General features: G+C 37.8%; 3 protein-coding genes, 1 long non-coding RNA gene and 1 pseudogene across 4 annotated transcripts; 4 read left to right on the forward strand and 1 right to left on the reverse strand.

The window, feature by feature from the left end:
* Window positions 1–3,216: 3,216 nt before the first annotated feature.
* On the forward strand, window positions 3,217–3,333 carry LOC138886667 (U2 spliceosomal RNA; annotated as a pseudogene).
* Window positions 3,334–9,907: 6,574 nt separating this feature from the next.
* Window positions 9,908–18,902, forward strand: LOC104232902 (uncharacterized). The gene is made up of 2 exons (XR_712477.2): window positions 9,908–10,244; window positions 11,046–18,902. It is a non-coding gene; the product is annotated as an uncharacterized lncRNA (long non-coding RNA).
* A 13,964-nt stretch (window positions 18,903–32,866) lies between these two features.
* LOC138886220 (uncharacterized) lies at window positions 32,867–34,144 on the forward strand. The gene is made up of 2 exons (XM_070167274.1): window positions 32,867–33,162; window positions 33,433–34,144. The coding sequence occupies exons 1-2, from the start codon at window positions 32,867–32,869 to the stop codon at window positions 34,142–34,144; spliced, it is 1,008 nt and encodes a 335-aa protein (XP_070023375.1).
* Window positions 34,145–50,382: 16,238 nt separating this feature from the next.
* On the forward strand, window positions 50,383–50,771 carry LOC138886221 (uncharacterized). Its single transcript, XM_070167275.1, has 2 exons — window positions 50,383–50,539; window positions 50,587–50,771. Exons 1-2 carry the CDS (start codon window positions 50,383–50,385, stop codon window positions 50,769–50,771), a joined length of 342 nt encoding a protein of 113 aa, XP_070023376.1.
* Window positions 50,772–57,660: 6,889 nt separating this feature from the next.
* On the reverse strand, window positions 57,661–58,241 carry LOC138886222 (uncharacterized). The gene is made up of 2 exons (XM_070167276.1): window positions 58,064–58,241; window positions 57,661–57,980 (listed from the first exon to the last, which is right to left on the reverse strand). Exons 1-2 carry the CDS (start codon window positions 58,239–58,241, stop codon window positions 57,661–57,663), a joined length of 498 nt encoding a protein of 165 aa, XP_070023377.1.
* Between the last annotated feature and the right edge of the window lie 13,848 nt (window positions 58,242–72,089).

Consider the following 72,089-nt stretch of genomic DNA (forward strand, 5'->3'; position numbering starts at 1 on the left):
GAGATTTGGGTCACTTGACAGATTAAGGAGTAATTTTAAAAAGTTTGCTGATGGTAGAGATAAATTTGGACGAATAATACAACAATAGAGGTAAATTTGGACGAATAGTATAACAGAGGTCAGATATAGACAATATTCAAAAGTAGAAGGAGAAATTTGGATCTTTCCTATATAGATATCTCCCTTTTTCAGCATGGTGTTACAAAGGTAAACTTTATCCACTAGACGCCCAGATTTTTTTTTCCTGTTTTTTTTAGTTTTCCAATCTTCTGTCGCTCATTCTTACATATGTAAATCCTTGATGGCCTACTAACATTTATGTCAGACCAGAGCATTTTTCTCAAGAACGAAAGCAGCGAGACTGACTGAATTTCAACTTAAACCAAAATAAATTACCAAAACAAAAGATTGAAATCTTTTTTTTTTTTTTTTTTGGTTTCCAACCCCATTTCAGTACTCGCATAATATGGACTTGATTAAATTTTAATTTGCACTGAAAAGTCTCACATTGGAAAGTGCAATACTTCCTAACTAAGGTGACTCTACACTTAGGGTTCAAACCTAAAATATTTAATTTGGATAAAGAAATATTTACTACTCCAGCACAACCCCGTTAGTGAGATGCATATTGGAATCTTAATGTCGAAAGCATCCAGCTAGAATCATCAAACCCAAATATCATGCTGTAAGAAATGCTTGCATAGCTTCACAGACACAAAGATTAACATCATTACAATTTCACCATACTTCATAAGCACATTTTTTAAAGCAATTTCTACACAAACTTAAGTGAGGTATGCAACATTATCATAATCACTTCTTTCACTAGCTACGACAGCAACAACTAAAATACTGAGAAAATGTGACTGTTATCTTACTTTTTCTTTCTACAGAGCTGTTTGTATAGGCTTTACGTAATTATGATGTTCTATTTTTCTCTGCCATAATTAATGTGGAGTTCTAATTATTTATCCATTTGTTTATTTCTATCACATTTTTCATTCTCATAATTAACCATAAAGGATTAAGTCGCGATGGTATGTTGAAAATAGTAGCAAACATAGGCGGACCCAAGATTTGAAGGTGATAGGAATATTATTGTCGAATAAGAATTTAAGCAAATACTGAAGTTGAAATCTAACTTAGGTAGTACACTAAAAGTCAAGTTATGCCCCGGCCCCCTAAATCAACCAATGCAGTTGTCTAAAATTTAAATTTTATGGAGTCAATCGAAATATATACTTGTTTTATATATAAATAATTACGGGGCCGGTGACCCCTCTACTCAAAGGGTAGGTCTGCCTCTAGTGGCGATGCTTGAATTCTAATAAGAGAAAGGTTCTGGAAGTTTCCATCCTAATTATACCATTGAAGATGGGATCGTATCCGCCAAAATTTACTACTACATACATTCACAAAAATATTGTTGAGACGTGTATAAATCTTTTACCCCATACCATTTATCGGCTAACTTATTTGATAAATATTTAGCTGATAAATTGTTTTTCTTGCACATGTAGCTATGCCACACCATAATATAAAAAATATTAATGTGTAAAATGATTTTGCCAATATCATTTACCTGATAAAGCTTAGCCAATAATTTCTTTACTTATCTGGCTATGGTACATTATCAATGAGAACATTATGGTAATGTGTAAAAATGTTTTATCGGGTACCATTTATTTGACAATTCTTCCTGATAAAAATATTTTTCCACCAAATAAATTTGGGGGGGGGGGGGGGGGGTTGGTTTTGGAGGGCGGAGGGGTTGGAGATAAACTTTTATCTAGTGGAAAAATAGTTTACCGAGTTCTTTACTGCAATAATTAAACGGTAAGTTAATGTAGGAATATATACCACAGTGGAAGCAATAACAGAATCTTATTCACGTGTAATCTAAACAACTAGCACGTATGGAGATTTTAGGATTACCTCTTGAAGCGTAAACACAATAAATCTATGTCGTTCTCCAGTTCCTCAGTTGAAAACACACCAGCAGATTTCCACAGTCTTCTACTGTGTTACCCAAACAATAACCGAAAATGGAGAATTTTGGGTGGGCAAAATTCTAGTAGAAACCGCAGTCAGAATCTTGTCCAAAACGTTCAGCCCTTATATCCATATATATAGCTGCATTTTAGGTCAAAACCGTTTTCAAAACCTGTTAGGTTTCCTTCTCCCACTAAGGGACGGTTTCCACGTTTTCTTTCCCATTAAGTAACAATTTTCACTATTTTCTATTATTTAGGCACAGTAGGGACCACAGAATTTAATTAACAAGGCTTCCTATTATGATATTAATTTCGAAATTCTGAAATTAATTTCCATCATAATAAATTACGAATTATTCCACTAAAAATTCGTAATTGCACTCCTTAGTTCAATTTCGAAATTCTTCCATAAAACCTTATTTAACTCCCCATGTTAAGATTCAGATACTAATCAATCAAATTAAATTACTGACTATTTAATTTATTGATTACTTCCTTTAGACTTACACTTAACTTATTTCATGTGTCGGATACAAAATCCACCGGCCGGGTTTACACATGAAAACTTATAAGCTTTCATAAAGGAGTATCATCAATCTCAAAATCGAGACATGGATTCCATCAACTAATTATTACTTCGCCAATGTATATCATTGTTATCCAATTTACCAGGCTTATTGACTCGCGAAAGAATCTCGCCTTTTAATAAATCAAAACAACAAGTGACATACACAGCTAATAATAATTATATCAGGATTAAGAGTATAAGTACATTAAATGGACTAGAGAAATTATTTTATAAAGTCAGTATAAAATACTCATCTCTACTTGATCCGTTCAATACATACAAAATGTACTAGCACAAGAAGTTGGAATTAAACCATTCCCATAATCAAGATAAATTATATTTAATCTTGTGCTACAATCATTCCGATGATTTGTCCAATTCCATCATTAGATTGTGAACATTAACTTTTATGTCTTACAAGAACCGATGATTTAATCTTCCGTGTATAAGCTAAACTCTATACACTAAATCATCTACTATGTAAGCAATGGACGCACACATGATCTATTTAAAATAAAACTTTATTGAATTTAAACAAGTAAATAAATAATTGTTCATAAAGAATATTATAACAATACGCATGACTTATAGTATATTCTAACAGTTAATTTATCATAAGTGAAATTCTCAGGGATATATGATGTTTGATTCTTTATACCTTTTTCGGCCTTTTGGCTAAGATCAAGTGTAGTATCTGTTCTTATCAGTTTAATATTTGATATGTGGGCCATCGGCTCACACGATATTAACTCTTTTAAGAAAAAATTTCATAAAGCACTATCTTTTAGTAGTAATTGGTCATTTATAGATACCATTTGCTATATTACGGATTATAAATACCTTTTATGTGGTTATAAGATGTATTTGATGTATTTAAGCTATTGTATTCATGAATACAATAGCAAAAGTAGGCGTGAATCAGGGAAGTCCAGCTAATCAGTGGTTGCATTCGAGTGTATCGACTGTATTTATGGAGTGAAACATTGGATTACATCTTGACAGATTATTGTATTCGACTGTATTCACGACGTGAAATAGGGGATTACACTGTTTTTAAAATGGAAAGTGAATCAATTAACATAATAGACTCCTAATATAACTCAACAAACTCAATTATAACACACAAATTTTGTATTTTTAGTTATAAAAAAGATTCTCAACAGAAAAATACCCCAAAAACATAGCAATCTTCAGAGAAATTCTATAATACATCTGAATACATAAATTATATTAATTAAAAAAAACTTATGAATACATTCATGGCATATAGCGAGACAATGAATACAATGAAATACATAGAATACAGTGGAATACAATGAAATACAATGAGAAAAAAAGATAGTGAATACAATGAAATACAACGAGACACATTGAATTACAATGAAAAAAAAACAATGAATACAATGAAATACATGAAAATACATTGAAATATATTAACAGAAAATCAAGTTGCTCAGCCCCAAACTCCATCGTCTTTGTTCAAGAACAAACCAACCGGATTATATGTCGGCGACTGCTGTTCAAGAATCAGTTTAATGTCAGCGGCTGCTGTTGTTGGTGAGAATCTTGAACATAGCAATCTTCAAGAATCAATTTTTTTTGAATATTCGAAGATTGCCAAAACAAAGTTCTGAATGCTGAAAGTGCTCAGATTGCAAACAGTTTTGCTTTTTCCGTGTTGGTTTGTTTATGGAAAAAATATACAATTGCGGTGTTTAGTTTTATGGAAGACGAAACAATTGTTCTCTGGCAAACAAACTACACTGATTAGCGTATTTAGTGGCTTAGGGCTAGGAGGTAATCAAAATTAAATATTTTGCTATAAATCTTAAAAGGTATCTATAAAATATAATTTTTTTAAATGATATTTATTTAAAATAAATAAGTGTTAACCTTTGCTAGAGAATAAAAATTCTTTCCATTTTTTAAGGGGAAAGTCCCATCGCGCGTCGGCGTTGCACTACAGCCATAGCCTGGCACATCCCACAGTTTATATTAAAAAAAAGTGAAATTCTCAGGGTTTGCATTTTTGCTAATTTGGCATGCCTATTAATATTTTTTGCTGATTTTTTGGGCATTTTTGATTTTTGAACATTAGGAAAAGTTCATTTATTTTAAATAATATAATTGATGGGAAAACCACGAAACTTATTGTTTGCCGACGTTAGAATAGGGAGGAGATAATTAAATAATTATCATTACTTTGAAGAAAATGGGGCAATCTAAAGTATAAGTCACTAGTGATGTTGGGATGGTGAAAGACAACACTCGTAGCCATGATTTGGTGATCTTTGACCCAAAGAGACATTCCTTAACTATATTATATTGTTTTTTTTTTCATAACTATATTTTATTATATTGTTAATTAGATAACTTTAGCAGTAGTAGTATTAATTTTATTTTTCCACATTTTACCTCCCGAAATAAAGAGATTTTTTTTTAGCAAAAAAGAAGAAGAGATTTTTACAAATAGCTCGCCGGACTCACAATTTATTTTTTCTAAAATTGATATACATAAATTACACATTGATTATATACATTCTACATGTGTCAATTATTTTTGGTTTTAACGACTAATTGTGCGACTATTTAGAATAATTTTTCAAAAAATTAAATGAAAAAGACTGACATGACATCCCCAAATCGAGCTCCTCTTTTGCCGAAGGTCAAGCATCCCAGCCAGGGGCATGATGTTAAATTTTGAATAATACACATATCTAAAACTTTAAGCTTAAGCCGTTTAAAAAAATCAATTGATCCTATTAGTATAAAGAAAGCAGCAATAATATAATGGAGAAAACAAGAACTATATACGATATTTTCTACACAGTACCATTCAATAATGCCGTGTCTCGAGGAGTGCCTTAGGTAAAGTAGTCGGCAGCTTATAAAGGGAAGAAAACATAATTCAGGAAAAAAAAATTATATTTACATGGATTTATTTTAAGTTATATGTACTTCAGCATAATAAAATTCAATATATAATTGTGATGTTCAAGTCATGCTACTTTTTACCGGCATAGATATCTAATTATTCATCCACAAGTGTTGAACAGACAAGACGAAATCATCTATTAGTATTTTTGCCTCTGCTAGAATTTGAACCCGGAAATTTCATGATTTTCAAGCCATTTTATTGACCGCTAGGCCACACTCTTGGATGTCAGTTTAATGAATTTTCTACATCATCAATGTAATTCAACATATTATAACACATTACTTACTTTTTTTTTTTAGGTTACTAATTGATGTCATTAAATATATAGCTACTAATAATGGAACTTTTAAAGTGATCTATTATATAAATACATCACAATGTATAGAATTTAAACTATTTATCCAGAAGTATAATTTAGATTGCTCCCGGAATAAGAAAATAAGGATTGCAAGTTAGCTAGAGCCGTCAATATGGGCTTGGCTCATTGGGCCAGTCCAACTCAGCCCGTGATTTAACATGATTGGGCTAGAATTTTTGGAGCCCATTTAAAAATGACTTTTAAGCCTGGCCCAAATAAGCTCGTGGCCCGTGAGGCTTGACTGAGGCTGGGTTGGGTCGGTCCGTAGGTCTAATAAAAATATGTATTTAAAATATATAAATTATATTACACAAAAAATAACAAGAAGAGTATCACAAGCTTAAAGTTTATTACGCTCATCACATTAAATGATCAAAGCCTTAAAACGTTAATTAATTTTAAAATTTTAATTATTTTTAATATTTAATTAATTAATATTGCATACGAATTGTATATGTAGATGAAAGTGAAGATATTAAGACAACCTTCTCACAAGTGGATTCAAATGTATTTGATGAAAATGATATGTTGGATATCCCATAAGCGTCATGGACGTTCTCTTGAATAGTTTGTTTTGAGTTTTGACTTTTAGTGAATGAAATATAGAGCCCGTTTGGATGGACTTTTTTTGAAGTGACTTTTAAGCATAAGCCAGTAAGTTAGGAATTCTAGCTTTTCGCTTTTAACTAGTTAGGAATTCTAGCTTTTGGCTTTTGACTTATTTTTATCATTTTAGCTTAAAAACGAGTGCTTAATAGCATTTTTTTCACTTTATCCAAACACTACAAAATGGCTTAAAAGCACTTAAAGCAAGCAAATCCACACAGGCTCATAGTCTTGTCTTTTACTTTTTTAATGTTTATTGTGATATATTGGAACAATATAAAAAGTTACTAAATTTTGTGAAATTTTTCCAATAATTTTTTTTAAACTTTTAAAATATTTATCTTTTTTATGTTAGTACTTAAAGAAAAAATATAAAATTATATTTTAAAAAATAATGAGTCAGCACGTGGAGGCCTGCAGCAGCCCACATAGGCTGGGCCCATCAAAATAGTGGGCTAGCCCAATTAAATTTGTCAATTGCTAAAACCCACGTGGAATGGGCCGGGAACCCGTATTGACAGCTCTAAACTTAGCCATCAATGAGAAATGAAATCTAGGAGTGACCATTCTCTAGGTATCATATCTAACTCATACAAATATTTATCTAACACTTAGTCAAAATAAAATTTTCTTCTACTTTGCGTTGTTATAACCTTTCTTTGGAATTAGAAAATTCATGTAAAGAGAAACTAGGGTCTTTCTCTTTCTCCCGAGATTAATTTGTAGGGATTTTGGCCTAATCTCCCTATGCCATTTGAATTATTGCGTTTTTAGTTTGGTGATTTCTATTTTCTTTTAAAAATAATAACTTGTTAAATGATTAAGCTCGTAGTTATTAGTTTTCTTTATTCTTTTGAATTTATGTGGAAAAAGATTCTCATACACAAGTCTCAAACTTCTAGTGGTAACAATTCCTCCATCTCTAATTTTTATGGGTTCCTAAAACTATTTCGAGTAAATTTTTAATAATAACTTGGTTCACATTCAAACATTTAGAATATTGGATAAATTTTCGAATACTTTTACATTATTTGGACAAAATCTATTGGGTTTACGTGAACCCGTAGATGGGGAGGTGACATGGGCAAAGCCACCTTTAGCAAAGGGTGGTCAACTGACTATCCTTCGCCGAAAATTACGAAAAATTGCACTGTGTATATAAGTAAAATATTAATTTTAAATATATAAAACCTATATTAAATACCTTTTGTTGGAATTTTTTTCAACTACTTTAAAGTTTAAACACCCTTGAAAATATTTCTGGCTTCGCCACCGCGAGGTGGATCCGCCCGTCTCTAGCTAACACCAAGTAGTGTGGTGGGCTGGTACACATTTCTATTCTCTTAGTTAGAGGTTTTGATTTGGAAAACGCGATACTTTTTTAAAAAATGTAAAAAGAAAGAAATAAAGAGTATTTTATTCTCCATAATAATGAACTTTGCCAGCATGAATTCGGTTCAATTGGACCAATGAAGTACTCGATGCTTAGAACAAAAAAAGCATGTTACATCTTTCCATAATGAACTTTTTAATATGAAAGAATTAAATGGACCAATACACTTTGAATACCCAAACAAAAAAAAGATTTTTAAAATTTGAATACCCAACGCTTAAAAAAGAAAAACGTAAAAAGAATGACACCAGGTAGCATTTTTAAGCATGTTATTTAAAATATATCCATAATTTATAATATTTTAAAGATTAGTAAATTCGCTCAAACTTCAGCACAGTGTGTCCTAAAGTTCGAAAATTATGTCCAAAAATTTGAATTTTATGTCCTGAATTTAAATTAGCAATGTAGAAGTTCAGGACACTTAGGGTGTGTTTGGTTGGCATAAATGTTTTGGAAAATATTTTTCTTAAAAAGAGAAGGGAAAACATTTTCCAAAACTCCTTCTCAACCTTCCCCACCCTCACCAACTCACCCCACCCCCTCTATCCAAAAAAGGCTTTTTTTTCCCTTCAAATTTCAGTTTTTCTGTTACCACCTACCCTACTACCCCTCCTCCCACCCCCTCCCGCAAAAAAAAAATTACCTTTTTTTTTACAATTTCAAATTTCTGTTTTTTCGTTTTTCTGCACCACTCCCCCTCCCCCGCACAATTTTATATTTTTCAGTTTTAGTTTTTTTTTTATTTATCGTTTTAAAGGTTCAAAATTTTACAAGTTCCAAAGTTATGAGTTCGGAGGTTTATGCGTTTGGAAGTTTACGAGTTTAAAAATTATAAAATTTACGGATTCGAAATTCCGCGGTTTCGAAAGTTTAGTGGTTCGAAAGTTTATGAAATTTGTGGATTCGGAAGGTTGTTGGTTTGAAAATTTATGGTTTCATGTTTATTATATCTAAATTATTTATGAATACTCTTGAGAAGTCATTTTCCTTAATTTGCGTACCAAACACCGAAAAATAAATAAGATTACTACTTGTTTTCCAAGAAAACATTTTCTTGGAAAATATTTTCCACGGAAAACATTTTCCGTTATACCAAACACACCCTTAGTCCCTGAATTTTAAATTAGCAGCTCAAAAATTCAGGATACAAAAATTAATATTTAGTTCTAAAGTTTGGACTAATTAGCTACTTTTTAAATACATTATAAATTATGAATATATTTTAAATAACAGACTTAAAAATAACTATTGTTGCTCTTCACCCAAAAAAAAGTTCCTCCGTCTAGGGCTGGAACGGATCGGATCGGATTTAGCACATTTCGAATTCAAATTTCGTATTTCAGATTCTAGAAAATGCAATCCGAATCCGATCCGAATTATATCGGATTTTAAAGATTGGATCGGATCGGATTTCGGGTCGTATTATGCCTCAAAGTTGCAAACTAATATATATATTTTCTTTGTAAAAGAGGCAATACATTAAGAAAAATTCATGTTTATGCGATTATGAGAGTACTATGGTGCCAATATAGCTAAATCTAGCAATTGTAAATGTAATAACTTGGAGAAAGATGTAAAGGAAGTCTAACCATCCGAAATTAATGTGTAGTATTTATACATTACCTAATAATTTCTGATTTCGGATCGGATCGGATTAAAATATACCAATCCGATCCGAAATCCGATCCGAAATCCTATCCTATCCGAAATCTAAAGTCCGAAATTGAATGGATCAGTTTAGATTTCGAATATTCGATCCGAATGAACAACCCTACCTCCGTCCATCCACAAATGCAACCCAATTTAATTTTTACTTGATCTGAAACTCTTTTCATGATAGTATCTATAAGACTATAACTACTGAAATTAATTAATTTACGGTACGTTTGCATCTCCTCCAATAACAACGTACCCTCCCCACCCCACCCCACCCCCTACCAAAAAAAGAAAAAAGAAAAAAAAAAAAAAGTACCCTAAAAGGTCTTTTCTTTCTTCTCCTATATAAACACTCTAACCTTCCACTTTCTTTCACCACCAAAAAAATGTGAGAAAAAACCTCTATTTCAGAGGTTAGACTCGCTGTAATTAGCTCCTACTATAAGAAGCTGTTCCCAAACCAAGTTCTTTAGATCCATGTGTTTCTAGCAGGGGCTAAATGGATCGAGGAATAAAAAATATATATATTTATACTGTATGGAGGGATCTGTAAAGCTCAGGAGGGATAGCACCATGAAAAATGATGTGATATATGTTGGTTTTAAATTTTTGAATCTTTTTTTTTTCCAACAAAACTTTCAATTATTTTGGCGCTATCCATCCTGAGTTCTATGGCTTCTTCTTACTTTTTGCTATCTCCTCTTCACAAATTTCACTCACACAATTTTCAGGTAATTAATTACTTTCTCTACTGAATTCTTTCTTATCATATACAAGTTAAATCTTTTAATTTAATTAAGCATAATTTTCCATTTTAGCAGTCTCACTTGACTTGCTTACATAATCATAACCATTTTGACAAATCAATTCATCTTCTGCATTCTGGACAATATCATGATATATATTCATGCCATGTACACTTTCTTTTGATCCTTTACTTATACTAGTCCTTACATCAACCAGTGTGTCATTAGGTGTAGTCAGTAACGTAGCTACATACATTGAAGGGTAGTCAACTGAACATACTTCATCGAAAAATAATATTGTATATATAAATATTTATACTGTATATATAGGTAAAATATTATTAAGTTTCTTAAGTCGAATCTTTTAATTATTGAAGAATTGAAAACTATATTTTTCCAAACAAAAAGAATTCTTTTGAAGAATAGGAATCCCAATAACCATTCTTTGAAGTTGATTTAAAGAAATATTAATTTTTTTGGTGACGTGAGGCTCTAGTTTAAAACTTTGAAACTATATCAAATTAAAAAAATCTTTGAAAGTGGAACACGAGGATTTCTATGTGTTCCATAGTTTTTCTCGGTGTAGTAACTATGTTAGTTGTAGTAATACATATGAGCAATTTTAAACACCCTTTTGAGCTCTAATTAAAGATTATTTTCAAATAATTTTTAATCAGATGTTTTGGGTTCAGATCTCATAGAAAGCACTTCTTTTGATGAATCACGCTATGTGAGTATGAATTAGTTAATAGTTAGGTCATTGTCTCAGTCATTTTTCTTTGTTAGGTTTCACCACAAATGAGTGCAATCAGACGGATGAAATTTCTTTACTAATTATAATCAGATATCTCGGATTCAGATCTTACAAGAAGCACTTCTTTTAGTGAATCCTACGTGGTGTGGATAATGAATTAGTTAGGTCAATGAGTTTATCAAATATCAGGTAAAGGGTAGCCCGGTGCACTAAACTCTTGCTATGCACAAAGTTCGAAAAAAGAACGAATCACAAGAGTCTATTGTACGTAGCTTTATCCTGCATATATGCAAGAGCATGTTTCAAATATCAGATGCATACAGAAAAAAAATTTGTTAGGTTTGAATAACTTTTTTCATTTTTTTTCTTCTTTTTCCCAGTTAGGTTTCAATGATATAGTTCCCCTTTGAAGCCTAAGAATAAGGCTTTTTCCGTGTCTATCTGATAACCTCTTAAATGCTTCTCCTTACAGTACTCTGAGACTATGAGAGGTCATGCAATATTACTCATGTATATTAATATATGCAGAAGAATAAAAAGGAAGTAGTTGTGACTAGGGTTTTGCCATAACTTTCATGCTTTAATTACTTGTCATTTGACTTAAATTTCCCTGCAGACTTTTTGTAAATTTGGATGTTGACTCCATAGCGTTTAAGTCACGTCTTCCCATCCTTTCTTTAATGCTTTACTCTCCTTTTAAGATAAGATCTACATATAAGAATAAATTTTTTATATTAAATTAATATTTTTACGTTATCAACAACAATAACAGCCCAGTGTAATCCCACATGGGGTCTGGGAGTGTAAAATGTACGCAGCCTTACCCCTATCCTGGAAGGGCAGAATGACCATTTCCGATAGATCCTCGGCTAAGAAAAGATAGAAGAAGCACTGATAACAAATAATAATCATACAAGATATTTAGAAAACTAAATCCAAAATGCAAAACAGAAGATGACAAGAGTACTGGTAACAAGTAATAACAGTACAAGATATGTCGTGATAACAAACTAAGGGAGTACTGGTAATTATAACATACTAAGGATTTAGTCGGCTGTAACATATTATAATTACTTTATTCTCTAGGTTATATGCTCCGGTATATTGTAGCTCAACTTAATTGAATGGTATAAAATATTTATACGCCGTAAATAGACAAAGAATACTTACTTGTATTTAATCCACCCTAATCTGTCATTAGCAGACCATATGATAATGGAGTTATTATTTATTAATAGAAAGATGGCTAGAAGAAATTCAAAGTTAATTCTAAGAGGGGATGAGAATGATTGATTTGGATTAAAAGAAAAATGCTAACTCCTAAATATAAAAACCTTGTCAAGGTGACGGTACCATGCAAAGTTTTATGCATAATGTGAAATTTAATTACTTACCCATCATGCCATTTTAAGTGATATTTGTGGATAGCATAAATGACATTTACATAATCATTGAAAAAAAATGAATTAGTAACGGACTTCGTCACCAGTCTGTCGTTAAATTGCTTATAGCTAACAAGATTTCTTGATAATCCGTCGCTAATTTATTGTTAAATAGGATTAGCTATAGATTTTATTTTTCGCTAATTTCTATTATTTTAGTAGTGTTAGTTATGAGCTAAATTACAAATAAGTTTTTATGATAATTGATAATCAATTGGTAGAAATAGAAATCGACATGTTTCACATATTAAATTATACTGATTTTATATAAATATTTATTTTACCGCTAGTGTGTGTATACTATATTGTGTATATATACACACATCATCACGCAAATGTAGGGAAGTTTGGTTGGCCATTAAGTGCCATGTGTAAAGATGGGATTGATAGGAATGCTAATATTATACTAACAATTAAGAAGATAATGATCTCACTTTAGGGCACATTAGCTGTCTTACTGTATGGGGACAAAGAAACCACTTCACCTGTTTACATGATCTTCAATCTTTTGATTTTACAGTACTTATATGTATGCTGTTAAAATAAGCAAGAGTGTATTATAATGTTAGGTATGAAATGTGCTTGAACAGAAGCTCGTACCACTCTCTAGGGTTAATTGGAACAATAACTTTATTCTTAAGCTTTCTTCTTATCATCTTTGAGTTCAAAATTATTGTTACTACCACCGGTTCATGTTAAAATTAAAGATATTTTTTCAATCAATTAAAGATGTTAAATGTCTTTTAAGGAGGCGTGCAAAATCTTTAGTATGTAGTGTACGTTATTCTTCATAAAATAAACTCTATTGATTTGACATGCCGTGTTAAGTGGACACATACCTTTTTGAACTAAAATCCAAACGATACATACATTGAGGGGCCGGAGATTGTGCCTTACCTCCTCATTTTCCACGTGTATCACTAGTGTTGTTATTGGTTTTATGATCTTAGATATCTAAACGTAAAGAGGGACACTTCATCCATTAAACAAGATCTTTAGTTAGTGATGTGTAATTCCTTTTATTTTTGTTAGAGAAGATCGTACGTTAATTAGCACACAATCATATACAAAGTAAATAATAATAAAAAAAATAATAATATAAGGACTAATCAGGTTTGGCTAAGCCTAGTCCTCGAACAAAAGGAGAGAGTTCTTTTTATTATGAACGAGAAAAATAGTATAGTACACAAAATTCCCAATTACAACCCCTATATATAAATTTTAAGTAGTCATAAACCGATAAGAGAATGATTTTTCCAAACATATGGAGACAATAGTTTTTTCTTTCTCAAATCTATTAGAACAATAAGGTTTTCAAACCTATAGGGATTATGATTTTTTTTTTTTAAACAAGGGAATAAATTGAAGACATAAATAACAAATCTCTCCCCTGGCTTGAATTCTCTCCGTCAACATGAACGTCTTATTGCCTTGCTCTCAACCCTCATAAGGGCTCTACCAATTACTGTACATATCAACCAAATCTAGATAACGTCTAAACTTGCTAAAGACTCAAAATCTCTTCAGCTATAGCACCACTCCATCGATTTGCTTCCGCACTCACTCTGGGTAACTATTACGCACCAGCAAATCAATGGTCTCTACAACTGGCAAAGCAAATCCCACAAAATTTGTATATCCAAGATGATTCTCATTTACTATATTTGCAAACCTTTATGGTCCATTGATCTCTATCTTATATCTCTCTTGCAATGGCTTACGCTTATTGTTGCACATGTGCATAACATTTTGATAAATATTTAACATTAGTCAATGAATATCATGATTTAACAGTAATCATGCAATATCAATATATAGTATACAGAGAGTATTGGAAATACCATCTAGCATACTCTAATAAAGTACACCATAATTCGACAGTAATTATTAGTGGCGTATGTAGAATTTTTCATAAGCGATAATTATGGCATACTATGATTCAACATTAATCATGGTATACCAAGATGTAGTATATCAAGAATATTAAGAATACCATTTAATATAGCACTAATCACGGTATAGTATGATTCAACATCAGTATAACGACCTGACCGGTTGTTTTGAGTATTTGCATTCCGTTCGGTAGTTTGAGGACTTGAGTAGCTTCATATGATGTATTATGACTTGCGTGCATAGACGGTTTTAGTTTTTGAGTAGTTCGAGATTGACTTGGAAGTATGATTCTCTATTTAAAAGCAAAGCTTTAAGTTGAAGAGTTGACCATGTTTGACTTTTGTGTATTTAAACTCAGATTAGAGTTTTGATGATTCCGTTAATTTCGTATGGTGATTTTATAATTAGGAATATGAGTGGATTCATATTTGGTTTTTTCTAGAACGTTTTGGCTGTATGTAAGGCCCCGTAAAATTTATTATCTAAAATCTGGGATTTCATGGTGCCGAGTTAGACTTATGTGTTAAAGATTGTAGAGATGTACGGACTTTTTAGGTTGAACAGTGCGCTAAGTAGTTAAAAGAAATTATGGCAGAAAAAAACATTTCTACGGCTCATTATGCAACCGCAGAATGGCAGCAGAGTGAAGCAGAAACTTGAGTGAAATTGTAGGACCAATTTACGGTCCATTATGTGGCCACACATCGATTTTGCGGGCAGCACACCAATCGCAGATTCAGCGTGAAATTTTTTCGGAGGGAGGTTCTGCGGCCACAAAACAGGTCTACAAACAACATAATGGCCGTACAGTGGGGCAGACTTGCCCAGTTCCGAAGGGTCATTTCGCAGATCGCAGAAGCATTATGCGACCGCAGATCCTGTTCGAGAGCCTCATATTTGGGTTTTTATAACCCGACCCTACTTCGTTAAAATAGATGCAATGGACCATTTTGAGCAAAAATCTGATACTTTTAGAGTGAGAGAGTGCCCTAGAGTGGGAGGGTGATTTTAAATAAATTATCCTTCAATTCTTGCTCATATCCTTGAAGATTAACAAGGGAAACTCACTAGGTCTTCATCCTAGAGGTAAGATTCTACACCCTAACTCTTAATTTGGAAAATTTAACTAGAAATGGGTAATTAGCAAGACAATTCTTGGGTGTGGGAGTTACTTATTTTTCATGCATATGTTAACGAGTGTAGAAAGATTGTGAGCTAAAAATGATAAAGAATGGGTTGTGGGATGATGGGATCCTCCATAAAAGAACCTTGAAACCTTAATGCACACTTAGTGGTTGATAATATGCGCAAATGAGCTAGAACCATGATCATCTTCCTAATTTTAGTTCAATTTGTTACATTTCTAAAGTGGATTGAAGTTGCTAAGAATTCCAGAACATTATAGAGTTTAAGGAAGCTCAATTGAGGTATGTTGGCTAAACCCCTTTCTTAGAATTGAATTCCACGATCTTCATGTAAGTTATGTAAAACCCGAGTTGATCATTATGAAATTGGTTATTCTGAGTAAACTTGTGTTGAAAGATATATGTTTAATATGTGTTACAAATGCTTTTATCATGCTATGTTGTCAGTTGAAAATATTTTCAAAGTATGGGGTGTGTGTTATAAATGTTACGACTTCAAGTCAAGTTTGAATGAAGGTTATCATGCCAAATTATGTAAAAAATCTCTATATGTCTAAGATTCTTAATTACTCTCATGTGTACCTAAAGCCTTGAATTGAAAAGTCTTGTTGTTAATAATGATTATGATGTGTGAAAGTAAAAAAGGGAGTATGAAATATGAAATACGGTTAAGTTCTAAGAATGATATTATAATTATGGCCACTTGTGCCAATGAATTGAAAAGGTGTGAAAGAAGCATGAAGTGAGATGATTAATAGAAAATGTTAATGCCTCGGGCGAGAGGGTGTGATGACCCCAAAGGTCATCACTTGTGTTGGAAATAAATTCTATATCCCGAGGCCTTAAAACCTCTTTTTTATCTTACCTCGATTTGCGTGCATAGTCCGCGCATCTATCCGAAAGCCATTATGTGAAAATCTGTGAAAAATGGTAAATTTTGCTTTTAAAATGAATTTAAGTTGACTTCAGTCAATATTTTGGGTAAACAGACCCAGACTCGTGATTCGACTGTCCCAAAGGGTCCGTAGGAAAATATGGGACTTGGGCTTATGCCCATAATTGAATTCCGAGGTCCCAATCTCGAGAAATGAATTTTTGAAGAAAATTATTTTTTGGAATATATAAGAGTTTTTGGAAATGAAAGATGTTTGAAATTGATGGTATCAGACCCGTATTTTAGTTCCAGAGCTCGGTTCAAGTTTGAAATGATAATTAGGTTGAATCTGTAAAATTTGGTAAAGATCGGAATTGGTTTGGTATAAAACGGACTTAAAGTTGAGAAATTTGGTGTTCTTGAATGATTTCATGAATTTGGGGTTTAATTCATAGTTGTTGATGTTATTTTGATGTTTTGATTGCACGAGCAAGTCCGTATGATGTTTTTAGGTTAGTGTGCATGTTTGGTTGGGAGCCTCGAGGGCTCGGGTGAGTTTTGGATAGGCCACAGAGTTAAATTTGACTTAGGATCAACTGCTGGTATCTGATATTTTTGCCCAGGCATCTGATCTCGCAATCAGGCTTCGCAATTGTAAAGTTCTCAGGCTTGGTAATTGCGACCCAGGCGTCGCATTTGCGACCAAGAAGGTGACCAGATTCCTTCAGGGTCACAAATGCAATATAGTCTTCGCATTTGCGAAGTCAGCAGGTTTTGAAGGGGTTCACAATTGCGAACCATGGTCGCAGTTGCGACATCTGCAACCTGTTAAATCATAACTTACCCGAAAATTTCTCATTTTTCAAACCCTCTCAAACCTAAAACACCTTTGGACGATTTTTCAAAGACAACTACTTTTCCAAATCGATTGTAAGTCATTTCTAACTCATTTTATTCAATCTTTAACATCTTTTCATATGATTTCAACTCAAAATCAAGGGTTTTCATGGGAGAAATTGGGTGTTTTGGGTAGAACTTAGGTTTTTCAATTTTTGGGGATTTGGACATCGATTTGAGGTCCGATTTCAAAATAAATTATATATTTGGATTCGTGGGTGAATGGGTAATCGGGTTTTGGTTCGAACCCGGGTTTTGACCATGTGGGCCCGGGGTCGATTTTTGACTTTTTGGGGAAAACTCTATAAACCCTATTTTCATGCATTAGAATTGATTCATCTAGTATTTATTGATATCGTTAAGTAAATTGTGGCTAGATACAAGCGAATTGGTGGTGGAAACAAGAGGTAAAGTGGTAGTTAAGGCTTGAATTGTGTTCGTGGCATCGAGGTAAGTGTTTGGTCTAACCTTAGCTTGAGGAATTAGGAGTTGTGTCTTATTTGCTATATGTTAATTGTAGATACGACGTATATGCATGGTGATAAGTATCTATACGTTGGTGTCAAGAATGCCCGTGAGTCTAGTATTGTAATTGTTGTGACTCCGTTGTGATTTATTCATGCATAATATGATGATTATCAGTGTTGGTTCCCTTGCCGGGATGTTATTGTTTATGATATTGTCTCCCTTGCCGGGGTGTTATTGTTTATGATATTGTCTCCCTTGCCAGGATATTATTGTTTATGCTATTGTCTCCCTTGCTGGGATGTTGTTGTTATACTCTTGTTCCCTTGCTGGGATGTTGTTGTAATACTCTTGTTCTCTTGCCAGAATTCTTTTATGATTGATGTTGGTTGTGAAATAGGATCGGGTGGTACGCCACCACGGTAATATATGAAATAGGATCGGGTAGCACGCCGCTACGGTAATATATGAAATGGGAGCGGGTGGCACGCTGCCACGGTAATATGTGAAATGGGAGCGGGTGGCACGCCGCCACGGTAATATGTGAAATGAGATCGGGTGGCACGCCGCCACAATATTATATGATTTGGGATCGGGTTGCACGCCTGCAACAAGAAAGAAATGAAAGTGAATACTGTGCTTGTTTTTCTTATTCTTATTAGCAATTGAATTTTGGTTTCTTAACATTCCTCTTTGGTATTTTGTGGTTATCTGATACTCCCCACAGAATGCTTTCCCCCTCCCATCTTTAACTGTAAATATCTGCTTTTATTTTTCCGTTGTATATGATTTAACTGCACAGGTTTATTTGGTAGTCTTGTCCTAGCATTGTCACTGCTTCGCCGAGGTTAGGCTAGGTACGTACTAGCATATGGGGTCGGTTGTGATGATACTACATTCTGCACTGTACGCAAATCTCGGTGCTGCAGCTTTTGGACCGCAGTGAGGTTGCTGCCTTCAGTCCAACAAACGACCCGAGGTAGTCTTGCAGGTGTCTGCAGGCCTTGGCGTCTCCTTCTATCATTTCTTTCTGTTTTTACTTATTCATAGACAGATTCGTGTATTTCTATTCAGACTTTATTTGTAGTATTCGTAGATGGTCCGTGACTTTGTGACACTAAATTCTAGGTAGTGTTGTATTTCGAATTCATGTAACAATGTTTGGTTAAACTATTAAGTTTTCGTCTTCCGCATTTCTAGTTATTTTAATTATTCCGTTCTTTTGATCACATATTATATTGAACTGTTAAAAATGCTTAATAAAAAGGGTAATGAATTTATACTACTCAGCTTGCCTAGCTTTCACGAGTGGGTGCTATCACGACTCCCGAGGGTGGGAAATTCAGGTCGTGACAAGTTGGTATCAAAGCTCTAAGTTACTTAGGTCTCACAATTCACGGACAAGATTAGTAGAGTCTGAGGGATCGGTATGGAGATGTCTGTATTTATCCCCAGAGGCTATAGAGTTAGGAAAAACTTCACATCTCTTCTTTCCTGTTTTGCGGTTTGGTTTCTCAATGCTAATTGAATTTCTACTCTGTTCTTTCGCAGATGGCGAGAACACGCGCTTCCTCATCTATTGATCAGCAGCCTGGGCCCCCAGTAGCAGCTCCCACGAGGGGCAAAGGGCGAGGCTGAGGCCGTGCTAGAGGCCGAGGTAGGGGCAAAGCTCAGCCCAGAGCAGCAACACCAGCGGCGGAGCCTCAGGTTGAGTTTGATGATGAGGTTTCGGCCCAGGCAATTCCGGCGGGCCCAACTCAGGTCCCCCCAGTACTCCAGGATGCTCTGGTCCGTCTAGTGGGCCTTATGGAGAGTGTCACCCGAGTAGGCTTACTTCCTGTAGCACCAGTCATCTCTTAGGCCAGGGGAGGAGCACAGACTCCTGCTACCCGCACTCTGGAGCAGATGGCTCCCCAGTTTCAAACTCCAGCAGCTTAGCCAGTTAGAGCAGTTTAGCAGGGTATGGTGGAGCAACTATGTCTGCTGATGCCTTGTAGAGACTGGACAAGTTTACCAAGCTCTTCACTACCACTTTCAGTGGTTCATCTTCTGAGAATCCAAGGATTATTTAGACAACTGTCATGAGGTTTTCAAAAACATGGGGATAGTGGAGATCAATGGGGTCGACTTTTCTGCTTTTCGCTTGTCTGGATCCGCAAAGAGTTGGTGGAGAGATTATTGTTTGGCTAGACCAACTAGGTCACCATTTTTGACTTGGGATCAGTTTTCTTAGCTATTTATGGAGAAGTTTCTTCCTATCACTTAGGGGGAGAACTATCGGAGGCAGTTTGAGCATCTCTAATAGGGTTCTATGACTGTTACTTAGTACGAGACCAGATTTATTGACTTGGCCCGTCATGCTCTTCTTACACTTCCCATTAAGAGAGAGAGAGAGAAAGAGAGAGAGTGAGGAGGTTCATTGAGGGACTCGTTTAGCCAATTCGATTTTAGATGCCTAAGGAGACGGGGAGCGAGATTTCTTTTCAGGATGTGGCCAATGTGGCCAGGAGAGTTGAGATGGTTCTATCACATGGGAGTGGTCAGGGGTCTGACAAGAGATCTCGTTATTCTAGTAGGTTCAGTGGTGCCTCATCTGGAGGCAGGGATTCTTTTGGTAGGGGCCATCCTCCCAGGCCATTTCATTCAGCACTTCAGACTTCTCACGGTGCCCAGGTGGCCATGGTTTTCACATGTAGTATTCTGATCAGCAGTCTTATAGTGCATCACCAGCTCCTATTAGTGCACCTCCGCTTCAGAGATTTCAGGGTCATCATCCCCAAACAAGCCTTTACTTGTGGCGACACGAGGCATATTGCTAGATTTTACCCTTGAGCACCGAGCAGTTCTCAGCACCAGGGTTCCCGTGCCATGATTCAAACACCGAGTGTTCCACCGCCCGCTCAGCCAGCTAGAGGTGGAGTTAGGGGTGCTAGAGGTGGAGGTAGAGGTATTAGAGGTGGAGCTCAGGCCACTAGAGATGGAGGCCAGCTAGCAGGAGGCTATCCCAGAGATGTAGTTCAGAGTGGTGGGGCCTAGCCCCGATGTTATGCTCTTACATCTAGGCATGAGGCTGAGACTTCCAGTGCAGTTATTATAGGTACTGTTTTGGTTTGTATTAGAGATGCTTTAGTTCTATTTGATCCAGGGTCTACATACTCCTATGCGTTATCTTATTTTTCACCGTATCTGGTCATGCTTAGTGATTCTTTGAGTGCTCCTGTATATGTGTCTACACCGGTAGGTGATTCTATTATGGTAGATCGTGTCCATCATTCTTGTATAGTTGTGATTGGGGATCTTGAGACCCGAGTAGACTTATTACTTTTGTACATGGTTGATTTTGATGTCATATTGGGGATGGACTGGTTATCACCTTACCACGCTATCTTCGACTGTCATGCCAAGACTGTGACCTTAGCCTTGCCGGGGTTGCCTCGTTTAGAGTGGAGAGGGACTCCTAGTCATTCTACCTGTAGTGTTATCTCATATATGAAGGCTCGGCGAATGGTCGAGAATGGATGTTTGGCCTATTTGGCATATGTTCGTGATTCTAGTGCTGAGGTTCCTTCTATGGATTCTGTGTCTGTTGTTCATAAATTTCCTGAGGTAATCCTTTCAGACCTGCCGGGTATGCCACCCGACAAGGATATTGACTTCTGCATTGATTTGGCTTCGGGCACTCATCCCATTCTATTCTGCCATATTGTATGGACCCACCTCAGTTGAAGGAATTGAAAGAGCAGTTGCAAGACTTGCTTGATAAAGGCTTCATTAGACCTAGTGTCTCGCCTTGGGGTGCGCCGGTGTTGTTTGATAAGAAGAAGGACAAATCGATGAGAATGTGTATAGATTACCTGCAGTTGAACAAGGTCACAATCAACAATAAATATCCATTGCAGAGGATTGATGATTTTTTTGATTAGCTTCAGGGTGCCAAGGGTTTTTGAAGATTGACTTGAGATCTGGCTGCCATCAGTTGAGGATTAGGGCATCCGATGTCCCTAAGACAGCTTTCCGCACTCGGTACAGGCATTATGAGTTCTTGTTGATGTCATTTGGGTTTACAAATGCCCCAGAAACTTTTATGGATTTAATGAACCGAGTATTCAAGCCTTACTTGGATTCGTTCGTGATAGTCTTCATTGATGATATTCTAATTTATTCCCGCAGCCAGGAGGAGCATGGGCAACATCTGAGAGTGGTTCTTCAGACTTTAAGGGATAGTCAGTTGTATGCTAAGTTTTCGAAGTGTGAGTTTTGGTTGAGTTTAGTTGCATTCTTGGGTCATGTTGTATCAGTAGAGGGTATCCAGGTAGATCCGAAGAAGATATAGGCAGTCAAGAACTGGCCTAGACCCGCATTAGCTACAAAGATTTAGAGTTTCTTGGGTTTGGCAGGCTATTACCGTCGGTTTGTGGAGGGGTTTTCATCTATTGCAGCCCCGATGACCAGGTTGACCCAGAAGGGTGCCCAGTTCAGGTGGTCGGACGAGTGTATGGCGAGCTTTCAGAAGCTCAAGACAGCTTTGACTACAGTGCCGATGTTGGTTTTGCCCATAGGTTCAAGGCCATATGCAGTTTATTGTGACGCATCTCATATTGGGCTTGGTGCGGTGTTGATGTAGGATGGCAAGGCCATTGCTTATGCTTCGCGACAGTTGAAAATTTATGAGAAGAATTATCCAGTTCATGATTTGGAGATAGCCGCCATTGTTCACGCGTTGAAGATTTGGAGGCACTATTTGTACGACGTGTCATGTGAGGTGTTCACAGATCACAAGAGTTTGCAATACCTGTTCAGGCAAAAGGAGCTAAATTTGAGGCAGAGATGGTGGTTGGAGCTATTGAAAGACTATGATATCACCATCATATACCATCCGGAGAAGGCCAATGTGGTGGCCGATGCCTTGAGTAGGAAGTCAGCTAATATGGGCAGTCTTGCGTATATTCCGTTCGGTGAGAGACCACTTGCTTTGGATGTTCAGGCTTTGGCCAATCAGTTCGTGAGGTTGGATGTTTCTGAGCCCGACCGTGTGTTAGCTTGCATAGTCGCTCGTTCTTCTTTATTGGAGCGTATCCGAGATCGGCAGTATGATGATCCTCATTTGTGTGTCCTTAGGGACACAGTGCAGCACGGTGGCACCAAGCAGGTTACATTAGGAGATGATGGAGTTTTGAGGCTGCAGGGTCTAGTTTGTGTGCCTAATGTGGATGGACTCCGAGAGTTGATTTTAGAGGAGGCCCATACTTCCCGGTACTCTATTTATCCGGGTGCTGCTAAAATGTATCAGGATTTGCGGCAGCCTTATTGGTAGAGGAGGATGAAGAAGGATATTGTTGTATATGTGGCTCGGTGTTTGAATTGTCAGCAGGTAAAGTACGAGCATCAAAGACCTGGTGGTTTGTTCTAGAAGATTGAGATTCCTGAGTGGAAGTGGGAGCGTATCACTATGGACTTTGTTGTTGGACTCCCACAGACTCAGAGAAAGTTCGATGCAGTATGGGTTATTGTTGATAGGCTGACCAAGTTAGCACATTTCATTCCTGTGGCAGTCTCCTGTTCTTTCAAGAGGTTAGCTGAGATCTATATCCGGAAAATTGTTCGTCTTCATGGTGTGCCCGTGTCTATCATTTCGGAACGAGGTACATAGTTTACCACACATTTTTGGAGGGCAGTTCAGCGTGAGTTGGGCACAGGGGTCGAATTGAGCACAACATTTCATCCTCAGACAGACGGACAGTCTGAGTGTACTAGTCAAATTTTGGAGGATATGCTCCGAGCTTGTGTCATTGACTTTGGAGGCTCGTGGGATCAGTTTTTGCCTTTAGCAGAGTTTGCCTACAATAACAGTTACCAGTCGAGCATCGAGATGGCTCCTTATGAGGCTTTATATGGTAGGCAGTGTCGGCCACCGGTTGGATGGTTTGAGCCAGGAAAGGCTCTCTTGTTGGGCACGGATCTTGTACAGGATGCCTTAGACAAGGTCAGGATTATTCAGGATAGGCTTCGTACAACTCAATCCAAGAAAAAGAGTTATGCCGACCGTAAGGTTCGTGATGTGGCATTCATGTCGATGAGCGGGTGTTGCTTTGAGTGTTGCCTATGAAGGGCGTGATGAAATTTGGAAAGAGGGGAAAGCTTAGCCCTAGATTCATTGGCCTGTTTGAGATTCTTGATCGAGTGGGAGAGGTGGCTTACAGACTTGCGTTGCCGCTGAGCTTATCAGCCATGCATCCAATGTTTCATGTGTCCATGCTTCGGAATTATCACAGCGATCTATCTCACGTGTTAGATTTCAGCACTATTCAGTTGGACAAGGACTTGTCCTATGAGGAGGAGCCGGTAGCTATTCTAGACCGACAGGTTCGGCAGTTGAGAACGAAGAGTTTTACTTCTGTTCGTGTTCAGTGAAGAGGTCAGCCTGTTGAAGCAGCAACCCGGGAGTCCGAGTCCGATATGCGGAGCCGATATCCCCATCTTTTCTCCAACCCAGGTACTTCCTTCTTATGTCCATTCGAGGACGAACAGTTATTTTAGAGGAAGAGAATGTGATGACCCAAAAGGTCATCACTTGTGTTGGAAATAAATTCTGTGTCTCGAGACCTTAAAACCTCCTTTTTGTCTCACCTTGATTTGCATGCGCAGTCCGGGTGTGTATTCGGAAAGCCATTATGTGGAAATCTGTAAAAAATAGTAAATTTTGCTTTTAAAATGAATTTAAGTTGACTTCAATCAATATTTTGGGTAAACGAACCCGGACCCGTGATTCAACAGTCTCGGAGGGTCCGTAGGAAAATATGGGACTTGGGCGTATGCTCGTAATTGAATTCCGAGGTCCCAAGCCCGAGAAATAAATTTTTGAAGAAAATTGTTTTCGGGAATATATAAGAGTTTTTGGAAATGAAAGATGTTTGAAATTGATGGTATCGGGCCCGTATTTTAGTTCCGGAGCCTGGTACAAGTTTGAAATGATAACTAGGTTGAATCTGTAAAATTTGGTAAAGATCGGAATTGGTTTGGTATAAAATGGACTTAAAGTTGAGAAATTTGGAAATTTTAGTGTTCTTGAATGATTTAATGAATTTGGGGTTTAATTCATAGTTGTTCTTGAATGATTTCATGAATTTGGAATTTTTGATGATTTGATTGCACGAGCAAGTCCGTATGATGTTTTTAGGTTAGTATGCATGTTTGGTTGGGAGCCCCAAGGGCTCGGGTGAGTTTTGGATTGGCCATGGAGTGAAATTGGACTTAGGATCAAGTGCTGGTATCTGGTATTTTTGCCCAAGCCTCTGATCTCGCAATTGCGAGATCAGGCTTCGCAATTGCGAAGTTCTCAGGCTTGGTAATTGCGACCAAGGCGTCCCAAATGCGAACCAAGCCTGTGCATGCCTTGGGCGCAAATGCGACCCATTTATCGCAAATGCGATATCGCAAATGCGAAGGGTCCCTCGCAAATGCGAAGGTGACCGGATTCGTTCAGGGTCATAAATGCGACATAGTCTTCGCATTTGCGAAGTCAACAGGTTTTGAAGGGGTTCACAATTGCGACATGTGAAACTTGCTAAATCATAACTTAACCGAAAATTTCTCATTTTTCAAACCCTCTCAAACCTAAAACACCTTTGGGCGATTTTTCAAAGACAACTACTCTTCCAAATTGATTGTAAGTCATTTTTAACTCGTTTTCTTCAATATTTAACATCTTTTCATATGATTTCAACTCAAAATCAAGGGTTTTCATGGGGGAAATTTGGTGTTTTGTGTAGAACTTAGGTTTTTCAAATTTTGGGGATTTGGACCTCGATTTGAGTTCTGATTTCAAAACAAATTATATATTTGGGTTTGTGGGTGAATGGATAATTGGGTTTTGGTTCGATCTTCGGGTTTTGACCATGTGGGCCCGGGGTCGATTTTTGACTTTTTGGGAAAAACTCTATAAAACCTATTTTCATGCATTAGAATTGATTCATCTAGCATTTATTGATATCGTTAAGTAAATTGTGGCTAGATACAAGCGAATTGGTGGTGGAAACAAGAGGTAAAGCAGTAGTTGAGGCTTGAATTGTGTTCGTGGCATCGAGGTAAGTGTTTGGCCTAACCTTAGCTTGAGGGATTAGGAGTTGTGTCTTATTTGTTATGTGTTAATTATGGAGTACGACGTATAGGCTTGGTGACAAGTATCTATACATCAGTGTCAAGCATGCCCGTGAGTCTAGTATTGTAATTGATGTGATTCCGTTGTGGCTTATTCATGCCTAATATGATGATTATCTGTGTTGGTTCCCTTGCCGGGATGTTATTGTTTATAATATTGTCTCCCTTGTCGGGATGTTATTGTTTATGATATTGTCTCCCTTGCCGGGATGTTATTGTTTATGATATTTTCTCCCTTGCTGGGATTTTGTTGTTATACTCTTGTTCCCTTGGCAGGATTCTTTTATTATTGATGTTGGTTGTGAACTGGGATCAGGTGGCAAGCCACCACGGTAATATATGAAATTGGATTGGGTGGCACGCCGCCACGGTAATATATGAAATAGGAGCGGGTGGCACGCCGCCACGGTAATATATGTAATAGGAGCGGGTGGCCCGCCGCCACGGTAATATATAAAATGGGATCGGGTAGCACACTGCCACGGTAATGTGTGAAATAAGAGCGGGTGGCATGCTGCCACAGTAATATATGAAATAGGATCGGGTGACATGCCGCCACGATATTATATGATTTGGGATCGGGTTGCACGTCTGCAACAACAAAGAAATGAAAGTGAATACTATGCTTGTTTTTCTTATTCTTGTTAGCAATTGAATTTTGGTTTCTTTACATTTCTCTTTGGTGTTCTGTTGTTATCTGATACTCCCCATAGTATGCTTTCCCCCTCCTATCTTTAACTGTAAATATCTGCTTTTATTTTTCCGTTGTATATGATTTAACTGCACAGGTTTATTTAGTAGTCTGGTCCTAGCCTCGTCATTACTTCGCCGAGGTTTGGCTAGGCACTTACCAGCACATGGCATCGGTTGTGCTAATACTACATTCTACATTGTGTGCAGATCCCGGTGCTGCAGCTTTTGGACTGCAGTGAGGTTGCTTCCTTCAGTCCAACAGGCGACCCGAGGTAGTCTTGCAGGCATCCGCAGGCCTTGGCGCCTCCTTCTATCATTTCCTTCTGTTTTTACTTATTTAGAGACAGATTCGTGTATTTCTATTCAGACTTTATTTGTAGTATTCGTAGATGGTCCGTGACTTTGTGACACTAAATTTTGGGTAGTATTGTATTTCAGATTCATGTAACAATGTTTGGTTAACTATTAAGTTTTTGTCTTCCGTATTTCTAATTATTTTAATTATTCTGGTATTTTGATCACATATTATATTGAACTGTTAAAAAATCTTGATAAAAAGGGTAATGAATTTATAATACTCGGCTTGCCTATATTTCACGAGTAGGCGCCATCACGAATCTCGAGGGTGGAAAATTTGGATCGTGACAGAGGGCCTAGCTGATCGGGCCGTGATCGGATGCCATGTCATACACATGGCGGTGATTGTACTGGAAATTGTAATCGAAATTGTGATTGTGGTTGATGTATCAAATAAGGCGGCCTGGCTGATCGGGCCATGATCGTACTCCGTGTAAAAGTACGGTGGTATTGTGAATGATGGTATATCGGTAATAAAGATCTCCCAACCTAAAAATATTGAAATTTACTTGAAAACTTATGTGGTTCTTAACTTAATGTTTTGGTATTGTTTGAGGCTTCTATTGATTTCATGATTGTTCTCTTGTGTATTATTATTCATTATATTGAGATGGTATTTAGTTATACATACAATACTATTCGACAATACTAACGTCCTTTTTATCGGGGGCACTGCATCTTTAATGGATGCGGTTGGTTCCATAGCAGGCAGCATTGATTAGTGATAGCAGTACGCCCTCCTTCCAGCAGACTTGGTGAGCCCCACTTCATTCCGGGGTTGTAGATCTTTTGATTATTATATTATCACATTTTGAGGTATACCCGGAGCCTTGTTGCCGGCACTAGTATCGTACTCTTTGTAATTATTAGAGGCTCCGTAGACATAGTGGTGGTTGTATATGGGTACTGGGAAAGTCAAACGAGTTATGTTGTATTTGAATCATTTATTTCACTTTAGCCTAAGAAAATGTGCATATTTTGAGATATTAAAAATGAAGTAACTAATGGAAATGATTTGGTATTGTATACATAATCTCCCTATTGTCTTCTTAATGAGAATATGTCTTCTCTTTGTTTATGAGTGAGTTTGGGTAGAAAGCATCTAATAGGCTTGCTCGACCAGGTTCACTCGGTTGAGCGTCGGTCGCGCTCCCCGAGTTTAAGGCGTCACACTGTATTTGACGAAAGTTGGTAATTTAAAGGTTTGGAAAGCACATGGTTTTGACTAGGAGTTGACTTTGATGTTATCGAGTTCTTATTGTTGTTCCAAAAATTGAAATAGGTTTGATATGTCATTTGTAATTTTTATGCAAAATTTGAGGTGATTCTAAGTTGTTTATACATGTTCAGTGTAAGTTTAGCATTTGAAATAGTTCGTTAAGCTTGAATTGAGGTGCGATACATAATTTTGATATTATTTTATGTAAATGAGGCCTCGAGTGGGTCCGTGTTATATTTTGAGATTGGTTGGTATGGTCGGACGAGGTTTCAAGGGGTTTAGATGAGTTTCGAATTATTATGATCTTGATGCGTATGCGTAGATTTAGGCGCAGGTGCGGACCCGCTTATGCGAGGGAAGGCTTGATTCTACGAAGAGGAGGTGTCCAGGAGAGTTTTGCTCTTGCGAAGATTGAGGTGTAGATATGGAGGCTCTTTTGCGATTTTCCATGCGCACTTGCAGAGCCACAAATACAGCTTTTGGTCTGCAGATGTGCGCGTGGTCAGATTCAGTTGGTTCGCAGATGCGAGCAAAGGCTCGCAGGTGTGATGACTTGTCCTTAGATGCAAAAATGACTGGCATATTATATTATTTACAAGGGTTTGGTCACTTTTTATTCTTCAGAGTTATGGAGCTTGGCTAGAGGCGATTTTAGAGGGGTTTTCACTACAATTGAAGGGATTCGAGCCATTCAGAGGTTGATTCACGCGGAAAGGGATTCTTATAGTATTGATTAGGTTTTCTTGAGGTAAATATATTACTTAAACTTTGTTGAGGAACTAGACACTGCAGCTATTAGTTTTGGATACACACATGAGTGGCGCACATGTGTAGGGGTTGATCCCATGTGTATACACCAGGGGTATTATCATTCTCGGGGTATTGATTAAGCTACTATATGCCTTGAATTGATTTCTAAGCTCATGTTACCATGTTTTTTATATTGTACTCCCTTTATGAGCTAATTGAATCATGTTAGAGAATATTTATTGGTTGATATCCTATCCAAACATGTATTACTTTAGTACTATAATCGTCTAAGTTTGAACCATGGTAGTACCCTTTGCACATGCCTTCACCTTAGTATGTGTAATGACCCGACTAGTCTTTTTGAGTATCTGCACTTCGCTTGGTATTTTAAGGGCTTGAGTATCTCCGCATGATGTATTATGACTTGTGTAAATCATCAATGTTGGTTTTCAAGTTATCCAGAATCGATTTGGAAGAATTAACTTCAAGATTTAAGCTCTAAGTTGGAAGAGTTGACCAAGTTTGACTTTTTTAGCATTTGACCTCAGAATGGAGTTCCTTCAGTTTTGTTAGCTCTGTTGGATGATTTTGGACTTAGGAGCACATCCAGCTTGTAATTTGGAGGTCCGTAGTCGAATTAGTCTTGAAATGGCGAAAATTGGATTTTTTGGAAGTTTGATAGGGAGTGGACTTTTTGATATCGTGGTTGAATTCCGATTCTGGAAGTTGAAGTAGGTTCGTAATGGCAAATGTGACTTGTGTGCAAAATTTGGGGTCAATTGGACGTAATTTAATAGGTTTCGGTATTAGTTGTAGAAGTAAAGTTTCAAAGTTCATTGACTTGGACTTGAGGTGTGATTCATCGTTTCGAGGTTGTTATGTGTGATTCAAAGCTTTGGGTAGGTTCTTTTTATCGTATAGAACTTGTCCGTAATATTTGGTGCCATTTGGAGTTGATTTGATATGGTTCAGACGCTTGGTTGCGATTCTAGAAGTTCTTGAAGTTTGGTTTGATCTTCTTGCGTTTTGGCGTCCGATTCGTGGTTTTAGAGGTTGCTTGGATGATTTGATTGCGTGAGCGAGTTTGTGTTATGTTTTTGGACCTGGGTGCATGCTTTGTTTAGAGACTCGAGGGCTCGAGTGAGTTTCAGATTGGTTTCGGAATGATTTTTCATAAACTTTGATTTCTGGTACTAGTATCATCGCATTTGCGATGTTTTTGTCGCAAATACGACAGCCGCAATTGCGAAGCAGCCATCGCATTTGTGAAGTTTGGGCTGCTGGGGAAAATTCGCATTTTTGAAGAACCCTGCCGCATTTGCAAAATATTTGTCCTCGCATTTGCGAAGTATTGGGGTGCAGATGCGACCTTGACAGGAAAAAACTTCTGGTTCGCATTTGCGATAAGATGTTCGCATTTGCAGTGTTCGCATTTGCGAACCTGATGTGCCGTAGAATTTCGGCGCAATTGATATCAATTGCTTAGATTTTAACGTGTCTATATAATTTTGATCAAATTTGATTGTTTTGTAGTGCATGAGCTTGAAGATCTGAAAACATGGAAAAGAAGTCAAAAGGTCGCAAAAGAATGGAAATGCTACAAGTATGCGACCACATAATTCATATGCGGACCGCATAATTCATATGGTGATTGCAAACAGAGACAGACTTATTGGCCAAATGAAGAAGAAAATATGCGGTCCATTATGCGGTCAAATAACACTTGTGCTAGCCGCATAACTCCAGTAGAAGAAAGTTCTCACCATGATCTGCGATGGTGTATGCGGTCGCATAACACACATGTGGACCGCATAATCGGTATGCGACTGAAGCAGGAACTGGAAACTTATCAAATCTGTGATGGAATGAAGAGTATGTGGACCGCATAAGTGGTATGCGACCATTATGCGGTCACATAAGCTATCTGAAAGGGATATTTTTGATCACGACTTTTGGTCCACTATAAAAAAATAATTAGGATTTTTGTGGGTTATCCAAGTCTGAAACAAGGTCCTACATAGAGAACATTGAATACTCCATTTATTTGGAATGCTGTGAAGAAGGAATCTTGCACTTTTGTAAGCTTTATGGCATTATTAAATACTTTGTTTTTATATTTTAGCATGAGTATCTAATTTTAAATACTAAGGTTGTGGACCCTAGATGGGTGTAATATTAATGGGTGTTTAAAATTGAATATATATATATATATATATATATATATATATATATATATATATATATATATATATATAATGGTTGGTTGATATTTATTCAATTCTTATTCTTTATTTATGGTTGGTGGTTGCAAACATTAATCTATTCCATTTTACTCTTTCTTTACTTAGAAAAGTGAGTTAGGGTTTGGTAGAATTGAATATCAAGAACTCAAGACTTTAAATCTTGTTTAATAGAATCTCTTAGGAATAAGTGGGTTCTACTTGGCATAAATTGGTTGTTCTTAAATTGCAGCTCTTTTATATTTGAAAAACATTATAAAGGGAAAATATTATCCAACCATTGGAAAATATTGGGTAGTCATTTAGAAATCATTTGCATATTAAAGGACCTTCCATTAGAAATATATCATATTAACACCGATAGCATTACATTCCATTGACGGGAACACAACCCTGGTTTCCTTAATCAAATCATTTACATTCTCATATCACAATTAGTTATCTCTTTAATTCACAACCATATCATTCTCTTGTTACGTTAACAGAATAGAATTAAGACCTAAGTCAAGTTTCACACTACTCAAGTAAACTTTTCACATCATATTCCCTGTGGGATTCAACCCCAACCTTGTTGGATTATTATATTGATACCGACCGCCTTACACTATTTAATTAAAGTGTAATTTGAGCGTATCAAATTTTGGCACCGTTACCGGGGAATACGGTTTTGAAATTATTAATTAGTGTGTGCTTTACTTTACGTCTTCTTCTATTACATCATACTTTGCTGTTTTGCTTGGTGTTGATAGGAAAACATGGCCGAATATATTAGGAATAAGAAAATCCTTTTGCGAACATAGATGAGTACATTGAGGATACACATGCTATTGTACCTCCGAGAGTTGACGCTACCACTTTCAAGGTGGAGCATGGTTTAATCCTAATGCTTAAAGCAGAGGGGTTTTTCAGGAATTCCACTGATGATGATCCGACACAACATCTCAGAAACTTCTTGGGTGTGTGTGCAATGCACAAGCAGAACGACGTCTTAGATGATGCCCTAAGGTTGAGGGTGTTCAAGTACTCATTGACTGGAGAGACGAGGAAATGGATTCAAAATCTACCACCAAACTCAATCCATTCTTGGCCTGAACTTGTCCGAGCATTCTTAGCTAAATGGTTCCCACAAAGCAAGAAATCTGAGCTCCGGGATAAAATTTTCTTTTTCAAGCAACTACCGACAGAACATCTATATGAGGCATGGGATCGATTCAAGTTATATTTGGTAAGGTCTCCTAATCACGATTTTCTAAATTCTATCTTGTTGGAGAAATTCTACATAGGTTTGGATGCTATGAACCAATTTATAGCCAAGAATGCAGCTGATGGATCATTTATGGATTAGACCTTTGCAAGGATCACACAAATCCTTGACAAAATGGAAAAACATAAGCAGGCTTGGCACTCAGAGGACACCACAGGTGGAATTGCATACGGTACTTCCTCCTTGACCAACATGATTAAGGAGTACCAAGAAAGAGATCAAGTAATTGCAGAGCTTGCCACCAATGTTAATGTGTTGACAAAGATGTTCACTGAAAGCCAAACAATGAAGGTAAATGTTGTGGAAGATGTTCAACCCACATCAAATGAAGATTATGAGGAAGCAAACTATGTCAACAACTCTCAAGGAGGCTATCAAAGGCAACAATACCAAGGTCAAGGACAACAAAATCAATGGAGGCCTAACCCGCAAGGGCAAGGAAACCAACAGTGGTGAAATGACCAAGGTAGCTCAAATCAAAGGGAATTGGAATAACAACAACAAAAACTTCTCAAATCGAAGTTCAAGCCCTTATGTTCCACCAAAAGGGCAATTTTCAAATCAAGGGTCCTCAAGTGATTCCAAGTTGGAAAACATGCTTGAACGGGTATTGCAAAATCAAGAAAGGTCCAACACTTCAATGAGGAATATGACCGAACTTGTCAGTTCTCATACTGCATCCATTCAAAAATTGGAGATGCAAATGAGAGATCTCTCTAGGGAACAAAATCCAAAGCAAAAGGGGACTTCTAAGTGACACAATTGCGAACCCAAAGGGTAGTGGCAGTGATCCAGCTTCTTGTTGCATGGCAATTACTACTCGTAGTGGGAAGGTACTTCAAGGAGAGAGTGAACAAGTGGTTGAAGTGGAAGAGTCTGAATAAGAGGTTGAGGTACAAGTTGAATAGCCAATTATTGTTGAAGCTAAAAAGGTCCCGGAAGAGTTGAAAGTTCAAGAAGTGAACCGGGAAGAGGTTAAAGAAAACATAAAGAGACGCCAAAAACTCTACCACCTATTCCTAGAACTCCTCCTCCTCCTTTCCCTCAAAGACTTGCTAGGAAGGTTGATGATAGCAAACTCGAAAAGTTCTATAACATTCTCAAGCAGTTATCGGTAAATATTCCATTTGTGGAAGCATTTCAAGAGACGTCGGGTTTTGCTAAGTATTTGAAAGACTTGATCACCAAGAAGAAAACCACCAAGAATGAATTAGTGAATGTGACTCACCAGGTTAGTTTCATCATTGCAACAACCACCGTTCAAAAGAAAGAAGACCCGGGAGCTTTCACCATTCCATGCACTATTGGGGCGCGTGATTTTGCAAGAGCTCTTTGTGATAATAGGGCTAGCATCAACTTAATGCCTCTTTCCATTTACAAGCAAGTGGGGTTAGGTGTGCCGCGACCTACAAATATGAGGTTGCAAATGGCTGATCGTTCCATAAAGAGAACAGTGGGAATTGTTGATGATGTTCTTGTGAAAGTGGGGGAGTTCCATTTGCCCGTCGATTTTGTAATCCTTGATTATGCAGTTGACAAAGAGATACCTATTATCTTGGGGATACCATTTCTTGCTACAGGAAGAGCACTTATGGATTCGGAACGGAATGAGATCAAGTTCCGTGTGAATGATGAAGAGGTCACGTTTCAAGCAAGCAAGGGTATGAAACTGCCACATGAATATGAAAGCATATCGGTGATTGATGTTGTTGATGAGGTGGAAGACGCAGTTTAAATGAAGATGGAAGAACAATACCTTGGTGAGGCATTGATGGCTATTTTGGTAAATTTCAATGGTAAAGATATGGAGGGGTACATGGAATCAGTAAATGCATTGGAAGGGATTGGGTCCTACACTTATGCTCCAAAGAAACTCTCTCTCTACTTAGAGAATAGAGTCACTCATCCCGCAAAGCCTTCAATTATTGAGCTGCTGCAACTAGAGCTCAAACCATTCCCACCGACTTGAGGTATAAATTTCTTGGCTCTAATGACACTCTACCGGTAATCATTTCTTCTTTGTTGAATGATGTGCAGGTAGAACAACTATTGAATGTCTTAAGGGAGCATAGGCAAGCTATTAGGTGGACAATAGCGGACATCCGAGGGATTCCTGCTGGAATTTGCAAACACAAGATACAATTGGAGAATAAGAGTAAACCAAGTGTGGAGCATCAACGAAAGTTAAACCCTTCCATGCAGGAGGTCGTAAAGAAAGAAATAATAAAGTGGTTAGATGCCGGTGTAGTATACCCCATTGGCGATAGTTTTTGGGTGAGTCCAGTGTAATATGTGCCAAAATAAGGAGGCATGACCGTCATTGAAAATGACAGAAATGAGCTCATCCCAACAACAACAGTAACCGGATGGAGTGTTTGCATGGATTACCGGAAGCTAAACAGTGCTACGTGCACGGACCATTTCCCTATGCCTTTTATTGATCAAATGCTTGATCGGCTAGTGGGAAGGTCATTCTACTACTTTTTGGATGGATATTCCGACTACAACAAAATCAATATTGCATTGGAAGATCAGGAAAAGTCAACATTCACTTGTCCATATGGGACGTTTGCATTTAGCCGGATGCCACTTGGGCTATGCAACGCTCTGACTACTTTCCAAAGGTGCATGACGTCAATCTTCTCAGATATGGTGGAAGATATCTTAGAGGTATTCATGGACAATTTCTCTGTCGTGGGTGATTCCTTTGAGCATTGTCTTGACAATCTTAGACAAGTGCTCAAAAGATGTGAAGAAACAAACCTTGTGCCAAATTGGGAGAAATGCCACTTCATGATGGTTGAGGGCATTGTTTTGGGCCACAAAATTTCCAAACAAGGCATAGAGGTTGGCCGGGCAAAGATCGAGATCATTTCCAAACTTGCTCCACCTACTTCAGTTAAAGGTGTCCGAAGCTTTTTGGGGCATGCCAGCTTATATAGGTATTTCATCATGGACTTCTCCAAAATTGTAAATCCCATGTGCAAACTCCTTGAGAAAGATGCAAAGTTCGTGTTTGATGAGAAGTGCCTAAAGGCCTTTGAGGAATTGAAACAAAAGCTCACCACAACACCTATTATTGTCACACCCGATTGGTCTCTTCCATTCGAACTCATAAGTGACACAAGTGGTGTAGCTATTGGGTCGGTGCTTGGACAATGTCATAACAAGATTCTTCATACTATCTACAATGCAAGTAAGACACTCAATGGCGCTAAGATGAATTACACTGTGACCGAGAAAGAACTTCTCGCCATTGTCTATGCTTTTGAAAAATTTCGGGCTTATTTGTTGGGGTCCAAAGTGATAGTGTACACCGACCATGCTACTCTTCGCTATCTTATAGAGAAGAAGGATGCCAAACCAAGATTGATTCGGTGGGTCTTTTTGTTGCAAGAGTTTGACTTTGAGGTCAAGGATCAGAAAGGGACGGAAAATCAAGTTGCGGATCACCTATCTAGTCTTGAAGAGGCAGGGAGACCAAAAGAAGACCTTGAAATCAATGATGCCTTTCCAGATGAACACATATTGGCATTGTCTAACACATTTGCTCCTTGGTATGCCGACATCGCTAACTTCTTGGTTAGTGACCTTGTTCCCGATGGATTGGAAGTTTATCAAAAGAAAAAGTTCTTGCGGGAGTGTAGGCATTACTATTGGGAGGAACCTTTTTTGTTTCGTATTTGTACCAACAATATCGTCTGGCGGTATGTTCCAGAAGATGAGTTAATGCCAATTCTCAAGGCATGCCATGATTCTGCGGTTGGGGCCCATCATGGAGGAAATCGGATGGCAGAAAAAGTGCTTGAATATGGCTACTATTGGCCATAGATCTACCAAGACATAAATCAAATGGTCAAGGCATGTGACCAATGTCAAAGACAATGGTAAATATCTAAAAGACATGAGATGCCTATGAATTTTGTACTAGAGGTCAAGATCTTTGATGTGTGAGGGGATAGACTTTATGGGCCCTTCGTGAGCTCTTATGGCATGACCTACATCTTGGTGGCTGTGGATTACGTCTCTAAATGGGTCGAGGCAATCGCCTTACCTAACAATGAAGCAAGGAGTGGAACCACATTTTTGAAGAAGAACATATTTACACGGTTTGGTACTCCAAGGGCCATCTTGAGTGATGGTGGGTCTCATTTCTACAACAAGGCTTTCGCCGGGCTACTTGAAAAGTATGGTGTAAAGCACAAGGTGGCCACACCTATCATCCTCAGTCGAGTGGTCAGGTTGAAGTTTCGAACAGAGAAATCAAAAACATCCTAGCGAAAAGTGTCAATGCAAACATGACTGACTGGTCAAGAAAGCTAGATGATGTGTTGTGGGCATATTGCACAACATTTAAGACCCCCATTGGCACTTCACTGTACATGTTGGTTTTTGGCAAAGCATGTCACTTGTTAGTGGAACTTGAACACAAAACCATGTGGGCATTGAAGAAGCTGAATCTTGACTGGGCCAAGGATGCTAATATGAGGATGACACAACTCAATGAGATGGAAGAATTCTGTCTCCATGCCTATGAGAGTGTAGCCATGTACAAAGAGAAGATGAAGTTTGTCCATGATAAGAAGATCTTGAAGCAGAAGTTCAATTCTGGTGACTTGGTCTTACTCTTCAATTCAAGTCTCAAGTTATTTCTGGGTAAACTTAAGTCCAAATGGTTTGGCCCGTTCAAAGTTCTGAGTGTGTCCCCGTATGGTGCTATTGAACTGGAGTCGGAGGATGGGACTCGAACTTTCAAGGTAAATGGACAACGAGTCAAGCATTACCTCGGTACCACAGGAGAAAGGCATTTGATAGAACAATTTGCTATAAGGTATAGTCCAACAGTATCCCCCACCAAGGAATAATCTAAAATGAGTCAACTGCATCGTGTCGCGATGTTAAATCAAGCGCTTCTTGGGAGGAAACCCATGTGTGGTTACACTCTTTTGTAGTTTTTTAGTTCTTATTATTTACGTAGTCTAGATTGAGCAAGTTGATATGTGTGCTAGAGTGCAGGTAGTCCCAAAATATCATAAACAAGGTCCTAGTGCTGAGGAAACTGAAGGAAAGAGAGGTCCAGATTGGCAAATGCGATCGCATAATGACTATGCGAACCGCATAGTCATCACAGACTCAAGCAGAGAATTTGGCTACATTAGTTGTCAACTATGCGGTAGGTTTTTCAGTTATGTGGTTCGCATACCCACTTTGCGATCGAATTTTGCATCGCAAAGTGTATCTAGGCTGCCCAGTCATAAGTTCACCGCATAACACTTATGCGATCCCATATTGTGTTATGCGACGAACTTAATAGCCGCAGATCTGCCAGGTATAAACCCTAACCCACTCTATTCACACACTCACGTTTAAACAAAACAAATAAAAGAAAAAAAAAAGAGAAGAAGAGAACACAAAGAATCTGCTAAGGAAGAAAAGGGAAAGGATCAAAACGAATCAATACTCACAAGCTTTATCATTTTAATTTTCGAATCCATGAGTTTTAGGTATGGCTTCTATTTCTCTTCTCTTATCGTTACTCTCTTTCTTCCCTCTTATCCTCTTTCTTGTGAACCTAACCTAGTTTGGAAGCCCTGAATATCTGAATGTGTTTTTCTTGTATATGGTCGAATTGGGCTCAGTTTGTGACTTGCATGATAGTACAATATATGCATATGATTTTCTTTGGTGAGGAGTTGATTAAGAAATTGTGTGTGCTATTGTTGATGAACCAAAGAGGGGGAAATCTGAGTACCCCTCTCTATCTTGTTGAAATTGAACACATGGGCATTAGATTTCTAAATGAGTAGCAATAAGAACCCACATGATTTGGGGAGGGTGCAATTTCGTGAGGAAGATGACCTTTGCGGGCCGCATAATCTCTTTGCGGTCCGCAAAGTCATCACACATGCCCCTTAAATTGCCCTAAGGTAGAACGGGTTATGTGATTGCTTTTGTGATCGCAAACCCTTTATGCGGTCCACATGTGTGTCGCATAGTGAGGCAGACCATCAGGCTATCTAGCCTTACAAAATGCGGTCACTTTGTGATCGCATAGACACTTATGCGGTTGGTTTTGCGATTGCATAGCTGCTGATGACTTTCTGCTTATGCACATATGCAATGGTTATGCGGTCCGCATACTTGATATGCGATCGCATTGCCTATCGCATAGTGGACTCTTTTTTGTTCTTTTTCTTTTGTCTCTAATGAATTTACTTGAGCTATTTCACTCACTCCTACAATATTTTATCAACAGGAATGGCACCAAAGAAGTCTAATCTAACGCAATCACCACCTAGTCGTAGACAAAAAAGGGTTGTCAATCCTAACCAACAAACAACACAAGCAAAACGTTAGTGGGCTCATGCAATCCACATTACTACGGAGCACTCCTCCCAGTCTGAAGAGGATGAGTCACAGAGTGACCTCGGTCATTCTATTTATCTACAGGCTGAGGCATTAAGGAAGATGGGGGAGGATCTTAACCTCCGGTTTGGGGTCAAAGGCTCCATAGATCTATACAAAGCCGAGCTCTCAAAGAGAAAAATTCTCGAGGAGAAGCAACTGAGTTTAAATGGGCAGTCGGAGCATTACCCTCACATACTCGAGAACATCAAGCAGAGGAAGTGGGAATTCTTCACTGAGGTCCCGGATGAATACAATGAGCCTGTTGTGAGGGAATTTCATGCTTCATATGGTGCCTCAAGGAGTGCTGAACAAAAGCGAAATAGGATCTTTGCAAAATCTGTCCTAGTGCAAGGGGTTCAAGTTAGTTGTTGTGATAAGACTATCAATGAATGGTATTTTGAGGATCAGAGGTCCGACAAAGCTGAATATGATGCTAAAGTCGCCAACAAAAACAATGAGCATGCCTAGGTTGCCTCCATCATAGCAAAGGGGACACCAACCTGGATTGACCCTAAATAGAAGATTTACAATGAGGATCTTAAAAGGGAGGGTCGATATTGGCTTAGCTTTGTCACATCCCGTCTAATGCCGTCTAGGAATGAAACCAACATCAACATTGAGAAGGCACTCCTCATTACGTGCATCATGACAGGCATCAAGATTGATGTGGGAGAGATCATATTCCGAGAGCTGGGAATTAGAGCCAACCAGAAACAAGCATTACTTCCTTTCCCCTGCCTGATCACTGCTCTCTTCCAAGCGGCAAGTGTGCCTCCGATGCTAAAGCATGAAAAAATAGATAAAGCTCTAAAAGACATTGACATCATGCAAATCAGTGATGCAGAAGAGAAGGAAACTGAAACTCCCGCAGAAACTCACATTCTTCCTCCTATTCATATTGATGTTCCTTCAAATGAGGAATCCGGAGATACTGAGGAGTCCGATAAGGGGGATTCAAGAGATGAGGATACAGATGAAGAGGCACTAGGAGAGGATACTAAAGGTCATCAAGACAAGGGTAAGCAGGTTGCTGTCTATACAAGGGCAGAGGATGAAGAGGAAGCAGCTTTGCAGATAGCAATTGCACATTCACTAGCAGATATGGTCGCCAAGGCACATCCATCGACCACTCAGCCAACACCGAGCGAGGCTAGCAACTCCCAGGCCCCAGCTCCAGCCTCACAGTAGGTGTAGCTTCCTGCTATACCCTCACATCATTTGGAGCCTCTTGCTCCAGCCGTGGAGGCCACCACTCCGTCTGAGGTTCCACCAGCTGCAGTTTCACTACCAGCAGCCGATCCCATAGTTGCCCCAGATCCTTTAGCTTCCCCGAGAACCTAGTGCGCCCTAGGGAGTCCCTGAGCTTTGTTTTGCTTTATATATGCATTGGGGACGATACATGATCTTTCGTTGGGGGTGGGGTAGTAATGATCATGATCTTGTACCCCATGTTTTGTGTAAATATTGTGTTGTACCCCATGTTTGTATATAAACTCTTATAGTTTATCAATGAATTCCCTTTGGTTTTTTTTCGCCGGGTTCTTTTCCAAGGGTGTAATAGTAGAACCAACGGTAGTAGCATAAAATATTTTGACTTATTTGGTGTTGATTGTTGTAGCTTCAAGCATGTGCCAAATGGTATAAATACATGATACCCTTCCTTCTTTTGCATTGATAATATATATATATATATATATATGTATATATGTTTGGTTAGTCATTTTTTGAATTTGAGGCTCTCTGACTTTGTTCTTATTCAGAATCATACATATCTTGAGATGAAAGTTTTGAGTTTCCTTGGGTCACTTAAGGGCTGAAACTATGTTGTGTTGAACAATTCATGCGTTGTAAGTAGTGAGGATTTGTATAAATAATGCGCATGCCTAACTTGTGATGTCTAGAACTTGCCTGATTGGTTTCTGAGTGCAATTCTCAGGTTAATGATTGGTTATTGAAATGATCTTAGGCTCTCTTTGTGATTACTAGCCAGTTTTGTCTAAATTGATCTCCCTGATACATTAACTATCCTAGTTACCCCCGTTGAGCCTTTAACCTATCATTGACTACCATATTACAAACCTTTACCCCTTATGTGAAATCATTCTGTCTTGTGAACCCATCCCTCCTTGAACTGGTAAGAATAAGGCTAAAAGCCTAAGTTGGGGGTACCGTTACAAAGTAAAAATTTGTAAAGTTTACTACTGTGTGTAGAGAAACAATGGTGTAACCTCATGTTGTGTATATAATAAAATGCAAGCTCCAAAAGAAAAAAAATATAGAAAAAAAATGTGTATATACAAAAAAGAGAAAGAGAAAGAATGGAGTGTTGCAAAAATGGAAGAAATACTTGAGGTGGTTCTAAGTTGGTAACCCGAGGTAAAAAAATGCTATGTAGTAAAGGAGTTCAATGTATGTAGAGTTCAAGGAAGGTATAACCACTACATTCCCAAATATTCATCCAACCCGTCCCAAAGCCTACATTATAACATGTGAAAAGTCCTTAGTGATCTGCAGTCAATCATTCCTGAGATAACGGCAAAGTTAAAATAAGGGCAAGCATATGGACTGATACTTGTGGCATGTAGCTTTCATTCCGAGTGTTTTGATTGCATCCTCTGTACATATATGTGAGTTAGGATTTTCTTTGTTGTGAGCGCGCATGAATTGTAAGACTTAACAGAAGAACACAAGTGCACTTAGCTGTGAATAGCATTTTGTCATTTTGGTCGAGGCTCTAAGGTCACGAGTTGATTAGTCGAATGGTTGAATGATAAGTTGTCTTCCAGGAAAGGTAAATTGTGACGACCCAAAGGGGGTCATCACCTGTTTTCTTACCCTTTCCGTACTTCCGAGGCCTTGAAAACCTCATTTTTAGTCACCTCGATTTGCATGCGCAGTCCGGGTGTGTAGCCGGAAAGCTTAAATATGAAATTCTGTGAAAAATGCTAAAATTTGATATTAAAATGTGTAAATTTGACTCCGGTCAACATTTTGGGTAAACAGACCCGGACCCGTGATTTGATGGTCCCTGAGGGTCCGTAGGAAAATATGGGACTTGGGCGTATGCCCGGAATCGAATTCCGATGTCCCAAGCCCGAGAAATGAATTTTTGAGTAAAATTATTTTCTGAAATTTATAAAGAAAATTTGAAATGAAAATTGGTTAGAACGTGTTAGTATCGGGCCCGTATTTTGGTTCCGGCGCCCGGTACATGTCTTATATGTAGTTTAAGATATTTTTGTGAAGTTTGGTTGAAATTGGACGTCATTTGACGTGTTTCAGACTTAAAACTCTAAATTTGAAAGTTTATGAAGTTTGAAGAAAAACTAGTGATTTTGAGGCTTGATTCGTTGTTTTTGATGTTATTTTGTCGATTTGATCGCACAGTTAAGTTCGTAGGATGTTGTTGAGTTTGTGCATATGATTGGTTAGGAGCCCCGAGGGCTCGGGAGTGTTTCGAAGGTGTTTCAGAGTGGTTTCGAATTTAGAAAGATTGCAGATTTTGGCTTCAGTAGTTGCAGGTCATTTCTTCTTCGCGTTCGCGACACATCCTTCGCGTTCGCGAAGCTTCCCATTTTCCTTTCATCGCGTTCGCAGCATTGGCTTCGCGTTCGCGTAGGGTCAATTGACCTTGGGGGGCTTAGCCTTCTTTCCCTTTATGTTCGCGCTCGTAACCTCGCATTCGCGTAGTGTCCTGGACTCCCTTTATTGCGTTCGCATGAAGTCCCACGCGTTCGCATAGAGCAACTTCTGAACCCCTGCATTTTTATTCTACGCGTTCGCGATACCCTTTCCGCGTTCGCGATGGCCTGTAGGTTCTACCCTTCGCGAACGTGACCAGCCTGTCGCGAACGCGAAGGGCAATTTTTCCCAGTTATAATTTTTAATTCCAGAATAGTGTATTACGGGATTTCATTAAGTTTTCACGAACTCCTTCTTCTCCAAGGTCCTTAGGCGTCCATTGAAGCTATCCTTCACCAAAGACTTCGTGGGTTAGTAATCCTTGCTTGTTTCCTTCCATTTTCTTCAACATCTCATGAATTCCTAAGCCTAAAACATGTAATTTAAGGTAGAAAATTGGAGATTTGGGTAGAGTTAGGGCTTTTTTACTTTTCTTGATTTAGACCTCGTTTTGGGATCGAATTTGAAAACAAATTATATATTCAGGCTCATGGGTGAATCAGGGATATAAATTTGGTCCGAACCTCGTGTTTTGATCAAGCGGGTCCGGGGTCGATTTTTGAGATTTTGGGAAGAAAGCTTGGAAATCTATAATTAGGCATTGGGTTTGTTTTGTTTAGCATATATTGATATTATGAAGTCATTATTATATAGATTTGATTGAGTTGGAGCCGAATTCAAGAGGGAAAGCGGTTGTTGTGGATTGATTTGGCCGTTGAAGTTGAGGTAAGTGTTTGGTCTAACCTTAGTTTGAGGAATTAGGCGTTGAGTCTTATTTGCTACTTGTTAATTGTTGAGTGCGATGTATAGGCATGGTGACGAGTATCTATACATTGGAGTCTAGCATGACCGTGAATCTTTATATTGCGAATATTCTTATTTTGTTGTAACTTCCATGCTTAATTGATGATTTCTATATGTTGTAAAGAGCATGTGAAAGGAATTGTGATCTTTAAACTTTGAGGAGCATTGGCTCGAGTTGTAATACGAATTGTGAAGGAATATGAGATAAATGAAACCCTTTGGAGCATTGGCTCAAGTGGTAAAGTGAGTTATAAAGTAAGAAGTGAAAGAAAGAGAAAAAATTATTAAATTGTTCCCTTGCCGGGATGCTTGTTGCTTTGTTGATTATCTCCCTTGCCGGGATGTTGAGATTTATTTATATTGTTCCCTTGCCGAGACATAGCTGTTTAATTGTATTCCCTTGCCGGAATTTCTCTTATTATTATTTGTTTAATCCCTTGCCCCTTGTTTGTTATTGATGTTTGGGTGAGGAAGAGTGATAAAGCACGAAGGGTGATGTCATGCATTGTTTGCTATTGTGAGGAAAGAGTGTAAAGCACGAAGGGTGATGCCGTGCCGTACGATGTACCATTCCGTACCGATATTTATTGATTATATGGTGAGGAAAGAGTGTAAAGCACTAAGGGTGATGCTGTGCCGCACGATGTACCATTCCGTGCCGATTTTATTGATTATATGGTGAGGAAAGAGAGTAAAAGCATGAAGGGTGATGCTGTGCATTTGTCTGATTTCTGATTTTCTTGTTGATATCCTAGTTATGTTGTTTCTTTCATTACCTGCTGTTATTTGATTATTTCGAGGTATTAGATTTCCTTACCTTATTTGCCTTGTGATTGTTGTTTGGGTGAGGAAGAGCGTAAAACACAAAGGGTGGTGTCATGTATTGTTTTGGTGAGAACGAGAGTAAAAGCACGAAGGGTGATGCCGTGCAAATTGTTGATTTCTGCTTCCTTGTTAATATTCTAGTTATGTTGTTTCCTTCCTTACTTGATGTCTTTCTATTCGGAACTATATTCACCCCCACAACATGATTCCCCTACCCGCATTGACTGGTTATTCCTGTATCTTTTCCCGTTGTATATATATATATATATATATAAACTGCACAGGTTTATTTGGAGTCTGGTCCTAGCCTCGTCACTACTTCGCCGAGGTTAGGCTGGACACTTACCAGCACATGGGGTCAGTTGTGCTGATACTACACTCTGTGCTCTTTTGCACAGATCCAGGTCTTGGATAGCAGCAGCAGCGCGGGAGCCAGCCTTCAGTCCAGTGAGACACCGAGGTAGCCTTGCAGGCGTTCGCAGGCCCGGCGTCTCCTCTATCTTTTATTTCAGTCTGTTATCTCATGTTTTCGAGACAAACATTTTATATTCTTCTTTCAAACAGTTGTATTTAGTACTCTTAGAAGTTCGTGAGTAATGTGACACCAGTTCTTAGGTAGAGGCATATGTTGATTTCCGCATTATTATTGAGTTTCTTTAATTTACGTCTTCCGCATATTTATTTAATTCCATTGTTTTCATGATATTACTGATAATTGTCAAAAGAAGTAATTTGTTAATGAAGTAGCAGTTAAGAATTGGCTTGCCTAGCTCACATTAGTAGGCACCATCACGACTCACGAGGGTGGGAAATCCGGGTCGTGACATAAATAAACGGGGTTACATGCTTGTTAGCTGTCAGTCAAAACCATCTATAGTCATTACTGTTTTGTGGAATGTCGGAAATAAAAGTAGTAGAATAGGATAATTTTGTTTTAGTTGCTTGAGGACAAGCAAGAGTTTAAGTTGGGGGTGTTGATGTGCCGTAGAATTTCAGCATAATTGATACCAATTGCTTAGATTTTAACTCGTCTTATAATGCATTTTTAGTTAACTTTGATCAAATTTGGTTGTTTTGTAGTGCATGAGCTTGAAGACCTGAAAATATGGAAAAGAAGTCAAAAGGTCGCAAAAGAATGAAAATGTTGCAAGTATGCAGCCGCATAATTCATATGTGGACCGCATAATTTAGATGATGATCGCAAACATGGACAGACTTATTGGCCAAATGAAGAAGATATATACGATCCATTATACGGTTGCATAACACTTGTGCGAGCCGCATAATGGTCGCATAAATCCAGTAGAAGAAAGTTCTCACCATGATCTGCGATAGCGTATGCGGTCACATAACACATATACGGACTGCATAATCGGTATGCGACTGAAGCAGGAACTGGGAATTTATCAAGTCTACAATGGAATGAAGAGTATGCGGACCGCATAAGTGGCCTGCGACCATTATGCGGTCGGATAAGCTATCTGAAGCGGTATTTTTGTCCGATTTTGACCATGACTTTTGGTCCACTATAAAAAGAATAACTAGGGTTTTTGTGGGTCATTCAAGTCTGAAACAAGGTCCTACATAGAGAGCATTGAATACTCCATTTATTTGGAAGGTTGTGAAGAAGGAATCTTGCATCTTTGTAAGCTTTATGGCTTTATTAAATACTTTGTTCTTGTATTTTAGCATGAGTAGATAGTTTTAAATACTAATGTTGTGGACCCTAGATGGGTGTAATGTTAATGGGTGTTTAACATTGAATATATATATATATATATATATATATATATATATATAATGGTTGGTTGATATTTATTCAATTCTTGTTCTTTATTTATGGTTGGTGGTTGCAAACATTAATCTAGTCATCTATTCCATTTTACTCTTTTTTTACTTGGAAAAGTGAGTTAGGGTTTGGTAGAATTGAATATCAAGAACTCAAGACTTTAAATATTGTTTAATAGAATCGCTTAGGAATAAGTGACTTCTACTTGGCATAAATTGGTTGTTCTTAAATTGCAACTCTTTTATATTTGGAAAAATCATAAAGGGAAAATACTACCCAACCATTGGAAAATATTGGGTAGTCATTTAGAAATCATTTGCATATCAAAGGACCTTCCATTAGAAATATATCATATTAACACCGATAGCATTACATTCCATTGACGGGGACACAACCTTGGTTTCCTTAATCAAATCATTTACATTCTCATATCACAATTAGTTATCTCTTTAATTCACAACCATATCATTCTCTTGTTACGTTAACGGAATAGAATTACGACATAAGTCAAGTTTCACACTACTCAAATAAACTTTTCACACCATATTCCCTGTGGGATTCGACCCCAACTTTGTTGGGTTATTATATTTGACACCGACCGCCTTACACTATTTAATTAAAGTGTAATTTGAGCGTATCAGAACCCCATGTCGTAAATGCGACATCTGCAACCTATTAAATGTTGAGAATTCCGAGACTTAGCTTCATTTTGATATATTTTGAAAGAGGCGATTCTGTGAAGGGATTTTCATACCAAATCATTGGGTAAGTACCTCTAATCAATTATCAACTATATTTCATGATTTTATATAAGATTTAACATCAAATTCATGAGAAATCTAGGAAAAATTTTGGGGATTTTGTCAAAGTTTTGAAAAATAAAAATTTGGGATTTGAGAGTAGAATAAGACTCAGATTTAAAATACAACATATATTTAGGTCATACCTCCTTTTTACTACCCCAGGAAGGGTGTATAAGGGAGTTTTTTCCAATTTAAGTGACAACCGAAACGGAATTTATTTATTTAAAATCAGAGTCGCCACTTGGGATAATTTATGGTGTCCCAAGTCACCGGTTTTAAATCCCGAATCGAGGAAAGATTGACTCTGTTTTACAGTCTGCGAATACAGAAATCCGGGTAAGGAATTCTATTAACCCGGAGAAGGTGTTAGGCATTCCCAAATTCCGTGGTTCTAGAACGGTCGCTCAACTGTTATTATTGGCCTATTATCTGATTTTAATACATGTTTAGACCTATGTGCGTTTTAACTTTTGAAAACCACTTTTACTTATTTAAAGAATTAATTCAAGGTTATTTAAAACATATTGCAAGCCACGCCACATGAAATACACCCGTGGTTCATGACACGTTCTATTTAACCTTGTTGGTAACTAGAACCGGGTCACATGAAATGCACCATCGGATGTATAACATATTTATTTTTTTATAATTATTCGAAGTTGGTCGGGTCACATGAAATGCACACCCGGATGAGATTTATGCATCATGACTATGCCAAATAATTTTTCACTCATTATCACAAAGGAACAAAAGCAAACCAAAAATTAAACCAAAGCTTCGAATACATGTTATCCAAAATCGGAATTATGACAGAAAGAGACGAACTAAATTGGAATGTAGCATCTTTTTGAATTACACCTTTTCTATACTGAATTAAACTAAAAAGGTATCCAAAATGGTAAAGGGCTTTTAAAATTCAATTTTGCATATGATTAACAAGCAGAAATCCATAAATGTCCCTGTAGTTCCACCTTTGGCTTCCGTGTTTACAGATCCAAGCCAAAATAATAACTAGATCTATAAAACTAAACTATAAGTATAACATTTCCCCCTCTTGCATTCTTGGACATCATCTTGGACATCATCAGGATAACTACAATTCAAACCCAAATTTAGCAGTCGTCATTGACAGGATTACGTATTCAAATAACTGTGTTATCGCAAGTTAACTCACTACAGGCAACAAAATCAGCAGACAATAACATGCAACTTTCAAGATAAATATCTATTTATCCTATGATAAGCGTGGTTTCACTATACACAGAGATTTTGCAGAAATAGAATTAAATAAAATATCTTAAATGACACAGACGTAGCATCAGAAAATGTTACTAACTCATAAACACAGTAATTGAATTCAATGGGATTCACTCACCAAATTCAGAGATAGCTTCAATCAATTTATTCATGGAAAATCAAGCAGAATACGGAGAATCTTCAAACTAACCTTGAAGTGATATTTCAAGTGATTTGTTGAAGATTGAGGTTACAAACAGATTTCCGGCATTTAACTTCAATCCGGAAAATGCTAATGATGACTATAAATCAGAACTGCACATTAGGCCACCACAAACGGACCTTGACCGGCGACGACCTCAAAATCAATCGGACTCTATCAGTAGCGAGAATCGAACAGAGGTCAAAGTTTTCTGTATGAACAAACTCCAGTGTTCAATTTCTAGAGACAATCACAAAATCTGAAGAACCCAGCTCATCGTCTTCTCCGAGAGTGAGTTCAGGGGCCTTTGGTGAAGGAGATGGATGGAGATCAGTAGTCTCTTAGGGTGTGTTTGGTTGTCCAGGAGCTGAACGGTGGAGGGCTATTGTGTTCTGCAGCTGGTCTTGGTTGCTTGGGCGTGGAGGATATGAGGAGTTCTGTTGCTTTTTCCAATGGTGAAACAGAGGCGGATTTAGGAATTGAAGTGTATGGGTTCCTACCGCAATTTTAAGTCAATATATTATAATAACCGAATTAAGGAGCGGGTATCAATATTCAACGTACATTTAGAAAATAACAAAACACTTAAAGATAACATATGAATATAAACATTATCATTACAATTGTACTCGACGACTAGTCATGTTTTGAAAACGATCAATGATCGCATCATTAGGTACACTTTCAAATACTTCATCCTCTATATAACAAACTAAATAATCATTACAAAATTCATCATCAATTCTGCTTCACAAGTTATTTTTAATATACTTCATCGAAGAAAAAGCTCTTTCTACCCAAGGGCGGACCTACAGTAATACGTATGGGTTCCCGGGAACCCAATAGCTTTTTTTAGACCCTGTATTTGTACTATGAAATCTGTGAATATATAACAATTATTATATGGGAACCCAGTTCCAAAATGCAATCCTGGTTCAGTGGTAAGACAAAGATATTACACAAAGATATTATATTGGATTCGAATCTTCTTAAACCTGATCCCGGTGAAAGAAAACAAATTTCAGAATTTCCTCCTAATCTACGCGACCGAGTGAGAAGACATTACATTCAAAGAGGGCCTTGTCGGCCTCGCAATTTATTTTTCCAAAAACAAATTTTGGTGGAAAATTGCGTCATTTTAAAGTGGCAACTTCTTAGATCTCTTAAAGTGGTATGCAGATAAGAAGGATGATGTAAAGAAGGTTGTGTTAGAAAATGCTCCAAAAAATGACATTATGATTTGTCCAAGCATACAAAAAGACATTGTGAGTTCTTGTGCAAAAGAAACATTGAAAGCAATTGTTGAAGACTTGAACGGGGAGTACTTTGGCATATTGGTTGATGAGTCTAAGGATGTCTCTCATAAGGAACAAATGGCGCTTATTTTGCGTTATGTCAACAAAGAGGGTAAAGTTATTGAGCGATTCCTTAGCATTGTTCATGTTAAAGATACATCCGCAAAGTCATTAAAAGAAGCAATTTGTTCTTTGCTTTTAGAACATTTATTGAGTAAATCTCAAATACGGGGACAAGGTTATGATGGAGCTAGTAACATGCAAGGAGAAATTAATGGTCTTAAAACTTTAATTATGAATGATACTCCTTCGGCATATTGCATATATTGTTTTGCTCATCAATTGCAGTTGACTCTTGTAGCTGTTGCAAAAAAAACATTATGAGGCCGAACAATTTTTTGATATTCTTGCAAATGTTTTAAATGTTTTTGGGGGTTCTTTTAAGCGTAGGGAGATGCTTCGAGATGATCAAGCAGAAAAATTAGAGGAACTACTAGTGCTTGGTGAAGTTCACACGGGAAACGGTTTAAATCAAGAACTTGGACTTCAAAGGGCAGGTGATACTCGGTGGGGTTCTTATTTTAAGACAGTGCGTAATTTTATTAGTTTATTCTCATCAATTGTTCATGTACTTGGAGTTCTTGCAATTGAGGGTTCAAATTATCATGAGAGATCAATGACAAAAAGTCTAGTGGATGACATAAGATCTTATGACTTTCTGTATATGTTACATTTGATGTTAAAAGTATTGGCACTTACATATGATTTAAATATGGCTTTGCAAAAAAAAAAGATCAAGATATTGTAAGTGCAATGAAGCTTGTTGGTTTTGCAAAGAGACAATTGCAAGATATGAGAGATTCTAGATAGAATTCTTTGTTAGAAGACGTCTCTTTATTTTGTGTCAAGCATGGTATTGTGATCCCCGAAATGGATATGAATTATGCTCGTGGAAAGTCAAAGCGTAAGAAATCAAGTGTTACATATTCTTATCATTTGCGTGTAGAGGTTTTCTATGCTATTATTGATTTGCAACTTTCGGAGCTTAACAGTCGTTTCAATGAAGTAAATACTGATCTACTTCTTGGTATGGCTAGTTTGAGTCCAGATAATTTTTTGCAAATTATGATAAAGACAGGATTATGAAACTTGCTACACACTATCTAAATGAGTTTACTGATTCTATGCTTGAGGATCTTGGTTTTGAGCTTGACATCTATATTGACTATGTGCGAGAGGCGGGCAATGAATTTTCTAACTTGAAAAGACTTGGAGATCTTTCAGAGACATTGGTTAAAACAAATTTGCACAAGACTTGAAGACTTATTTATTTGCTTGTGAAGTTAAGTTTGATATTGCCTGTCGCTACTGCAACCGTAGACTTTTTGCCAAGTCAATATCAAACAAATTGCAGTAAAACGGAGGAATTAAAAATGGAGGGAAAGAGAGTCTACATGTAAAAGAAAAAGTTAAACATAATGTTGACACGTAACATAAAAAGAAATTTCAAGAAGCTTGATGTTTGTTGATAACTCCAAACATTTTCTTTTTATTTTTATTTTTTCTTAAATCTCATTATATCTTTTTTCACTAAGAATATATTCCAAATGATAACACTAAATACCATCCATACAAATTTATCGCCGTTCGATGACGTCGGGATTTTGCTTGACTTCGTCTACACCTTCATAGCTTTGGGCACAGTCATGGTAATTATGTATTTTAGGAGCACTAATAGGAATTATTTTGTTCCGTAAGTGCATTTCTATCCTTTCCCCAAGAAATATAGCATTTTGATAAATCAAGAAACATTTAAACTGAGCCCAAAATCATTACCTTAGGCCTATTTTATGTCAGTGATTTTTATCGGGAGAAATTCAAAAATAGCCATATTTACAAATGGTCATTCAAAAATAGTCACGATTTTAAAAGTAATCGAAATTTAGCCACTATTTATGTAAAGATAAATCTAAATAAAAATACTATTCAAAATCCGAAAAATACTTCAGCATAATATACTGGAACTCCAGTATATTATATTGGAGTTCCAGCATAAGTATACTGGAACTCTAGTATATTATACTTATGCAGGAGTTAGTATATTATGTTGGAACTTTTTGCGTGTTGGAGTTCCAAGATAATATGCTGGAAGTTCATACACAGGTGCACCGATCTCCAGTATTTTATGCTGGAACTTTTCGTATTACAGCAAAATAGTGACATTTTTTAATGACTTTGCAAACGTTGGTTATTTTTCAATGACCAGTGATGTTGTGCTTAAAGTATATATATATTTGTATGGATATCACCTCATATCTTCCTTTTTTTTGGATTTAGGATGTGAAATGTGTTAATTTATGTTAATTTGATGTGTTTTCATGTGTAGGAATGATTCGGGAGCAATCGGGGACGGGATGTGCAAAATTAGAGCCAAAACGGACGAAAATAGGGAAAGGGTATGTTTCAGCGCCAAGGTGGCACCCAGCCCTACATGTGGCGCCAGAAACAGAATCAAAAATATTGGAGCGGCGTGGAGGGCGCCTGGTGCTAGCTAGGGCGCCAGTGACGTGAATTTTCTCCAATTTCGCCCTGGACAAGGTTATTTCGGCCCTAGACCTACCCAACACGTATAAAAGCAGGACTGAATTTATTTGTGAAGGAGAAACGCCACTTTGGAGGAAAAATACATACAAGAAACATCTGGGAGCAAGAACATCTCAAATTTCTTTATCTTTTCTAGTATTTTCAATTATTCAAAACTTATACAATTGTTTGGTAATATCATGTGTGGCTAAAACCCTATTTATTCTGGGGTTGTGATTTAACCATGAATATTGTTGTTTAACCTTGACTCAAACTTGATTACAATTCACTAATATATGGTTGTTTCTTCAATTCTGTGATTAATTGCTTAATTGTCTGGCCACCAGTTAGGTTCTATTTACTATCTATGCTATGCTTGGGAAAGCTGTGTTTAGATTAGAGAAGAATTGAAGAGAGCATGATCTTAACCCTTAGGGGGCAGATTTGTGGTTAGGATAAGAATATACCTTGTCAATGTGCTTAATTAAATATAGTAATCTTAATGCGTTCTTAATAGATTGATTTCATAGGAATATATGCGTTAATCTATTTTGAATAGGCGAGTAGTACTTTGGGAGAAGGCTATGAGAGCAATTATCGATTAATTAGCAACCATGAGTGAATTGTATGAGAGGGAGAGTTAACTAGAACACAATAGGATTGGTGAATCGATCACAACCCTAAAATATTTATCTCTATTGAATACATAATAATCAGTTTACTGCTTGATAATTTAGTTATTACTTAAAATTATAGTTTAGTATAATTACACTCTTGAACTCAAAGTTAGCTTGACTGAATAACAATATTGGTGAGTTAGTGGGTAGCTGATATAAATCTCTGTGGGTTCGGCACTCGATTTATCATTTTATTACTTATACAATCATGTATACTTGCGTGTGCGTTTGGGAGCAACAACCAGTCTGAAAACTAACTAGCTCGTGCTAATTTTACATTTTTATCGAGCTATACTACGTTAGAGGCCTAGTTCATGTTAAAAAGGTTTACCTTGAGTAAAGACGGCCCACTGATCAGCCTACATCTGCTCTCAAACGGGACAACTAAAACGGCCTGGGCTTTATAAATTTAATAGCTCAGTCCACGCCAACATTTGAAAAGGCTTTTAAGATCTTAGCCGAGCAATGCCCCATCCTCTCTCTATATATATAACATGCAATTACTTTCAATCGACTGGCTAATTTTATATTTTGTCCTAATTTTTTCCACATCTTGGCACCACAATGATTCTAGGTTTTAGAATGCGGATAAAAAAAACATTAATCTAGACACATCCTCAAACTATATGATTTTTTCAATATATACATAAGCAATTCACTAATAAAGAATACGTAAATTGAAACTATTTATTGGCGAACTTGATGAATCACCTTAATCTTGTCTAAACTTTAGTTCTTTCTTTCACATTTCTGATGTAATAAAAACATAAATTGCCAGTTAAAGAAAGGTTGTATTTTCACATTTCCGTTTTCCATTACAGTGGAAAGTTAATTAATCATTATATCAGAAATTCTAAAATCTATACCCCAAGTATATAAAGGAAATGGACAGCCCTTTCTATAGGGCATCTTTGCCACTGCTTTTCAGGGGTCCAAACCTAATATGAACCATAGGTGTTAAATTCCATCATTATTGAGGGGAAGAAGCTCATGTAAGAAATCGAAGAAGAAGAGAAAGTAGAGGGAAAGTCGGTTATAACCGCTTTTCTAAAAAATGTTAGAAAAATACATAAACTCCCCCACATATATACATCAGCTCCTATCTCTACAACTAACTTCTAACACCTCTAACAAAAACTAATACAGTTGTACAAAACTATTAATCACGTGTGTATTTCTACACCCCCCTTCAAGCTAGGTGAGGTAAAAATATTTAAAACGCCTAGCTTGGACATCAAATGATAATGTTGAGCAGTCCCCAGTCCCTTAGTGAGTAAATCAACTTCTTGTTCTTCTGTTGGCACATATGTAGGACATATCAGCCCTTGCTGCACCTTTTCCCTTACGAAATGGCAATCTATCCCTATATGCTTGGTCCTTTCATGAAAAACTAGATTATTGGTTATTTGCATAGCTGCTTTACTATCCGTGTGGAGCTGAATTGGAGTTGAAATCTCTATTCCCAACTCTTTGAACATTCCTACCAGCCAAATCAGCTCAAAAACATTCAAGGCCATGCTTCTATACTCAGATTCTGCTGAACTTCTTGCCACTGTGGTCTGCTTCTTAGATTTCCAAGAAATCAATGATCCATCAAACTTCACAAGATATCCAGTAACTGACCTTCTTGAGTTAGGACAGCTTGCCCCGTTTGCATCACAATACACATTAAGAGTCATGTTCCCAATTGAATTCATAAGAATCCCCAGGCCAAACTCATTCTTCACATACTTCACTACTCTGTATGTTGCTTCCAAGTGAGATTGCTTGGGAGCTTGCATGAATTGACTAATAAGCAATGTCAGGTCTTGTTAAGGTCAGATATAAGATCTTCCCAATCAATCTCTGATAGCCCCTCACATCTGTCAGTGTTGGATCATCATCCAAATGGCAATATTCATCATACTCAACAATTGTGAGCGTTTTATTCTGCTCCATTGGTGTAAGGCAGGTTTAGCACCAGATAATCACAGTTCTGCTATAACTTCTAAAGCATATTTTCTCTGTAAAAGAATTCCCTTTCCAGACCTGCATACCTCAATGCCTAGAAAATATTTCAAATTTCCCAAGTCCTTGATCTTGAAAGCCTTGTGCAGTTTATGCTTTGCTTCTTGAATTATTGCGATGCTACTCCCAGTGATAAGAAGGTCATCAACATATACTAGTATGATGACCTGCTGTCCATTTTCTTCCTTGATGAACAGAGAATGATCATGTTTGCTCTGAGTGAAACGTGCTTGTAAGAGAGATTCTATGAGCTTCAAGTTCCATTGTCTTGAAGTTTGCTTAAGGCCATAAAGGCATTTGAGCAATCTGCAGCCCTTAGAATCCCCCCTTGGCTGCTAAAACCAGGTGGTAACTGCATGTAAATATCTTCTTCAAGGTCACCTTGAAGAAAAGCATTGTAGACATCCATTTGAAAGAGTGGCCATTGATGCATAGCAGCCAGTGCAATAACAACTCTCACTGTAACCATCTTAACTACTGGAGAAAAGGTCTCCTGAGAGTCTATCCCTTCTTATTGGTTGTACCTCTTGGCAACAAGCCTTGCTTTAAATCTCTCAACTTCTCTAGTAGATCTGTATTTGATCTAGTATACCCATCTGCATCCAATAGGTACTTTACCTTTAGGAATATCCACTATCTTCCAAGTATTGTTCATACCCAAAGCATCCACTTCTGCCTTCATTGCTTCAACCCATATGGGTCCTTCATGGCTTTTGCGTATGATGCAGGTTCTATTTCCTGTGAGGTTGCTGTCAAATAAGATTGATAAGTGGCTGATAAAGTACTATAGCTTAGATAATTGGATATTCGATACATGCAGGCGGATGAAGATGCTCCGTTGAGTGGACAAACATAATCTTTCATCTAAATAGGTGGTTTGGAACCTCTATTGGATTTTTTGAGTTGTGCAACTTGAACATTTTTAGTGACCTCTGCAATTGGCATCTGCTCATGATGACCAGCTTTAGCAACTGGTGCTTGCCCAACAAGGTCTTGACCACTTTCTTGTTATATCAAGTCATGGTCATGCACAAAGTCCTGATTGACAGTCTCATGATCCTTTTCAGGCATATGAGTTTGTTATTGATGTAGGGAATGACCTTCTTCTCTTTGCTTCAGCTCTAAGAACATAGGGGTTTGTTGTGCATCATCCTTTCCCAGTTGCAAAGGAAAGATGTCCTCCTTAAAAGTAACATCTATACTAACAAAGAACTTTCTTTGCCTTAGGTCATACAACTTGTACCCCTTTTGAGACACTGAATATCCCATATGAACTGTAGTAATAGCTCTAGGAGAGAATTTATCCACCCTTTCAGTTACTGTGGCCAAACACAAACACCCAATAGTCCTTAAGTGTGCCATGTTGGGTGGTTTTTTGTGAAAGATCTCATATGAAGACTTCCCTGCTAGAATTGAAGAAAGCAATCGATTGATTAGATATACTGCAGCTAACACACTATCTCCCCAGAACTGCAAAGGAATAGAGCCTTGAAATCTCAAGGCTCTTGCCACCTCCAAGACATGTCTGTGTCTTCTCTCCACTACTCTATTTTGCTGTGGAATATGTGGACAACTACTTTGATGCAAAATGTCATTATCTGTCAAATAATCCCTGCATTCATGACTAAAACATTCTGCATCATTATCAGTTCTTAATACTTTCACAGTCTTGCCAAACTGTGTATGTACTATTTTAAGGAAAGAATTTAACACAACAATAGTGTCATTTTTCAACTTCATTAGAAAAATCCAAATCATCTTAGAATGTTTATCAACAAGAGTCAGAAAATATCTGTTTTCATTATAAGTAGGTACTTTATATGGACCCCAAATATCCACATGAATCAAATGAAAAATGTCTTCAGCTCTGTTTCTACTCAAAGGAAATGGCTTCCTTGTTTGCCTAGCTAAAGGACATATAGTACAATTATTGAGTTCACAATCAGAAAACTTCTTATTCTTAAAGAAATCTAATTGCTTCATGACTCTAACTGGCATATGCCCAAGTCCCTTATGCTAAGTAGTGAAGTCTACTTGCATTCCCTCTACCAGACAACTACTGACCCTTTGTGCCATTCTATTTTTGTTGGATCCTTTTGGAATTGGGATATAGAGGCCAACTTTCTCCTTACCAATCCCCTTCACTCTCCCAGTGTATAGGTCCTGAAAGACACAAAATGTTAGGAAAAAAATTAACTGAGCATTGCAGCTCTTTAGTTAATTTTGACATAGATAACAAGTTGTACTTGAAATCAGGCACACATAATACATCATGTATCTCATCATGATATGTAAGATTGTAACTTACTTTACATATGACAGGCATAGTCTTACCATTTGGTAGATTTACATTACCTCCCTTGGAGTCAGGCAGACCAGTTATAGTTTTCAACATTTCATTGTTTGATTCCATATGATCAGTAGCACCGGTATCTATAATCCAAAAATCAGCTATAGTCTCTAATGACTGTAAATTAGCATTACCTGCCATATTTGCTGCATGCTCTTTTGACTTATCCTTGTTTATCATCTTCATGATCTGATTATATTGCTTATCTGTAAAGAAGTTCATCATCCCTTGGTTCATCCCAACATTATCCTCATTTACAGCAGCACTCTTACCAAAACTGTCATCACTCACATCCATGTTAGCTTGCCTATATTGTTGTTGTCTCTTTCCTTTAAAACCAGGTAGATATCCAACCAATTTGTAACAAGTTTCCCTTGTGTGTCCTTTGTTTCGACAATACTCACAATACAAATTATTGAACCTCCTAAACTTTGGCTGATTATCTTTCGAACTCATAAGGGCTATAGAATCATTCACTTCATTTGTTACATTATTATGTGAATTAATCTCAAACACTCTTCTTTGATTCTCCTCATTTATTACCATTGCATAGGCACGACTAACAGAAGGTGATGGGGATTGAAGTAGTATCTAACTTCTAATTGTATTATAAGACTCATTTAGACCCATTAAGAACTGAAAAAGTTTCTGCTGTTCCAAGTGTTTGATGAAATCCTTAGTACTAGCAGTAACATGGAGTGAAGATATCATAGAATTATATTCATCCCAAAGTGATTTCAACCTATAATGATATACTGAGATACTAGAGGTACCTTGAGAGATGGTAGCTATTTCACGTTGAAGGTTGTAGATCCTTGATCCATTGACCTTGTCAAATCGATCATGCAAATCTACCCAAACCTCATGAGCATCACTAGCGTATATAATTCCATTCACCAAATCTGGTGAAACTGTGTTCATGATCCACGTCAGTACAGTAGATTTCACTCGTTCCCACTTCTCTTCTAGATCTGCTGTAAATTGAGCTTTGTACAGCTCCCATCGATGAACCCTAGCTTGCGTTTTGCTCGCAACGCAATCACCATCGCCTTGCTCCAAACTGAGTAGTTTTCAGTTTCTTTGAGCTGTATCGATACAATGACATTGCTAGGATTATTGGAAGGTTGCAAATACAGAGGATGACAGGAATTATCAATGTCAAGATTCGCCATGGCTACTTTTCAGAAAAAGGCTTCAGATTTTCTATTGATGTTTTCAGAGTTTGAATTAACTAGTAATCCCTAACTTCAATTGATCTACTCGAGCTCTGATATCATGTTAAATTCCACCATTAATGAGTGTAATAATCTCACATAATAAAATCGAAGAAGACGAGAAAGTAGAGGGAAAGTCGGTTATAACCGCTTTTCTGAAAAATGTTAAAAAAATACATAACCCCCCCCCCCACATATATATATAGGCTCCTATCTCTACAACTAACTTCTAACACCTCTAACAAAAATTAATACAGCTGTACAAAACTATTAATCACGTGTGTATTTCTACAATAGGCATATCGTGCACCAAATAACTTAACTTCTCCAAGCAAAAACTATGCATATTTTACAGATTATAACTTGATTTCACCAATTTTTTTCCTTTTGGGTTCATGGCATGTTTTGCGTTCACAAGTGATAGAGAATTTTGTCGCCATATCCACCCCTTTTTCTTTTCAGGAATACTAATGGCATTTTTATTCATTTCCTCATATTTTTCTTAGTTTTCTTAAGCCAATAATTGAAGGAAAAATGACATTGCTCATCTCAAAATAATAGCCGAAAAAATATATAATTTTTGTGTGTATATGTATGTATGTATGTATGTATGAATCTATCTCTATATATATATATATACACACACACACACACACACACTCTTTTGCAGCTACCAAATGTAACCGCGGCCGAAGCTATTAACATCCGTTAGCCATAAAAATGTATTAAATTTGTGTATTTTTTTATATATAACATAAAATATATTAAAAATATTATTTTTTTCGATAATTATTTTAAGAGTGGCTATATACTGCCATTTTTTCTAAAATAAAAACTGTGCATCCCCTCTCAAAATAATAGCACAAAAAATTATTTTTTGTTTATTTAAATGCAGTTTTAACCAGAATTCTGACGGAAACTTTCGACAAAATTTTTCTGTCGGAAATACCAGTAGGAAACTAGTAGTTTTCTAGTAATGTCAGTACGTAAGGTAGAGTTAGAGTTTGTTATGACACAATATTCGTAATTATGCATAAGGTTGTTTACCCTAAAATCAGATAACAATTGAATTTATATGCGGTTTTAAAGACACGTGATATAACTTGGTACAAATTGAGAAGAAAAAATTAGAATTGAAATAGACAATTAATGAATAGATGCAGACCACACAAACTGAACAACCTTGGCACTCGAGTTCGGTCACCCTTGAACCAAATATGTATCAACTGGCTTAAGAACATAATACCAAGACAAGGATAACTAGAGAAAGATAGTATATTGCTTTGTATTGCGTGAATATGATGATTTTACAAATTATCAGACTCTTCTTTATATAGTAGGAGAGTCCTACTCTAAGTACAATTCTATATGAGGTAAGAAATCCCATGATTGGCTAATTAATCGGCCTCTTCTTGATACGTGCCGGGATTCGTGCCATGATCCTCGCCTGATTGCGGATATTTCGCCTTTCTATTCCTCGACTCAGTAAGCCTCCCTCGATCTATATCTTGTTTGGTCTCGATCTTGGTCAATCTATATCTCAGTCGATCTCGATCTTAATCGGTCTCAGGGCCACGAGTTCGGCAACCTAACTTTACATTATGGTTCGATATAAGACGAGGCTGAACTTTGGCTATCGCATTCCAGACTTAATCAGTCACAAAAGGGCAAGCCCAAATTTGACCGTATACAGATAGTCCCCTCGTCTCTTGGAGAGAAGTCAAAGAAAAACAATATAAATTTTTTCAATCCCCTATCGATACGCCATGACATAAGCGACGAGCCTGATTATGATGTAAGCGACAAGTGGGTACTGAAACGTCCTGCCAGTTCAATTACCGAGGCATTAAATGCTTGTCAGTTGCTAGTCGGCCACCATCAAATCTGAACCACCACCAGCAAGTTATAAGTACCGCCACCTTCTTCCACTTAAACTTTACGCTCAAAATTTCTTCTCATTGTTACTTCTCTTCTGAAATCTCTTTGCTTTGTAACTCTTGCTCCCATATCTCTTGAATCTTAAGCAAATGGCATATCATCCTAATTCCCTTCTCTTCTACTTTACAATGGCAAAAACTTCTAAAATCGTACTGCAAAGGAGACTACATCTTTTTCACGGCCTGCCGGCGATGGAGCTGCGGCGGAACCTCCCCTTGAGGATTTCGTTCCGGGAGGTTTCCCACTGGGTCAACAAACATGTTGTGGTACCTTCGCCTAGGGAGTCGATCACTACCCATGTGGAGGGTTTCCTAAGTGTTTACACTTACCCTTTCACGTTGGGTCCCTTAGACCTATCATCATCGCCTTCTGCAAAAGGTATGACGTGACCCTCAGCCAAATCCATCCTTCTTTCTTGAGAATAGTGATCCTCCTCCGATTCTTCGTGAGAAAAATCGAGGGATTTCATTTCACCCTCGATCACCTTATGTGCCTTTATAGTCTCTGACTCTATCGAGGAGGGTTGATCAAGCTTGTTTGTCGTGCCATTAAGGCCCTATTTTCGAGCATAGATGAATCTCATGACCGAGGTTAGATGGGCCGATTTGTACGAATAAGGACTTCAGACCTAATCTTGTCGAAGATATGTCATTTCCTAGGAAATGGAATATGAACCGTGAGTAGTACTTTGCCTTTTTCATTTTGTTGTTTTTACTTTTCCTCATCTATATTTTTTAGTGTTGTAGCTGTGGCCCAGGCGCCGGAGGTAATCCTCGATCTCAAGCAATGGGTCGAGAGCCTAATATTATGGAGACCGTACTCCGAGCGTGCTTGGATGGAATTATCAAAGGGTCGATAAGACGCCCGCAATAATGGTAAGCTTCTTTCTTTGAATGGTTATCATTCGGACCACTTTCTTGAGCTTACTCATCTTTTTTCCTTTGTAGGCCTCGGGAAGAATGTGGAAATGAGGCCCCCATCTAAAGAAGAAATCCTTTCCCAACCACCTGCTCCGAAGCAGGCCAAAGAGAAGAATAGAAAAGGGGATCCATGTTCCCCAAACTTGAAAAAGCAAAAGCCAAAGAAAAATCAAGCCCGTATACCCAAGGGGAGCACCATCGCTCTATCTTTGGACTCAGTCCATCGGTTAAGGGACGAGTCTGAAGATGAAGAGGAATCAAATTTGGTAGCCTGTGTGCGGGCTGGCACTTCGATACAAAAGCCCTCCATACCAGAGGAGGTTAATGAGGGAGCTTCGGCCGAGGTTCTCGAAGTAGAAAGCATTGAGGCAACTCTGTCCCAGGCTGAGATGGTCGAGCGAGAGATTAGGGGAGAGGCTTCCGAGTGGTTGAAGATGTTCCGAGGGCCGAGCTTGATGTGATCAATATTTCTGGGTCCCCTCAGATTTCGGACGCCATGATCCATAAGGCTAATATGTTGGAAGGTCACCCTTGCAAGGGTCCTCAAGGAATGGTCGATATCTATAGCTTCCTAGATAGGGTTGAGTTAGATGTTTTGGGAGATGCCATCAGACTTGGTAACTTACCGGTGCCGAAGAAAACATCATCCTCGGGCATTGCTGGGTCTTCGTCAAGCTTTATCATTTTAATTTGCTAAGGATTAAGAATCCATGATCATTTTATCATTTTAATTTTCGAATCCATGAGTTTTAGGTATGGCTTCTATTTCTCTTCTCTTATCGTTACTCTCTTTCTTCCCTCTTATCCTCTTTCTTGTGAACCTAACCTAGTTTGGAAGCCCTGAATATCTGAATGTGTTTTTCTTGTATATGGTCGAATTGGGCTCAGTTTGTGACTTGCATGATAGTACAATATATGCATATGATTTTCTTTGGTGAGGAGTTGATTAAGAAATTGTGTGTGCTATTGTTGATGAACCAAAGAGGGGGAAATCTGAGTACCCCTCTCTATCTTGTTGAAATTGAACACATGGGCATTAGATTTCTAAATGAGTAGCAATAAGAACCCACATGATTTGGGGAGGGTGCAATTTCGTGAGGAAGATGACCTTTGCGGGCCGCATAATCTCTTTGCGGTCCGCAAAGTCATCACACATGCCCCTTAAATTGCCCTAAGGTAGAACGGGTTATGTGATTGCTTTTGTGATCGCAAACCCTTTATGCGGTCCACATGTGTGTCGCATAGTGAGGCAGACCATCAGGCTATCTAGCCTTACAAAATGCGGTCACTTTGTGATCGCATAGACACTTATGCGGTTGGTTTTGCGATTGCATAGCTGCTGATGACTTTCTGCTTATGCACATATGCAATGGTTATGCGGTCCGCATACTTGATATGCGATCGCATTGCCTATCGCATAGTGGACTCTTTTTTGTTCTTTTTCTTTTGTCTCTAATGAATTTACTTGAGCTATTTCACTCACTCCTACAATATTTTATCGACAGGAATGGCACCAAAGAAGTCTAATCTAACGCAATCACCACCTAGTCGTAGACAAAAAAGGGTTGTCAATCCTAACCAACAAACAACACAAGCAAAACGTTAGTAGGCTCATGCAATCCACATTACTACGGAGCACTCCTCCCAGTCTGAAGAGGATGAGTCACAGAGTGACCTCGGTCATTCTATTTATCTACAGGCTGAGGCATTAAGGAAGATGGGGGAGGATCTTAACCTCCGGTTTGGGGTCAAAGGCTCCATAGATCTATACAAAGCCGAGCTCTCAAAGAGAAAAATTCTCGAGGAGAAGCAACTGAGTTTAAATGGGCAGTCGGAGCATTACCCTCACATACTCGAGAACATCAAGCAGAGGAAGTGGGAATTCTTCACTGAGGTCCCGGATGAATACAATGAGCCTGTTGTGAGGGAATTTCATGCTTCATATGGTGCCTCAAGGAGTGCTGAACAAAAGCGAAATAGGATCTTTGCAAAATCTGTCCTAGTGCAAGGGGTTCAAGTTAGTTGTTGTGATAAGACTATCAATGAATGGTATTTTGAGGATCAGAGGTCCGACAAAGCTGAATATGATGCTAAAGTCGCCAACAAAAACAATGAGCATGCCTAGGTTGCCTCCATCATAGCAAAGGGGACACCAACCTGGATTGACCCTAAATAGAAGATTTACAATGAGGATCTCAAAAGGGAGGGTCGATATTGGCTTAGCTTTGTCACATCCCGTCTAATGCCGTCTAGGAATGAAACCAACATCAACATTGAGAAGGCACTCCTCATTACGTGCATCATGACAGGCATCAAGATTGATGTGGGAGAGATCATATTCCGAGAGCTGGGAATTAGAGCCAACCAGAAACAAGCATTACTTCCTTTCCCCTGCCTGATCACTGCTCTCTTCCAAGCGGCAAGTGTGCCTCCGATGCTAAAGCATGAAAAAATAGATAAAGCTCTAAAAGACATTGACATCATGCAAATCAGTGATGCAGAAGAGAAGGAAACTGAAACTCCCGCAGAAACTCACATTCTTCCTCCTATTCATATTGATGTTCCTTCAAATGAGGAATCCGGAGATACTGAGGAGTCCGATAAGGGGGATTCAAGAGATGAGGAGACAGATGAAGAGGCACTGGGAGAGGATACTAAAGGTCATCAAGACAAGGGTAAGCAGGTTGCTGTCTATACAAGGGCAGAGGATGAAGAGGAAGCAGCTTTGCAGATAGCAATTGCACATTCACTAGCAGATATGGTCGCCAAGGCACATCCATCGACCACTCAGCCAACACCGAGCGAGGCTAGCAACTCCCAGGCCCCAGCTCCAGCCTCACAGTAGGTGTAGCTTCCTGCTATACCCTCACATCATTTGGAGCCTCTTGCTCCAGCCGTGGAGGCCACCACTCCGTCTGAGGTTCCACCAGCTGCAGTTTCACTACCAGCAGCCGATCCCATAGTTGCCCCAGATCCTTTAGCTTCCCCGAGAACCTAGTGCGCCCTAGGGAGTCCCTGAGCTTTGTTTTGCTTTATATATGCATTGGGGACGATACATGATCTTTCGTTGGGGGTGGGGTAGTTATGATCATGATCTTGTACCCCATGTTTTGTGTAAATATTGTGTTGTACCCCATGTTTGTATATAAACTCTTATAGTTTATCAATGAATTCCCTTTGGTTTTTTTTCGCCGGGTTCTTTTCCAAGGGTGTAATAGTAGAACCAACGGTAGTAGCATAAAATATTTTGACTTATTTGGTGTTGATTGTTGTAGCTTCAAGCATGTGCCAAATGGTATAAATACATGATACCCTTCCTTCTTTTGCATTGATAATATATATATATATATATATATGTATATATGTTTGGTTAGTCATTTTTTGAATTTGAGGCTCTCTGACTTTGTTCTTATTCAGAATCATACATATCTTGAGATGAAAGTTTTGAGTTTCCTTGGGTCACTTAAGGGCTGAAACTATGTTGTGTTGAACAATTCATGCGTTGTAAGTAGTGAGGATTTGTATAAATAATGCGCATGCCTAACTTGTGATGTCTAGAACTTGCCTGATTGGTTTCTGAGTGCAATTCTCAGGTTAATGATTGGTTATTGAAATGATCTTAGGCTCTCTTTGTGATTACTAGCCAGTTTTGTCTAAATTGATCTCCCTGATACATTAACTATCCTAGTTACCCCCGTTGAGCCTTTAACCTATCATTGACTACCATATTACAAACCTTTACCCCTTCTGTGAAATCATTCTGTCTTGTGAACCCATCCCTCCTTGAACTGGTAAGAATAAGGCTAAAAGCCTAAGTTGGGGGTACCGTTACAAAGTAAAAATTTGTAAAGTTTACTACTGTGTGTAGAGAAACAATGGTGTAACCTCATGTTGTGTATATAATAAAATGCAAGCTCCAAAAGAAAAAAAATATAGAAAAAAAATGTGTATATACAAAAAAGAGAAAGAGAAAGAATGGAGTGTTGCAAAAATGGAAGAAATACTTGAGGTGGTTCTAAGTTGGTAACCCGAGGTAAAAAAATGCTATGTAGTAAAGGAGTTCAATGTATGTAGAGTTCAAGGAAGGTATAACCACTACATTCCCAAATATTCATCCAACCCGTCCCAAAGCCTACATTATAACATGTGAAAAGTCCTTAGTGATCTGCAGTCAATCATTCCTGAGATAACGGCAAAGTTAAAATAAGGGCAAGCATATGGACTGATACTTGTGGCATGTAGCTTTCATTCCGAGTGTTTTGATTGCATCCTCTGTACATATATGTGAGTTAGGATTTTCTTTGTTGTGAGCGCGCATGAATTGTAAGACTTAGCAAAAGAACACAAGTGCACTTAGCTGTGAATAGCATTTTGTCATTTTGGTCGAGGCTCTAAGGTCACGAGTTGATTAGTCGAATGGTTGAATGATAAGTTGTCTTCCAGGAAAGGTAAATTGTGACGACCCAAAGGGGGTCATCACCTGTTTTCTTACCCTTTCCGTACTTCCGAGGCCTTGAAAACCTCATTTTTAGTCACCTCGATTTGCATGCGCAGTCCGGGTGTGTAGCCGGAAAGCTTAAATATGAAATTCTGTGAAAAATGCTAAAATTTGATATTAAAATGTGTAAATTTGACTCCGGTCAACATTTTGGGTAAACAGACCCGGACCCGTGATTTGATGGTCCCTGAGGGTCCGTAGGAAAATATGGGACTTGGGCGTATGCCCGGAATCGAATTCCGATGTCCCAAGCCCGAGAAATGAATTTTTGAGTAAAATTATTTTCTGAAATTTATAAAGAAAATTTGAAATGAAAATTGGTTAGAACGTGTTAGTATCGGGCCCGTATTTTGGTTCCGGCGCCCGGTACATGTCTTATATGTAGTTTAAGATATTTTTGTGAAGTTTGGTTGAAATTGGACGTCATTTGACGTGTTTCAGACTTAAAACTCTAAATTTGAAAGTTTATGAAGTTTGAAGAAAAACTAGTGATTTTGAGGCTTGATTCGTTGTTTTTGATGTTATTTTGTCGATTTGATCGCACAGTTAAGTTCGTAGGATGTTGTTGAGTTTGTGCATATGATTGGTTAGGAGCCCCGAGGGCTCGGGAGTGTTTCGAAGGTGTTTCAGAGTGGTTTCGAATTTAGAAAGATTGCAGATTTTGGCTTCAGTAGTTGCAGGTCATTTCTTCTTCGCGTTCGCGACGCATCCTTCGCGTTCGCGAAGCTTCCCATTTTCCTTTCATCGCGTTCGCAGCATTGGCTTCGCGTTCGCGTAGGGTCAATTGACCTTGGGGGGCTTAGCCTTCTTTCCCTTTATGTTCGCGCTCGTAACCTCGCATTCGCGTAGTGTCCTGGACTCCCTTTATTGCGTTCGCATGAAGTCCCACGCGTTCGCATAGAGCAACTTCTGAACCCCTGCATTTTTATTCTACGCGTTCGCGATACCCTTTCCGCGTTCGCGATGGCCTGTAGGTTCTACCCTTCGCGAACGTGACCAGCCTGTCGCGAACGCGAAGGGCAATTTTTCCCAGTTATAATTTTTAATTCCAGAATAGTGTATTACGGGATTTCATTAAGTTTTCACGAACTCCTTCTTCTCCAAGGTCCTTAGGCGTCCATTGAAGCTATCCTTCACCAAAGACTTCGTGGGTTAGTAATCCTTGCTTGTTTCCTTCCATTTTCTTCAACATCTCATGAATTCCTAAGCCTAAAACATGTAATTTAAGGTAGAAAATTGGAGATTTGGGTAGAGTTAGGGCTTTTTTACTTTTCTTGATTTAGACCTCGTTTTGGGATCGAATTTGAAAACAAATTATATATTCGGGCTCATGGGTGAATCAGGGATATAAATTTGGTCCGAACCTCGTGTTTTGATCAAGCGGGCCCGGGGTCGATTTTTGAGATTTTGGGAAGAAAGCTTGGAAATCTATAATTAGGCATTGGGTTTGTTTTGTTTAGCATATATTGATATTATGAAGTCATTATTATATAGATTTGATTGAGTTGGAGCCGAATTCAAGAGGGAAAGCGGTTGTTGTGGATTGATTTGGCCGTTGAAGTTGAGGTAAGTGTTTGGTCTAACCTTAGTTTGAGGAATTAGGCGTTGAGTCTTATTTGCTACTTGTTAATTGTTGAGTGCGATGTATAGGCATGGTGACGAGTATCTATACATTGGAGTCTAGCATGACCGTGAATCTTTATATTGCGAATATTCTTATTTTGTTGTAACTTCCATGCTTAATTGATGATTTCTATATATTGTAAAGAGCATGTGAAAGGAATTGTGATCTTTAAACTTTGAGGAGCATTGGCTCGAGTTGTAATACGAATTGTGAAGGAATATGAGATAAATGAAACCCTTTGGAGCATTGGCTCAAGTGGTAAAGTGAGTTATAAAGTAAGAAGTGAAAGAAAGAGAAAAAATTATTAAATTGTTCCCTTGCCGGGATGCTTGTTGCTTTGTTGATTATCTCCCTTGCCGGGATGTTGAGATATATTTATATTGTTCTCTTGCCGAGACATAGCTGTTTAATTGTATTCCCTTGCCGGAATTTCTCTTATTATTATTTGTTTAATCCCTTGCCCCTTGTTTGTTATTGATGTTTGGGTGAGGAAGAGTGATAAAGCACGAAGGGTGATGTCATGCATTGTTTGCTATTGTGAGGAAAGAGTGTAAAGCACGAAGGGTGATGCCGTGCCGTACGATGTACCATTCCGTACCGATATTTATTGATTATATGGTGAGGAAAGAGTGTAAAGCACTAAGGGTGATGCTGTGCCGCACGATGTACCATTCCGTGCCGATTTTATTGATTATATGGTGAGGAAAGAGAGTAAAAGCACGAAGGGTGATGCTGTGCATTTGTCTGATTTCTGATTTTCTTGTTGATATCCTAGTTATGTTGTTTCTTTCATTACCTGCTGTTATTTGATTATTTCGAGGTATTAGATTTCCTTACCTTATTTGCCTTGTGATTGTTGTTTGGGTGAGGAAGAGCGTAAAACACAAAGGGTGGTGTCATGTATTGTTTTGGTGAGAACGAGAGTAAAAGCACGAAGGGTGATGCCGTGCAAATTGTTGATTTCTGCTTCCTTGTTAATATTCTAGTTATGTTGTTTCCTTCCTTACTTGATGTCTTTCTATTCGGAACTATATTCACCCCCACAACATGATTCCCCTACCCGCATTGACTGGTTATTCCTGTATCTTTTCCCGTTGTATATATATATATATATAAACTGCACAGGTTTATTTGGAGTCTGGTCCTAGCCTCGTCACTACTTCGCCGAGGTTAGGCTGGACACTTACCAGCACATGGGGTCAGTTGTGCTGATACTACACTCTGTGCTCTTTTGCACAGATCCAGGTCTTGGATAGCAGCAGTAGCGCGGGAGCCAGCCTTCAGTCCAGTGAGACACCGAGGTAGCCTTGCAGGCGTCCGCAGGCCCGGCGTCTCCTCTATCTTTTATTTCAGTCTGTTATCTCATGTTTTCGAGACAAACATTTTATATTCTTCTTTCAAACAGTTGTATTTAGTACTCTTAGAAGTTCGTGAGTAATGTGACACCAGTTCTTAGGTAGAGGCATATGTTGATTTCCGCATTATTATTGAGTTTCTTTAATTTACGTCTTCCGCATATTTATTTAATTCCATTGTTTTCATGATATTACTGATAATTGTCAAAAGAAGTAATTTGTTAATGAAGTAGCAGTTAAGAATTGGCTTGCCTAGCTCACATTAGTAGGCACCATCACGACTCACGAGGGTGGAAAATCCGGGTCGTGACATAAATAAACGGGGTTACATGCTTGTTAGCTGTCAGTCAAAACCATCTATAGTCATTACTGTTTTGTGGAATGTCGGAAATAAAAGTAGTAGAATAGGATAATTTTGTTTTAGTTGCTTGAGGACAAGCAAGAGTTTAAGTTGGGGGTGTTGATGTGCCGTAGAATTTCAGCATAATTGATACCAATTGCTTAGATTTTAACTCGTCTTATAATGCATTTTTAGTTAACTTTGATCAAATTTGGTTGTTTTGTAGTGCATGAGCTTGAAGACCTGAAAATATGGAAAAGAAGTCAAAAGGTCGCAAAAGAATGAAAATGTTGCAAGTATGCAGCCGCATAATTCATATGTGGACCGCATAATTTAGATGATGATCGCAAACATGGACAGACTTATTGGCCAAATGAAGAAGATATATACGATCCATTATACGGTTGCATAACACTTGTGCGAGCCACATAATGGTCGCATAAATCCAGTAGAAGAAAGTTCTCACCATGATCTGCGATAGCGTATGCGGTCACATAACACATATACGGACTGCATAATCGGTATGCGACTGAAGCAGGAACTGGGAATTTATCAAGTCTACAATGGAATGAAGAGTATGCGGACCGCATAAGTGGCCTGCGACCATTATGCGGTCGGATAAGCTATCTGAAGCGGTATTTTTGTCCGATTTTGACCATGACTTTTGGTCCACTATAAAAAGAATAACTAGGGTTTTTGTGGGTCATTCAAGTCTGAAACAAGGTCCTACATAGAGAGCATTGAATACTCCATTTATTTGGAAGGTTGTGAAGAAGGAATCTTGCATCTTTGTAAGCTTTATGGCTTTATTAAATACTTTGTTCTTGTATTTTAGCATGAGTAGCTAGTTTTAAATACTAATGTGTTGGACCCTAGATGGGTGTAATGTTAATGGGTGTTTAACATTGAATATATATATATATATATATATATATATATATATATATAATGGTTGGTTGATATTTATTCAATTCTTGTTCTTTATTTATGGTTGGTGGTTGCAAACATTAATCTAGTCATCTATTCCATTTTACTCTTTTTTTACTTGGAAAAGTGAGTTAGGGTTTGGTAGAATTGAATATCAAGAACTCAAGACTTTAAATATTGTTTAATAGAATCGCTTAGGAATAAGTGACTTCTACTTGGCATAAATTGGTTGTTCTTAAATTGCAACTCTTTTATATTTGGAAAAATCATAAAGGGAAAATACTACCCAACCATTGGAAAATATTGGGTAGTCATTTAGAAATCATTTGCATATCAAAGGACCTTCCATTAGAAATATATCATATTAACACCGATAGCATTACATTCCATTGACGGGGACACAACCTTGGTTTCCTTAATCAAATCATTTACATTCTCATATCACAATTAGTTATCTCTTTAATTCACAACCATATCATTCTCTTGTTACGTTAACGGAATAGAATTACGACATAAGTCAAGTTTCACACTACTCAAATAAACTTTTCACACCATATTCCCTGTGGGATTCGACCCCAACTTTGTTGGGTTATTATATTTGACACCGACCGCCTTACACTATTTAATTAAAGTGTAATTTGAGCGTATCAGAACCCCATGTCGTAAATGCGACATCTGCAACCTATTAAATGTTGAGAATTCCGAGACTTAGCTTCATTTTGATATATTTTGAAAGAGGCGATTCTGTGAAGGGATTTTCATACCAAATCATTGGGTAAGTACCTCTAATCAATTATCAACTATATTTCATGATTTTATATAAGATTTAACATCAAATTCATGAGAAATCTAGGGAAAATTTTGGGGATTTTATCAAAGTTTTGAAAAATAAAAATTTGGGATTTGAGAGTAGAATAAGACTCAGATTTAAAATACAACATATATTTAGGTCATACCTCCTTTTTACTACCCCAGGAAGGGTGTATAAGGGAGTTTTTTCCAATTTAAGTGACAACCGAAACGGAATTTATTTATTTAAAATCAGAGTCGCCACTTGGGATAATTTATGGTGTCCCAAGTCACCGGTTTTAAATCCCGAATCGAGGAAAGATTGACTCTGTTTTACAGTCTGCGAATACAGAAATCCGGGTAAGGAATTCTATTAACCCGGAGAAGGTGTTAGGCATTCCCAAATTCCGTGGTTCTAGAACGGTCGCTCAACTGTTATTATTGGCCTATTATCTGATTTTAATACATGTTTAGACCTATGTGCGTTTTAACTTTTGAAAACCGCTTTTACTTATTTAAAGAATTAATTCAAGGTTATTTAAAACATATTGCAAGCCACGCCACATGAAATACACCCGTGGTTCATGACACGTTCTATTTAACCTTGTTGGTAACTAGAACCGGGTCACATGAAATGCACCCTCGGATGTATAACATATTTATTTTGTTATAATTATTCGAAGTGTGTCGGGTCACATGAAATGCACACCCGGATGAGATTTACGCATCATGACTATGCCAAATAATTTTTCACTCATTATCACAAAGGAACAAAAGCAAACCAAAAATTAAACCAAAGCTTCGAATACATGTTATCCAAAATCGGAATTATGACAGAAAGAGACGAACTAAATTGGAATGTAGCATCTTTTTGAATTACACCTTTTCTATACTGAATTAAACTAAAAAGGTATCCAAAATGGTAAAGGGCTTTTAAAATTCAATTTTGCATATGATTAACAAGCAGAAATCCATAAATGTCCCTGTAGTTCCACCTTTGGCTTCCGTGTTTACAGATCCAAGCCAAAATAATAACTAGATCTATAAAACTAAACTATAGGTATAACATTTCCCCCTCTTGCATTCTTGGACATCATCTTGGACATCATCAGGATAACTACAATTCAAACCCAAATTTAGCAGTCGTCATTGACAGGATTACGTATTCAAATAACTGTGTTATCGCAAGTTAACTCACTACAGGCAACAAAATCAGCAGACAATAACATGCAACTTTCAAGATAAATATCTATTTATCCTATGATAAGCGTGGTTTCACTATACACAGAGATTTTGCAGAAATAGAATTAAATAAAATATCTTAAATGACACAGACGTAGCATCAGAAAATGTTACTAACTCATAAACACAGTAATTGAATTCAATGGGATTCACTCACCAAATTCAGAGATAGC

This window comes from Nicotiana sylvestris, chromosome 2 (genome assembly GCF_000393655.2).
Source record: "Nicotiana sylvestris chromosome 2, ASM39365v2, whole genome shotgun sequence".
Lineage (NCBI taxonomy): Eukaryota > Viridiplantae > Streptophyta > Magnoliopsida > Solanales > Solanaceae > Nicotiana > Nicotiana sylvestris.

Excerpts from the sequence above, each read along its gene's own strand:
- LOC138886220 (XM_070167274.1), top strand. The coding sequence starts at position 32,867 with ATGACCAAGGTAGCTCAAATCAAAGGGAATTGGAATAACAACAACAAA. Across the intron at positions 33,163-33,432 it reads AAGCAAAAGGGGACTTCTAA|AACTCCTCCTCCTCCTTTCC; the intron begins GTGACACAATTG and ends ACCTATTCCTAG.
- LOC138886221 (XM_070167275.1), top strand. The coding sequence starts at position 50,383 with ATGGATATGAATTATGCTCGTGGAAAGTCAAAGCGTAAGAAATCAAGT. Across the intron at positions 50,540-50,586 it reads AAATACTGATCTACTTCTTG|ACAGGATTATGAAACTTGCT; the intron begins GTATGGCTAGTT and ends ATTATGATAAAG.
- LOC138886222 (XM_070167276.1), bottom strand. The coding sequence starts at position 58,241 with ATGGCGAATCTTGACATTGATAATTCCTGTCATCCTCTGTATTTGCAA. Across the intron at positions 57,981-58,063 it reads AGGGTTCATCGATGGGAGCT|TTTCACCAGATTTGGTGAAT; the intron begins GTACAAAGCTCA and ends TCATGAACACAG.